Source organism: Somniosus microcephalus, chromosome 2 (assembly GCF_052327205.1).
Source record: "Somniosus microcephalus isolate GS21.2 chromosome 2, FLI_Smic_1.0, whole genome shotgun sequence".
NCBI classification, from domain to species: Eukaryota; Metazoa; Chordata; class Chondrichthyes; order Squaliformes; family Somniosidae; genus Somniosus; species Somniosus microcephalus.
In genome coordinates this window covers 229712633-229784721 of record NC_140988.1, presented here as the reverse complement: position 1 = coordinate 229784721, position 72089 = coordinate 229712633, and the positions used below count along the sequence as shown (strand labels likewise).

General features: G+C 45.2%; 1 protein-coding gene across 2 annotated transcripts; it reads left to right on the top strand.

Moving 5' to 3' along the window:
- The first annotated feature begins 19924 nt into the window (after positions 1-19924).
- sgcb (sarcoglycan, beta (dystrophin-associated glycoprotein)) lies at positions 19925-44855 on the top strand. Of its 2 annotated transcripts, none has more exons than XM_085969937.1 (5): positions 19925-20090; positions 21901-22086; positions 26183-26374; positions 38591-38722; positions 40226-44855. In XM_085969937.1, exons 1-5 carry the CDS (start codon positions 20046-20048, stop codon positions 40427-40429), a joined length of 759 nt encoding a protein of 252 aa, XP_085826063.1. In that variant the 5' UTR covers positions 19925-20045; the 3' UTR covers positions 40430-44855. The 2 variants fall into 2 exon arrangements, with proteins under 2 accessions (XP_085826063.1, XP_085826061.1); XM_085969935.1 differs by having other exon boundaries at positions 19925-20158.
- The last annotated feature ends 27234 nt before the right edge of the window (positions 44856-72089 follow it).

Below are 72089 nucleotides of genomic sequence, written 5' to 3'. Positions count from 1 at the left end.
GAGAGAGAGAGAGACGGGGGGTGAGAGAGAGAGAGAGAGAGAGAAATGCTCAAGTTCAGCAATATGGAGATGCAGGGTGCGGTACTCAAATTATTCAACATCATATTACGTTCAGGCTGTTTTCCCGATATCTGGTGCCAAGGACTAATCTCCCCCATATATAAAAGTGGAAACAAATCAGACCCAAATAACTACCGCGGCATCTGTGTCAACAGTTGTCTAGGGAAGTTATTCTGCAGTATTCTAAATAGTAGATTACTTGATTTTCTTAACAAACATAATATCCTCAGAAAAAACCAAATAGGCTTTCTTCCAAAACACCGCACCGCCGACCATATCTATACCCTTCACACCCTCATTGAAAAACATATACACCAAACAAAAAATGGGAAAATATTCGCCTGTTTCATCGACTTCAAGAAAGCCTTTGACTCTATATGGCACGAAGGGCTCTATTATAAACTTCTTCAGTGTGGAATAGGGGGCAAAGTCTATGACCTTATTAAATCAATGTATCTGAAAAACAAATGCGGGGTCAAAATTGGAGACAAACGCACCGATTTCTTCACCCAGAGAAGAGGCGTCCGGCAGGGCTGCAATTTGAGCCCGACCCTGTTCAACATATACATAAATGAATTAGCAGACATGCTGGAGCAAAGCGAGTCACCAGGTCTCCGTCTCCTGGATGGAGAAGTGAAATCCCTGTTCTATGCGGACGACCTGGTCCTGCTGTCTCCCACAGAACAGGGATTACAGCAACAACTAGACCTACTCGACAAATACTGCCAAAATTGGGCTCTAACAGTAAATCTAAAAAAAACCAACATCATGATTTTTCAAAAAAGGCCCAGATGTCAGGAAAACAAATACCAGTTTACCCTCAGTGATACCACTATAGGACACACTATGAGCTACACCTACCTTGGTCTAACTATTACAGCATCAGGGAGCTTCAACATAGCAGTGAATGCACTAAAAGAAAAAGCTCGAAGAGCCCTATATGCAATAAAAAGAAAATTCTACAACATCCAAATCCCAATCAAAATCTGGCTCAAAATATTTGACAGCATAATCCTGCCCATTGCACTGTACGGTAGTGAAGTATGGGGCCCGCTAAATCACCAAAGCTACACCAAATGGGAAAAACACACAATAGAAGCCCTACATGCAGAATTCTGCCGAAGCATCCTTCGCATCCAAAGAAAAACGCCAACAAATGCATGCAGAGCCGAACTAGGCAGATACCCACTGATAAACATCCAAAAACGAGCACTAAACTTCCTAAATCACCTCAAATCTAGCTCCCCAGACACCCTTCATTTCAAAGCCTTTCAGACCCAAGAGCTAAACCCAGAAAAGAGTCCCCTGAGTCAGCTGCTACTGAAACTAAGTACTCAGCCGGACCCTGACCAACCCCAGACCAACACAGCCGTCCAAACACCAATCCGAGTGAACCAAATCATTAAACAATGCAAAGAAACCTACCTGGAACATTGGAACAAAATAACCGAAAGCCAAAGCAGATTAGAATGTTACCGGGCCCTAAAAAGAGAATATAAACTGGCAGACTACCTCACGACCATCAGAGACACAAAACAGAGACAGACCCTCACCAGGTACAGACTAAGCGACCACCAACTGGAAATTGAAAAAGGCAGATACAAGAAATCCTGGCAGCCTAGAGAGAATAGAATATGCGATCAATGTCTGGCCGGCGAGGTTGAAACAGAAATGCATTTCCTCCTAAAATGCGAAAAATTCAACACATCAAGAAACATATTATTCAACAAGCTAAGCCAAACAACCCCAGATTTCAAGGAATTGGATGACCTGTCAAAATTGAGATTAGTCCTGGGAGAAGGAGACAGACCATACCTTGGGGCCAAATATGTAACAACATGTCACAACCTGAGGACTGTTTAAAATTAAGACTGTTTAAAATTAATATTGAATGTACCAAATGAAGTACAAAGACTGTTTAAAATTAATATTGTTTAAAAGTAATATTGTATGTACCCAACAAATGTCAAATCGATTGACACCTACAAAATGTTGAAAATGTACCTTTTTGCTATGTAAGCTTTGGCAATATGGTTCTCTGTAAACTTTCATGCCAATAAAGCATTTGAATTTGAATTTGAGAGAGACGGGGGTGAGAGAGAGAGAGACGGGGGGTGAGAGAGACGGGAGTGAGAGAGAGACGGGAGTGAGAGAGAGAGACGGGGGTTGAGAGAGAGAGACGGGGTGAGAGAGACGGGGGGGTGAGAGAGAGAGAGACGGGGGTGAGAGAGAGAGAGACGGGGGGTGAGAGAGAGAGAGACGGGGGGTGAAAGAGAGAGACGGGGGGTGAGAGAGAGACACACGGGGTGAGAGAGAGACGGGGGCTGAGAGAGAGAGAGACGGGTGGTGAGAGAGAGAGAGACGGGGGGTGAGAGAGAGAGACGGGGGGTGAGAGAGAGACGGGGGGTGAGAGAGAGAGAGACGGGGGAGAGAGAGAGAGACGGGGGTGTGAGAGAGAGACGGGGGGTGAGAGAGAGAGACGGGGTGAGAGCGAGACGGGGTGAGAGAGAGACGGGGTGAGAGCGAGACGGGGTGAGAGAGAGACGGGATGAGAGAGAGAAAGACGGTGTGAGAGAGAGAGAGACGGGGTGTGAGAGAGAGAGACGGGGTGTGAGAGAGAGAGAGACGGGGTGTGAGAGAGAGACGGGGGGTGAGAGAGACGGGGGGGGGTGAGAGACGGGGGGAGAGAGAGAGATGGGGGAGAGAGAGACGGGGGGGTGAGAGACAGAGAGAGAGGGACGGGGGGTGAGAGAGAGAGACGGGGGGGGAGAGAGACGGGGGGTGAGAGGAAAACCGCAAACAATGCATGCAGGGCAGAACTAGGCCAATATCCACTATTAATTACTATCCAAAAAAGAGCCACCAAATTTTGGAAACACCTAAAAATGAGCAACCCCCACTGCTATCAATACGAAGCCCTGAAATGCCAAGAGAGGATCATAAAGAAGAATACCCTCAGTCAACTAGTCCTGGGACTCAGTGAAGTAACTACTAACAATAACCAGCCCCAGGACAGTGACATCGTAGCACAGAGAATTCGACCCAACACAATTGTCACTAAGCAAAAGGAAAAATATCTGTCATATTGGGCAGAAACAACAAAAACCCAAAACAAACTCAATTGCTACTTGGCCCTAAACAGACAATACAACATGGCTGAATACCTGACCACGGTAAAAGATAGCAAATTGAGAAAAACCTTGACTATGTACAGACTTAGTGAGCATAGCCTGGCTATCGAAAAAGGCAGACACAGACAGACCCGGCTACCAAGAGAGGACAGGATATGCTCTCACTGCAGTCAGGGAGTGGTGGAGACAGAGATGCACTTCCTCACAGCTTGTGGAAAATATCAGGGCATAAGGGGGAATTTCTACCCAAAATTCACAAAAATATGCCCTGAATTCAAAAATTTGAATGACGACCAAAAACTCCCATACCTATTAGGGGAACAGAGAAATTGTGTAACCTTAGCGGCACACTACGTTACAGCTTGCCATAAACAGAGGGACAACCATTAAATCTAAGAATAGAGTATATACACAAATTATATGAATGTATATTTATACACTCAGGGATATATCTGTTTATACACTGTATGGATAGATCTGCGTTTATGTGTTCAACCATAAATGTTTTTTCGATGCTTTGGCAACATAAGATGTACCTTGTCATCATGCCAATAAAGCGATTTGAATTGAATTGAGAGAGACAGGGGTGAGGGTGAGAGAGAGAGAGACGGGGGGTGAGAGAGAGAGAGAGACGGGGGTGAGAGAGAGAGACGGGAGAGAGAGAGAGACGGGGTGTGAGAGAGACGGGGTGAGAGAGAGAGACGGGTGAGAGAGAGAGAGACGGGGTGTGAGAGAGACGGGGTGTGAGAGAGACGGGGTGAGAGAGACGGGGTGAGAGAGATGAGGTGAGAGAGAGACGGGGTGAGAGAGAGAGACGAGGTGAGAGAGAGAGAGACGGGTTGAGAGAGAGAGAGACGGGGTGAGAGAGACGGGGTGAGAGAGAGACGGGGGGTGAGAGAGAGACGGGGTGAGAGAGATGAGGTGAGAGAGAGACGGGGTGAGAGAGAGAGACGAGGTGAGAGAGAGAGAGACGGGTTGAGAGAGAGAGAGACGGGGTGAGAGAGACGGGGTGAGAGAGAGACGGGGGGTGAGAGAGAGACGGGGTGTGAGAGAGATGGGGTGAGAGAGAGACGGGGTGAGAGAGAGAGACGGGGTGAGAGAGAGAGAGACGAGGTGAGAGAGAGACGGGGTGAGAGAGAGAGGGGGGTGAGAGAGAGACACGGGTTGAGAGAGAGACGGGGTGAGAGAGAGAGATGGGGTGAGAGAGAGAGAGACGGGGGTGAGAGAGAGAGAGACGGGGGGTGAGAGAGACAGGGTGAGAGAGAGAGAGACGGGGTGAGAGAGAGAGACGAGGTGAGAGAGACGGGGGTGAGAGAGAGAGGGGGGACGGGGGTGAGAGAGAGAGGGGGGGGTGAGAGAGAGAGAGACGGGGTGAGAGAGAGAGACGGGGGTGAGAGAGAGAGAGACGGGGGTGAGAGAGAGAGAGACGGGGTGAGAGAGAGAGAGGGGGTGTGAGAGAGAGAGACGGGGTGAGAGAGAGAGAGGGGGGGTTGAGAGAGACGGGGTGAGAGAGACGGGGGGGGTGAGAGAGAGAGAGAGACGGGGGTAAGAGAGAGAGACGGGGTGAGAGAGAGAGAGACGGGGTGAGAGAGAGAGAGACGGGGGGTGAGAGAGAGACGTGGGTGAGAGAGACGGGGTGAGAGAGAGAGACGGGTGAGGGAGAGAGACGGGGTGAGAGAGAGAGAGAGAGGGGGGGTGAGAGAGAGAGACGGGGGTGAGAGAGAGAGGGGGGTTGAGAGAGAGAGAGACGAGGTGAGAGAGACGGTGAGAGAGAGACGGGGTGAGAGAGAGACGGGGGTGCGAGAGAGAGAGATGGGGGTGAGGGAGAGAAAGAGATGGGGTGAGAGAGAGAGACGGGGGTGAGAGAGAGAGAGACGGGGGGGTGAGAGAGAGCGAGACGGGGTGAGGGAGAGAGAGAGACGGGGTGAGAGAGAGAGATGGGGGGTGAGAGAGACGGGGGGTGAGAGAGAGAGAGATGGGGGTGAGGGAGAGAGAGACGGGGGTGAGAGAGAGACGGGGGTGAGAGAGAGAGAGAGACGGGGGGTGAGAGAGAGACGGGGGTGAGAGAGAGAGAGACGGGGGTGAGAGAGAGACAGGCGGGGGTGAGAGAGAGACAGGCGGGGGTGAGGGAGAGAGAGACGGGGGGTGAGAGAGAGAGACGGGGGGTGAGAGAGAGAGACGGGGGGTGAGAGAGAGTGAGACGGGGGGTGAGAGAGAGAGAGACGGGGGGTGAGAGAGAGAGAGAGACGGGGGTGAGAGAGAGAGAGACGGGGGGTGAGAGAGAGAGAGAGAGAGAGAAATGCTCAAGTTCAGCAATATGGAGATGCAGGGTGCGGTACTCAAATTATTCAACATCATATTACGTTCAGGCTGTTTTCCCGATATCTGGTGCCAAGGACTAATCTCCCCCATATATAAAAGTGGAAACAAATCAGACCCAAATAACTACCGCGGCATCTGTGTCAACAGTTGTCTAGGGAAGTTATTCTGCAGTATTCTAAATAGTAGATTACTTGATTTTCTTAACAAACATAATATCCTCAGAAAAAACCAAATAGGCTTTCTTCCAAAACACCGCACCGCCGACCATATCTATACCCTTCACACCCTCATTGAAAAACATATACACCAAACAAAAAATGGGAAAATATTCGCCTGTTTCATCGACTTCAAGAAAGCCTTTGACTCTATATGGCACGAAGGGCTCTATTATAAACTTCTTCAGTGTGGAATAGGGGGCAAAGTCTATGACCTTATTAAATCAATGTATCTGAAAAACAAATGCGGGGTCAAAATTGGAGACAAACGCACCGATTTCTTCACCCAGAGAAGAGGCGTCCGGCAGGGCTGCAATTTGAGCCCGACCCTGTTCAACATATACATAAATGAATTAGCAGACATGCTGGAGCAAAGCGAGTCACCAGGTCTCCGTCTCCTGGATGGAGAAGTGAAATCCCTGTTCTATGCGGACGACCTGGTCCTGCTGTCTCCCACAGAACAGGGATTACAGCAACAACTAGACCTACTCGACAAATACTGCCAAAATTGGGCTCTAACAGTAAATCTAAAAAAAACCAACATCATGATTTTTCAAAAAAGGCCCAGATGTCAGGAAAACAAATACCAGTTTACCCTCAGTGATACCACTATAGGACACACTATGAGCTACACCTACCTTGGTCTAACTATTACAGCATCAGGGAGCTTCAACATAGCAGTGAATGCACTAAAAGAAAAAGCTCGAAGAGCCCTATATGCAATAAAAAGAAAATTCTACAACATCCAAATCCCAATCAAAATCTGGCTCAAAATATTTGACAGCATAATCCTGCCCATTGCACTGTACGGTAGTGAAGTATGGGGCCCGCTAAATCACCAAAGCTACACCAAATGGGAAAAACACACAATAGAAGCCCTACATGCAGAATTCTGCCGAAGCATCCTTCGCATCCAAAGAAAAACGCCAACAAATGCATGCAGAGCCGAACTAGGCAGATACCCACTGATAATAAACATCCAAAAACGAGCACTAAACTTCCTAAATCACCTCAAATCTAGCTCCCCAGACACCCTTCATTTCAAAGCCTTTCAGACCCAAGAGCTAAACCCAGAAAAGAGTCCCCTGAGTCAGCTGCTACTGAAACTAAGTACTCAGCCGGACCCTGACCAACCCCAGACCAACACAGCCGTCCAAACACCAATCCGAGTGAACCAAATCATTAAACAATGCAAAGAAACCTACCTGGAACATTGGAACAAAATAACCGAAAGCCAAAGCAGATTAGAATGTTACCGGGCCCTAAAAAGAGAATATAAACTGGCAGACTACCTCACGACCATCAGAGACACAAAACAGAGACAGACCCTCACCAGGTACAGACTAAGCGACCACCAACTGGAAATTGAAAAAGGCAGATACAAGAAATCCTGGCAGCCTAGAGAGAATAGAATATGCGATCAATGTCTGGCCGGCGAGGTTGAAACAGAAATGCATTTCCTCCTAAAATGCGAAAAATTCAACACATCAAGAAACATATTATTCAACAAGCTAAGCCAAACAACCCCAGATTTCAAGGAATTGGATGACCTGTCAAAATTGAGATTAGTCCTGGGAGAAGGAGACAGACCATACCTTGGGGCCAAATATGTAACAACATGTCACAACCTGAGGACTGTTTAAAATTAAGACTGTTTAAAATTAATATTGAATGTACCAAATGAAGTACAAAGACTGTTTAAAATTAATATTGTTTAAAAGTAATATTGTATGTACCCAACAAATGTCAAATCGATTGACACCTACAAAATGTTGAAAATGTACCTTTTTGCTATGTAAGCTTTGGCAATATGGTTCTCTGTAAACTTTCATGCCAATAAAGCATTTGAATTTGAATTTGAGAGAGACGGGGGTGAGAGAGAGAGAGACGGGGGGTGAGAGAGACGGGAGTGAGAGAGAGACGGGAGTGAGAGAGAGAGACGGGGTGAGAGAGACGGGGGGGTGAGAGAGAGAGAGACGGGGGGGTGAGAGAGAGAGACGGGGGGGTGAGAGAGACGGGGGGTGAGAGAGAGAGAGACGGCCTGGTTCTGCTGTCACCAACTAAGGAGGGTCTACAGCAGAACCTGGATCTGCTGGAGTCGTACTGCCAGACTTGGGCCCTGACAATAAATCCCCAAAAAACCAAAGTCCTTGTGTTCCAGCAAAGATCCAGACATCAGGGACCCAAAATAAATTTCACACTAGGAACAACCAAAATTGAACAAACCACTAACTACACATACTTGGGCTTAAAAATCAGTTCTACGGGAAATTTCAAACTGGCTGTGAATGAACTGAAAGAGAAAGCAAGAAGGGCTTTCTATGCCATTAAAAAATCAATCCAAATAGAAATCCCAATTAGCATTTGGCTCAAAATTTTCAAATCAGTAATTGAACCAATTGCACTCTATGGCAGTGAGGTGTGGGGACCGCTAACGCAACAAGAATTTGCAAAATGGGACAAACACCCAATTGAGATCCTACATGCAGAATTCTGTAAAAGTATCCTCCGGACTCAAAGGAAAACCGTAAACAATGCATGCAGGGCAGAACTAGGCCAATATCCATTAATAATCACTATCCAAAAAAGAGCCACCAAATTTTGGAAACACCTAGAAATGAGCAACCCCCAATGCTATCATTACGAAGCCCTGAAATGCCAAGAGAGGACCATAAAGAAGAATACCCTCAGTCAACTAGTCCTGGGACTCAGTGAAGTAACTACTAACACTACTAACAATAACCAGCCCCAGGACAGTGACAGCGTAACACAAAGAATTCGACCCAACACAATCGTCGCTAAGCAAAAGGAAAAATATCTGTCATATTGGGCAGAAACAACAAAAACCCAAAGCAAACTCAATTGCTACTTGGCCCTAAACAAACAATACAACATGGCTGATTACCTGACCATGGTGAAGGATAGCAAACTGAGAAAAACTTTGACAATGTACAGACTTAGTGAACATAACCTGGCGATCGAAAAAGGTAGACACAGACAGACCCGGCTACCAAGAGAGGACAGGATATGCTCTCACTGCAGTCAGGGAGTGGTGGAGACAGAGATGCACTTCCTCACAGCTTGTAGAAAATATCAGGGCATAAGGGAGAATTTCTACCCAAAATTCACAAAAATATGCCCGGATTTCAGAAATTTGAATGACGACCAAAAACTCCCATACCTACTAGGGGAAGAGAGAAATTGTATAACACTAGCGGCACACTATGTTACAGCTTGCCATAAACAGAGGGACAACCGCTAAATATAAGAAAAGAGTATATATAAATTATATGAAAGTATATTTATACACTCAGGGATATATCTGTTTATACACTGTATGGATAGATCTGTATTTTTGTGAACAAACATGAATGTTTTTCGATGCTTTGGCAACATAAGATGTAACTTGTCATGCCAATAAAGCGATTTGAATTGAATTGAGAGAGCGACGGGGTGAGAGAGAGACGGGGGGTGAACAACAATACAACATGGCTGATTACCTGACCATGGTAAAGGATAGCAAACTGAGAAAAACCTTGACAATGTACAGACTTAGTGAACATAGCCTGGCGATCGAAAAAGGTAGACACAGGCAGACCCGGCTACCAAGAGAGGACAGGATATGCTCTCACTGCAGTCAGGGAGTGGTGGAGACAGAGATGCACTTCCTCACAGCTTGTAGAAAATATCAGGGCATAAGGGAGAATTTCTACCCAAAATTCACAAAAATATGCCCGGAATTCAGAAATTTGAATGACGACCAAAAACTCCCATACCTACTAGGGGAAGAGAGAAATTGTGTAACATTAGCGGCACACTATGTTACAGCTTGCCATAAACAGAGGGACAACCACTAAATATAAGAAAAGAGTACATACAAATTATATGAATGTATATTTATACACTCAGGGATATATCTGTTTATACACTGTATGGATAGATCTGTATTTTTGTGTACAACCATGAATGTTTTTCGATGCTTTGGCAACATAAGATGTACCTTGTCATGCCAATAAAGCGATTTGAATTGAATTGAATTGAATTGTGAGAGAGAGAGAGACGGGGGGGGGTGAGAGAGAGAGAGACGGGGGGTGAGAGAGAGAGAGACGGGGGTGAGAGAGAGAGAGACGGGGTGGTGAGAGAGACGGGGGGTGAGAGAAAGCGAGAGACAGGGTGAGAGAGAGAGAGAGAGACTGGGGGGAGAGAGAGAGAGACTGGGGGGGGAGAGAGAGAGAGACTGGGGGAGAGAGAGGATGGGATAGAGTAGATAGCAACAGACCGTTTCCAGTGGTCGAGGGGTCTAGAACGAAGGGACATGGCTATAAGATTAAATGTCAGAGATTTAGGACAGAGAGCGTGAGCCATTTTTTTTTACACTGCAGCCCAGAGTTAGTGATTGAAGCAGACACCATATCAACTTTTAAGAATAGGTTGGATAGATAGTCGAAGGAAAAGAGAATAAAGGGATATGGAAACAGGGTAAACACGTGGAATTAGGACTACTGTTTGTGTGGAGGATAAACAACAATGCAGAGTGGTTGGGCCAAATGGGCTGTTTCCATGTTGTAATTCTATATGACTTAAGGAATCCTAGCTTATTTCTCAGCTGACATGGATAATTTGCTTTTTGTTATTTTTTTTACTGTTAACATCCGATTTATCATCTACCTTTGTGCCATCTTTTGTGGGGTTCTTGTTTTCCTCTTGTAAGGATCCCCTGACTCCAAAAGATTTGAAGTTGACCTGTATTGGTGACAGTGATTTAACTTTATTCAGCACAAACAAGATTTAATACATTACAGTATTAGAGCGGTAGTTTACAGAGTATAATTGAGATTTATATTACCCCGTTATGCTCTGAGTAGAAGTCACGACTGTGAGTAAACCGCATCCTGTGTTTCTTGTCTCTCGGGTGTCCCCTGGATTCTTCATGTGGCTGTCGGGACCCCTTACTTATACCCTTACTATCATTCAAAACCTATGGCGCCTCACTGGACCAATCATTGGCTCACACCCAATTCCCCAAAATCCAATCATGAAAATACCACGTACACAGCACCTCTGCTTACTCAGATTTTGGTCTTATGACCCCCTGACATCATCTGTTTTTGACAACCAAGACTGATACCTGGGGCAGTTATGGCAATGAAAAACAACATGTCTCCACACTGAAGAGATAGGGCGTCCTTGATCATCCTGTGAGAGGCCCATGTTTCAGCTTCTAGCCAGACACCATACCTCCCTTTTTCCTTCTCCTAACATTCCAAAATGGTTACAGCTACAACTGACCTTGGTTCCCGTGCACAGCTAGCTCCACTCTATGCCCTATTCTTACAGTTGGCTGATATCCAACTTTTGTTAATTCACCCACAGCTTCTCTATTCGACTATAGCAGTCCTCTTTCTCACCCCAGGCTGTCTGGGTTACAGTTTGCTCACAGATCTTAATTACAAACAAAAGGGTTACATGTTTATTATAATTCAGATTACCATTGTATACAGTTGATGATTTTTACTTTTACATTTAATTTTTACACACAATTATCAATCCATTACTGATTATTAGAAGATACAAGTATTCTAAAAACCAAGTAATCCATGATAATCGTCTTCACATTGATGACACCCTCCGTCGTGTTGTGTGGCACTACCACCGTGCTAAATAGGGTAGATTCAAAACAGATCTAGCAGCTCAAAACTGGGCACCCATGAGGCTTTGAGGCTTTGTGGGCCATTAGCAGCAGCAGAATTGTATTCCACCACAATCTGTAACCTCATGGCCTGGCATATCCATTACCATCAAGCCAGGGGGCCAACCCTGGTTCAATGAGGACTGCAGAAGAGCATGCCAGGAGCAGCACCAGGCATACCTAAAAATGAGGTGCCAACCTGGGGAAGCTGCAACACAGCGGAAGCAGCATGCTATAGACAGAGCTAAGTGATCCCACAACCAGCGGATCAGATCAAAGCTCTGCAGTCCTGCCACATCCAGTCGTGAATGGTGGTGGACAATTAAGCAACTAACAGGAGGAGGAGGCTCCATGAATATCCCCATTTGCAGTGATGGAGCCCAGCACGCGAGTGCAAAAGGCAAGGCTAAAGCGTTTGCAACCATCTTCAGCCAGAAAAGCTGAGTGGATGATCCATATCGGCCTCCTCCTGAGGTCTCCACTATCACAGAAGCCAGTTTTCAGCCAATTCGGTTCACTCCACGTGATATCAAGAAACGGCTGAGTGCACTGGATACAGCAAAGGCTATGGGCCCCGACAACATCCCGGATGTCATGCTGAAGACTTGTGCTCCAGAACTAGCCAAGCTGTTCCAGTATAGCTACAACACTGGCATGTACCCAACAATTTGGAAAACTGCCCAGGTCTGTCCTGTCCGCAAAAAGCAGGACAAATCCATTCCGGCCAAAAGCGATGGAAGGTGTCATCGACAGTGCTATCAAACGGCACTTACTCACCAATAAGCTGCTTATTGATGCTCAGTTTGGGTTCCGCCAGGTCCAGACCTCATTACAGCCTTGGTCCAAACATGGACAAAGGAGCTGAATTCCAGAGGTGAGTTGAGAGTAACTGCCCTTGACATCAAGGCAGCATCTGACCGAGTGCGGCACCAAGGAGCCCTAGTAAAACTGAAGTCAGGGGGAATCGGGGGGGAAAACTCTCCACTGGCTAGAGTCATACCTAGCACAAAGGATGATGGTTGTAGTTGTTGGGGGTCAATCATCACAGCCCCAGGACATCGCTGCAGGAGTTCCTCAGGGCAGTGTCCTAGGCCCAACCATCTTCAGCTGCTTCATCAATGACCTTCCCTCCATCATAAGTTCAGAAGTGGGGATGTTCACTGATGATTGCACAGTGTTCAGTTCCATTCGCAACTCCTCAGATAATGAAGCAGTCCATGCCCGAATGCAGCAAGACCTGGATGACCTTCAGGCTTGGGCTGATAAGTGGCAAATAACATTCGCACCACACAAGTGCCAAGCAATGACTATCTCCAACAAGCGAGTCTAACCACCGCCCCTTGACATTCAACGGTATTACCATCGCCGAATCCCCCACCATCAACATCCTGGGGGTTACCATTGACGAGAAACTTAACTGGACCAGCCACATAAATACTGTGGCTACAAGAGCAGGTCAGAGACTGGGTATTCTGCGGCAAGTGTCTCGCCTCCTGGCTCCCCAAAGCCTTTCCACCATCTACAAGGCACACGTCAGGAGTGTGATGGAATGCTCTCCCCTTGCCTGGATGAGTGCAGCTCCAACAATGCTCAAAAAGCTCGACACCATCCAAGACAAAGCCCGCTTGATTGGCACCCCATCCATCAGCTTAATCATTCACTCCCTCCACCAACAGCGCATCATGGCTGCAGTGTGTACCATCTACAAGATGCACTGCAGCAACTCGCCAAGGCTTCTTCAGCAGCACCTCCCAAACCTGCGACCTCTACCACCTAGAAGGACAATGACAGGCGCGTGGGAATACCATCACCTCCAAGTTCCACACCATCCTGACTTGGAAATATATCGGCCCGTATAGGAGGCTTCCTGTGTGCGGATGCCTCCTATCGGGAAAAAATCTACGCCCTTATCTGAGGGCTCCCGAGGTCCGGCCATTTCTGATCCTGGGCCTCTCCACAGTCGAAATGCGCTGGGCCCACGTATTCCAGGGGCGCATGTGGTTCACGTGGGCCAGGCGAGCCAATAGGAGAAGGGGATCAAGGAGAAGGAAGGTGAGCAGGAATTTAAAAATTCAATGAGAAATGAAAAAGCAATAGAGCAGGATAGAGATGGGGGAAATAACCAGAGTGTGACAGGAAGGGACAGAATGTTTAAAAATAAGAGTGCAACAGAAAATGGGACCAAAACAAGAAGAAATGGTAAAAAGACAAAGTTAAAGCTCTATATCTGAATGCACGCAGCATTCGTAACAAGATAGATGAGTTGATGGCACAGAAACAAATGAGTATGATCTGATCGCCATTACAGAGACGTGGTTGCAATGTGACCAGGGTTTGGGAATTGAATATTCCAGGGTATTTGACAATTCGGAAGGATAGACAGAAAGGAAAGGGAGGTGGGGTGGCTTTGTTGGTGAAGGTAGGGATCAGTGCAGTGATGAGAAGTGATATTGGCTCAGAAGATCAAAATGTAGAATCGGTTTGGGCGTTAATAAAAAAATAATAAGGGGAAAAAGTCTCTGGTGGGTGTAGTCTATAGGCCCCCGAACAGTAACAATGCTGTTGGACAGAGTATAAATCAACAAATAATGGAAGCCTGTAAAAAAGGTATGGTAATAATCATGGGTGATTTTAATCTCCATATTGATTGGACAAATCAAATTGGCCATGGTAGCCTTGAGGAGGAGTTCATAGAGTGCATCTGGGATGGTTTCCTAGAACAGTTTGTAATGGAACCAACCAGGGAGCAGGCTATCTTGGATCTGGTACTGTGTAATGAGACAGAATCAATAAATGATCTCACAATAAAGGATCCTCTAGGAAAGAGTGATCATAGCATGATTGAATTTCAAATTCAATTGGAGAGAAAGTTGTATCTCAAACCAGTGTCCTGATCTTAAACAAAGGCAATTACAATGGCATGAGGGCAGAACTGGCTAAAGTGGACTGGAAAAATAAATTCAAGGGTAAGACAGTTGAAATGCAGTGGTGGACATTTAAGGAGATATTTCATAACTCTCAACAAAAATATATTCCAGTGAGAAAGAAAGATTTTAAGAGAAGGGAGCACCATCCATGGCTAACTAAGGAAGTAAAGGATGGTATCAAATTGAAAACAAAGGCATACAATGTTGCCAAGATTGGTGGGAGACCAGAGGATTGGGAAATTTTTAAAAACCAGCAAAGGATGACTAAAAAAATAATAAAGAGAGAGATGATGAATTATGAGAGTAAACTGGCAAGAAATATTAAAACAGATAGTAAGTGCTTCTACGGGTATATAAAAAGGAAGAGAGTAGCTAAAGTAAACGTTGGTCCCTTCGAGGATGAGACTGGGGAATTAATAATGGGGAACGGGGAAATGGCAGAGACTCTGAACAAATATTTTGTATCTGTCTTCACGGTAGAAGACACTAACAACATCCCAATAATGGATAATCAAGGGGCCACAGGGAGGGGGGAACTAAAGACAATCACGATCACTAAGGAAATAGTATTTGGTAAAATAATGGGACTAAAAGACGACAAGTCCGCAGGACCAGATGGCCTGCATCCCAGGGTCTTAAAAGAAGTGGCTGCAGAGATAGTGGATGCATTGGTTGCAATATACCAAAATTCCCTGGACTCTGGAGAGGTCCCAGCGGATTGGAAAACCGCAAATGTAACACTGCTATTTAAGAAAGGAGGGAGACAGAAAGCAGGAAACTATAGACCAGTTAGCCTAACATCTGTCGTTGGGAAAATGCTGGAGTCCTTCATTAAGGAAACAGTAGCAGGGCATTTGGAAAATCATAATGCAGTCAAGCAGAGTCCGCATGGTTTTATGAAAGGATAATCATGTTTAACAAATTTGCTGGAGTTCTTTGAGGATGTAACGAGCAGGGTGGACAAAGGTGAGCCAGTGGATGTGGTGTATTTGGATTTCCAGAAGGCATTCGATAAAGTGCCACATAAAACGTTACTGTATAAGATAAGAACTCACGGAATTGGGGGTAATGTATTAGCATGGATAGAGAATTGGCTAACTAACAGAAAGCAGAGAGTCAGGATAAATGGGTCATTTTCCAGTTGGCAAATGGTAATTAGTGGGGTGCCACAGGGATCGGTGCTGGGGCCTCAACTATTTACAATCTACGTTAATGACTTGGATGAAGGGACCGAGTGTAATGTAGCCAAGTTTGCAGATGATACAAAGATGGGTGGGAAAGCAAGTTGTGCAGAGGACTCAAATAATCTGCAAAGGGATATAGACAGGCTAAGTGAGTGGGCAAACATTTGGCAGATGGAGTATAATGTGGGAAAGTGCGAGGTTATCCACTCTGGCAGGAAAAATAAAAAAGCAAACTATTATTTAAATGGAGAGAGATTACAAAATGCTACAGTTCAGAGGGACCTGGGGGTCCTTGTGCATGAAACACAAACATTTAGCATGCAGGTAGAGCAAGTAATCAAAAAGACAAATGGAATGTTGGCCTTTATTTCAAGGGGGTTGGAGTATAAAAGCAGGGAAGTCCTGCTACAACTGTACAGGGTATTGGTGAGACCACACCTTGAGTACTGCGTACAGTTTTGGTCTCCTTATTTACGGAAGGATATACTTGCATTGGAGGCAGTTCAGAGACGATTCACTAGGTTAATTCCAGAGATAAGGGGGTTGACTTATGAGGAAAGGTTGAGCAGGCTCGGCCTATACTCATTGGAATTTAGAAGAATGAGAGGCGATCTTATTGAAACATGTAAGATACTGAGGGGGCTCGACAGGGTAGATGCAGAGAGAATGTTTCCCCTCGTGGGGGAATCTAGAACTCGGGGGCATAGTTTCAGAATAAGGGGTTGCCCTTTTATAACTGAGATGAGGAATTTCTTCTCTCAGAGGTTTGTAAATCTGTGGAATTCTCTGCCCCAGAGAGCTGTGGAGGCTGGGTCATTAAATACATTTAAGGTGGAGATAGACAAATTTTTGCATGATAAAGAAGTGAAGGGCTATGGGGAATGGGCAGGGAAGTGGCTTTGAGGCCAAGATCAGCCATGATCTTATTGAATGGCGGAGCAGGCTCGAGAGGCCAAGTGGCCTACTCCTGCTCCTATTTCTTATGTTCTTAGACCTGTCAAAAGTATGAATGGGGATCACTGAAAAAACACGTTAAAACATTAAATACATTTTTAAAAAACCATCACATTTTTAAAATGAGTTAAAATTACATTAAATTAAATATTTTAAACAAATTAAATTTTTTGAAAAAAGTAATTAAAGTTTTTTACGGGGCTAAAAATAAACTTCCCATTTTTAAAAGTATTTTTAAATTATAAATGAGTGAAAAAATTTTTTTTTAATTTACTTTTTTAAACTCTTATGCTGGTAAAAGCAGGCCTTACGCCTGCTTTTTACCAGGCGTAAGATTTTTAAGTGATTTCAGCGGGCAGAGGTTCTGCAGAAAGCGGAATCTCCACCTGCAGAGGCCCATCTCCAGGGTAGGCAGATCAGAAATGCCGGTTTTCAGCGCATGCGCTTCGCACGCCTGAAACCGGCATTTCCGATGTCCCTGCAGGTGTGTACAGAGCTCGTACGCACCCGTAGGGATCGGAAAGTACGGGCCATTGCTTTTCCTTCATCATCGCTGGGTCAAAATCCTGGAACTCCCTCCCTAACCACACTGTGGGAGTTCCATCACCACACAATGCAGCGGTTCAAGAAGGCGGCTCACCACCACCTTCTCAAGGGCAACTAGTGATGGGCAATAAATGCTGGCCTTGCCAGCGACACCCACATCCCAGGAATGAATTTTAAAAACTTACACCCTCCCCATAGTTCCTAGCAGGCTGCAATGTTTTTCCCCCATTTGTTTTTTTTTAAGAAGAGGAGGAGGATCAATGCAGGGACAATAGGCTGCTCTGGGAGCACAGGAGACACATTGCAACCACCTGCCGGTACCTCACATCCAGAATATACAGAGCTTGTTCTCTAGCTGATCCACGAGCAATGCTTGCAGAGGCTGTGTTTCACAAAGGAAGCTATCGATTAGTCATGCCAGATGCTGCAATCTGACAGCTAGCTCCCCCTAGGCACTGCACTTCAGTGGCTGAAGGTCACAATTGCCCTGAACTTTTATGCTGTGGGATCATTTCAGGCTGCCTTAGTGGACATCGGTAACATCAGCTGTATATAAATGCATAAAGCAAGTCACATATGCATTGTTTGCTAAAGCAAGCCAATTCATCCAGTTATCATGGACAACCGCCTGCAGCCTGAAGGGCTACTGAAATTTTATTCCGCAAGGTCCAAGAAATCCTAGGTTGTTCCTTCGAAGTCATACAAGCACCCTTCATTAATCCTATCACCTACGTTAACAGGAAAGATCTCCAATCTCTCAAATGTAATAAACAGGAATACATCATGAAGTGGTTTAGCATTTTTCTGGCAGCTGTTGTGATGCCTTTAATTTTAAGGTAATTCACCATGCCTGCACTCTGACCTAGGAAGGCTAGTTTCTCTGGACCCTGGGAGATTATATCCTCTATGGTCTTGGCTGATGACATTTGTGGTTTTCCCTAAGACACCAGTGCAGCACCGCTATAACAAGGCCAGCTCTTCCACCCCAGATGTCATAAAATACACAGTTGGAATTCTGAAGGCACACTTTAGGTGTCTGGATCAGTCTGCAATATAGTCCACCCCGGGTCTCAAAGGTTGTGGTGATGTGCTAGCCTCTGTACAACTTAGCCTTACAAAGCAGCTTCATCATAGAGACCCTGGAAGGAAGGCACCTAAAAGAAACATATGTACACACAGGAACTTTACAGCTGCCATTACTTCAATGAAAATGTATACTGTGTGTACCTACTGTTTCATTCCACATGTCTCCGTGATGCTAGTTCTCTTGAGCCTAGTTTGTTATTTTCTTCAGGACTATCTGTGTAGCAAGAGTGCTGGAGGTGGCTGACTGTTGCCTTCCAATAGGAGCCTCTTGAGACTGATTGCCCACTGTCGCATGGTAGGTAAGTCCTGAGATGGGCCAGCTATAGGCTGACTTCTTGGATTTCTGTATGGGCATACTGGCCCTGTCTCCTTTCTGTCAAGTGTGCAGGCATCTGAAGGGGGTTGGTGGGAGAGTGCACATGGGCTGCCATCCTGAGAGAGATCAGTATCTGTCTATAGTGCCTCTGTCATTGCAGCCTGCACTGAAGGGCGGCCTGAAGCTGCTACTTGCTTCAGAGGGTCTGTAGTACTGCAGTGCTGTTGATCAAGGTGCTACACATGTAGAAAGTTGATTCCTCCAATTGACTCGACATTGGCTGCACATACATTTGATGCTCTGCAAGCATCCGTTGAACAGCCGGGCCTATGAGCCCTGGGTCCTGAGGTTTTTTTAGCAGGGGATGACCTCTTCCTCAATCACTGATATCTTCCTCCTTATCTGCCACTCCAGCTTTTTCTGCCCCTTGTGCTTTGTGCATCACCCTGTGCACTCCACTCAGGCTCATTATGTACTGCCCCTCAGCTGGTTGTTTCTGCGGTGGTGCCTGGCATGGAGAAAGTGATTGACGGTGTGCATGATGACGTGCTGACAGGCCAGAAGGAGTGGGATATGGGAAATCCTTCTCTGCTTCTTGGTGTGGTGTATCTAGAGGAGGACAGAAGAAAGGTTAGATGGTGTTGCTGAGTACCAGACCGTGTGACTTTCAGTAGAAGGAGTGACATACGGGTTTTATGATATAGTTTGCTGACAGGTTATGCCATTGGAGCCTGCACTGCTGGTTGGCCTGGAGCTGCTACATACAGTACTTCAGGGTGGACTGTAGTACTACAAACTGCTACAGCTGAGAAGGAAGAGAATCGGACTGTCATGACAAACCTGCAACTGACACTTGCCTTCTGATTCCCTATCTCCCACATTCCAACACATCTTCCGAGTGTGGCGTGAGAGAACGTAGCTTAGGGGTTCCATCATTGCTATTTTCTCTCGTGTGCCAAGGGTATTCTGCTTTAAGGAGAATGTAAGAAGTGAGAATGCAGTCACATCGCGGTGTCAACAGGTGACTGCTGTAAAAGCTCTTCAAATAAAGAGAAGCTAAAGAGGAAAAAGTAAACTTGTTGCAACGTATTTTCTTCAGGAAAAGCTCCATCCTGTGTGAGCCATTTCCAGAGATTGTATAATAACCCTGTTGTCACTCTTATTCCCTGCCAAGTTTAAAATTGAAAGGCCTTTAGAATATCTTTCTTAGCCAATTTTTGCCTATCTTGTTCGAAGCTATAGTTGGTGATTATTTCTGTCTGTGCAGTGTGATAGTAATGCACAATCTTGGAATGAAAGTACACAGTCCGAAGACTTACGAAGACTAATATATTTGTATCTAACTTAGACCTTCCACAAATATTCTTCAATTCAGAACATTTTCAATCAATGCATTTAGTAAAGATCTAAATTGATTCAAAGTAAGACATGAGTTGTATTTTTCATTAGGGAACAGCTGAAAAAAGCCGCACATTATTTGCTATGCCAATTTTGAAAATTATTTTCCTTGTTTTTTAACAGAGTTCAAATGGGCCTGTGCGGCGCTCCATGCATGAAAAAGCGGTTGATCGTAGAAATATAAACAAGGAGCACAACAGCAACTTTAAGGCCGGATATGTTCCCATTGATGAAGAGAGACTGCACAGGACAGGGTTACGAGGTCGTAAGGGCAATCTGGCTATTTGTGTAATTGTCCTTATGTTTATCCTGGCGGTGATTAATTTAATTGTGAGTACAATGTTTTGGCAATATGTTGATAATAATAGACAATACTCAGTGTTAATAGGAATACATATGATTGTAATATACAAAATTAAGAAAATTCTGATAATTATTTAAGCAATACTAGTGCAGAATCTGAAAGTGTTAACTTTTCAGCTCTTGGAACAGCTGTGTGTCTCCACATTGCCATAATCTTGCTCATCATAGTGATTTTGTCCTTTAGGTTGGTCAGTGCACTCATACAAATTAGTTTTTTTTTGTTTTGTACAAGCTTAGTAACCATGCTGGTTACATGGTTGAATTCTAACTCCAGAACATTGATTTAGTACATCATGTTTATGTGACTTGTACTGTAATTTGTTGTCTGCATAATAGCATTGTCTCCAGTACAAATGTGTGTAAAGGATGGTTAATCTTTAACTTCTGTGTTCTCCTTTAGTCCTCTTGCTATTTTTATGTTGATGATCATTTACCTAAACTGCATCAGTTGATAAGTAAGGAATTGAGAATGCTGTTTTGTATCACGAATAAGAAGAGCATTTATGCTCTTATTGTGTAAGTTAATTGAGCCACTTGTTACCCTTTTTATGTTTCAGTGCTCCATTTCTGCATGGTATACTGCCATAGTGCAGTATGCATACTAGTAGGGTCTATTGGCAGAAATGAAATACCTATAAATGCAATAATTTGGGCAATCTTTCCAAATGACAGCAAGAAGAGCATTTTAAAATAGTAGATTATTTATCTCAGGTCAGTAGTGCTTTTGACTCCTGATTTGAGCTGAAGTGTCTGTCACAGATAACATCAGCTGGCATTAAACTCCTGAGAACTCTTTGGATACACATCAACCATATTTTAAGCATGCTTATCATTCTGATAGACCTTGATTAAAAATAATTCAAAAAGAAACTTTAAACTTCAGTGTGATTATAAAAAGTAACATGCGTTTTGATAACATCTCGACTAGAACTATTACTTGCTTCCCGATTACTGTTCTAAATCTGTTACTTTTGGACTCTTTATAGTAGTGACACTACAGGGGAACCCATGACCTTCTGACACCGAGTGTAGAGTGCTATTACTGAGTCAAGGATGACACCTAAAGTGGTGAAGCTGGTTCATGTGACACAATGAAAAGTATTAAAGCAGCTAGTAGTTCTATCTAATGTCTGTTGAAGAATTTCAACTCGTTTAGCAGCTTGTCTGACTGTGTACTTGCACTAGTTCATGGTTTTAACAAGAATGTGTGTGAAAGGGCTTCACTGTGGTGATTTTGTTTTAGATATTTTCTCTTTATTTTTTTTCAAAGAGCTGTGTATTTATGAAATTATCGATGGCAAAATAACCTTTAGAATGTTATGTTTTGAAAAATAGATTATTTTGAAAACAATTGTAAATATTTGTATGGCAGTCTAGTACTTTTCCTGTGACACTCATTCACTTGAAGTAGTCCAAATGATAGGTACCCCTAGATCCCAGACTCCTATTGGAAGCCAATTAGTTAAATGATTGTCCAGTACAAACTGTTCTGAACCAAGTTTCAGGATAAAAAAACAACCTTCGTTGTTTAGCAGCAGTGGTGCAATTGTGCAATTGAAATTGTTCATTTATTTTAAAACTAAAAATACGGCTGGATTGTACTGATTATCAATTGGCTTTCCAGTTATATAACATGTTACGGTGGAACATCCCTCATTGTGTTCATTTAGCAAGGGAACAAGGGGTAAACATGACTGTTACTATTTCAGATTACACTTGTTATCTGGGCTGTAATTCGAATCGGTCCCAATGGCTGTGATAGTATGGAGTTCCACGAGGAAGGGTTGCTACGGTTCAAACAGGAGTCTGACATGGGAGTGGTATATCCCATGCACAAGAGCACTGTGGGAGGCAGAAAAGATGAAGACTTGTTGATCACTGGCAACAACCAACCAGTAAGCCTAACTTTTAATATTTTAAAGTTTTACAAGTACAATAAAGGATAAACAACGTGAATACAGTTTCGAAAAAAATGGCTGAGGTTATCAAAGCTCTAAACTAGATATGGAGAGTTGACATAAGCATGAACCATCATAATATACAGTGGGCAAACAGGGGCGAAACCATGAGAGAAATCCCTCAAAATAGTTGAATTTCCATGAGGGGCTAGAAATACAAAGATATTCATCTAGAGTCCCCCAAAGATCTATCCTTGGCCCCTTCCCATTTCTCAGCTACATGCTGCCCTTGGCGACATCATCCGAAAACACAACGCAAGATTCCACATGTAAGCTGATGATACCCAGCTCTACCTCACCACCACCACCTCTCTCGACCTCCACTGCATCTGATTTGTCACGCTGCTTGTCTGACATCCAGTACTGGATGAGTACAAATTTCCTCCAATTAAATATTGGGAAGACCTAAGCCATTGTCTTCGGGGAGACCATTAATTCTGTTCCTGAGCCACCTATTCCACCCCCTTCCGTGGCCACTGTCTGAGGCTGAACCAGACTGTTCCAATCTCGGCGCCCTAACCCTGAGCTGAGCTTCTGACCCTCCTCCCTCCCCCTCCAATATGCTTTCCCAACACCAAGACCGCCTACTTCCACATCTAATATTGCCCCTCTCCGCCCCTGCCTCAGCCCATCTGCTGATGAAATCCTCATCCATGCTTTTGGTACCTCCAGATTTGATGATTCTGGTGCTCTCCTGGTCAATCGCCCATCTTCCACCCTTTGTAAACTTCAGCTCATCCAAAGTTCTGCTACCTGTATCCCAACTTGCACCAGGTCGCGCTCCCCCATCATCCCTGTGCTCGCTGTCCTACGTTTACTCCTAGTCAAGCCACCAACTCAAATTTAAAATTCTCATCCTTATACTCAAATCCCTCCATAGCCTCGCCCCTCCCTATCTCTGTAAGCTCCTCCAGCCCTACAATCCTCTGAGATCTCTGCGTTCCTCCAATTCTGGCCTTTTGTGCACCTCGATTTCCTTTGCCTCACCATTGGTGGCCGTGCCTTTAGCTGTCTATGCTTTAAGCTCTGGAATTCCCTCCCTAAATCTCTCCACCTCTCTCCTTTAAGAGCCTTAAAACCTACCTCTTTGACCAAGCTTTTGGTCACCTGTTCTAATACCTCCTTTTCTGGCTCGGTGTCAATATTTGTTTGATAACACTCCTGTGAAGTGCCTTGGGATGTTTTACTACGTTAAAGGTGCTATATAAATGCAAGTTGTTATTAAAGCCCTCTGCGTGTTGGTTCAGTAGAATGTTGTCGCGCCACGTTCATGTTTAAGCTAATAAGGACAGCACAGTTCCAGAGGGACCAAGACAGACACATACCACAAGACCGCGGACAAGATACAGCCCACTGCCCTTTATTCAAATTAACTGATCATTCAATTTATTTAGCACTAAATTCCCACTTTGTGATGTTATTTACATTGTTTAATTTGTTATTGGTAATTACATTTTTTAGCATAAACATAATTTGGAATTATCAGGTACAGACTACAGAGGTGTGCTAGCAACTTCAAAAATGAGGACCCTCTAAAAGGGTAGAGGTTCAGGAAGGAATGAGGTAGTAGGGAAGGGCATGTGGGTAGAGAGGGGTTGTTTATGAATTTATCTACATAACCACAAACAAAATTGAAAGCTTAACAACAACTTGCATTTATATAGCATCTTTAACGTAGCAAAACATCCCAAGGCACTTCACGAGCAATATCAATTAAAAAAAATTGACACCAAGACACAGAAGGAGATATCAGGACAGATGACCAAAAGCTTGGTCAAAGAGGTAGGTTTTAAGGAGGATCTTAAAGGAGGAGAGAGAGGTTTAGGGAGGGAATTCCAGACCTTAGGGCGAAGGCAGCCGAAAGCACGGCTGCCAGTGGTGGAGCGATTAAAATCGGGGATGTGCAAGATGCCAGAATTGGAGGAGCGCAGAGATAGAGAGGGGCGAGGCCATGGAGGGATTTGAAAACAAGGATGAGGATTTTAAAATTGAGGCGTTGTCGGACCGGGAGCCAGTGTCGGTCAGCAAGCACAGGGGTAATGGGTGAACGAGACTTGGTGCGAATTAAGATACGGCAGTAGAGTTTTGGATGAGCACAAGTTTATATAGGGTGGAAGATGGGAAGCTGGCCAGGAGAGCATTGGAATAGTCAAATCTAGAGGTAACAAAGGCATGGATGAGGGTTTCAGCTGCAGGTAAGCTGAGACAGGGTCGGACTTGGCTGATGTTATGGAGGTGGAAGTAGGCAGTCTTGGTGATGGAGCGGATATGTGGTCGGAAGCTCATCTCAGGGTCAAACACAACACCAAGGTGTGTGCTTGTGATACTTACATTGGCTGGTAGGTATTGCAGATTGTCGTCTTGAATGCGTAGATGACCTGTCTTCTGCTGGTGTGTTTGTGCCTGGGTGATGACCAAATTGCAGATGTATAGTGGTAGAACCCATTGCATATGTATATGTGGTCAGCTAAAATTGCAATATACAGGAAACTCTTTGGTATCTGGCACCGACGGGACCGGCGTGTTGCCAGTTGATTAAAAATTCCGGATGACGGAGAGGGTTATCTACCGAGGCTATTTTTAACAAACAAAAACAAAAAAAATCAAGAAATGTGCAGTATACAGTAATTGGGTACTCGCCTACAGAATGTTGTGTTAAATGGATGGTGGAAGATGCTTCATTAAGTACAGTACTGCCAGTTGAGGGTAATCCATAACTCTTTAATTACTTAACAGTAAAACAAAACTTATACAGTAAACAACTGTATACAGTACTGTAGTTGACTGTACACACAGAAAAACGGCGGATCGGAAGAGACTACCGCAGCGCGGGAGAGTCAGACTCCTGTTATTGAGGTGTTCGGACTTCTGACAGCGCCAAGAAGCCGAGTAGTGGCAATTTGGAGAACTACCCTCACTGACTAACTCAGCCACCGCGGGAGACTCTGACTTGGACTCGGCAACATTTCCGGTTATTGAGGTGTTGTTTTCGGAGTATGAATTTTGCCGCTTAATAGAGAATTCCGGAAATTTAGGTGCCGTTTAAACAAGAGTTTCCTGTAAAAGGTTTATTACAACTCCATATTGATGGAAGCTTTTTATAATAAAGTTGTGCTGTGGATAGTAGAAATAATGTACCTCCTGATCATTAACTAGCTAAGTGGAAATGTGATTATTATTGATTCCATGGGTATTTGTGATAGTAATATTTTCTTTTAAAGTAGTAACTAACTGGTAAGAGAAGCTTGTACATTCTGAACAGGTGTAAAAGTATAAGACCGAAGCTATTGAGTAAGCATCAGTAACAGTGGAAATGTGATCATTGTCCCATTACAATAAAATGTACTTCTACAACTAATACAGCACAGTATGAGTGAACATATTGGTATTTTCCAATTTAGCGTGCCAAAGCCTATAAAAAAGATTCCTACATCTTTATTAAAAATGTACAGGCATACACTTTGGGCCCAAATATCTTTAAACGCAACCAGTTATAAGAATTATTGTAAGTACTATGTCATCTGTAATTTGTGTAATGTTAAAATCCAATAGCTAACAATGCAAAACATTTCTTAGTATTTTTTATAGTGCAGCGTATTCCTGAAAGTGGCCACCTTTTTATTTCCTTTTTTAGGCTTCTTTGTTCCACATACCATTCCTCATCTTTGGAAGGAGAGGGGAGAAGGTAATTGACCTGCTTCCCTATCTCTCCCAATGGTTCTTCATGAGGTGCATAAGAGTAGACTCAGATGTTTTCTTTCCTGCCCTGTGGGGAAGCGCCTGGCTTAAACTTGCTGCCTCTTTCCGACAGCATAGCTGAAATTGAAAACTCACCTTGTTGGAGCAAGTCTTGTGGATCCAACCCTAAGATCTGCCCCTCTGTGTCAACCAGCCAAATGGTTATTTATTTGGTAACTTGAAGGGTGGCAAAGAAAAACAAACCTGGATGAGTTCCTGTGCAATTCTTGTTCGTGTTGCATATTAATGCACCTATAGATTCATAATCATAACTTTTGCTTCTATGCCCCTTTAGGTGGTGTTTCAGCAGGGAACAACCAAGCTCAGTGTAGAGAAGGACAAAACCTCCATCACCAGTGACATTGGCATGTCTTTTGTTGATCCCCGGACCCAGAAAACTGTGTTCAGCACTGACTATGATAACCATGAGTTCCATTTGCCCAAAGGCGTGAAGACGCTGAATGTACAGAAGGCATCCACAGAAAGGGTTAGTGTTCAACATGTTAGGTTTTTTCAATGTTAAAGATATCATGCTATGTCACACACAAGAGCTGCAATTTTATTCTTCTCTTAGGCAGTCCCTCGGAGGATGATTTGCTTCCACATTAAAAATGAGTTCGCAGGTGACTGATTAGTCCAATGCGGGACCTACAGTCTCTGTCACAGTTGGGGCAGACGGTGGTTGAAGGGGCGGGTGGGTGGGGTGCTTGGGTTGACGTGCGCTCCTTGCGCTGCCTGCGCTTGGCTTCCGCTTGCTCCCGGCGAAGAGATTCGAGGTGTTCGGCGCCTTCCCGGATGCTTCTCCTCCACTTTGTGCGGTCTTGGGCCAGGGATTCCCAGGTGTCGGTGGGGATGTTACACTTTTTCAAGGAGGTTTTGAGGGTGCCCTTGAAGCGTTTCCTCTGGAGCTCTCTTGCCGTGCCGGAGTTCCGAGTAGAGCGCTTGTTTTGGGAGTCTCGTATCGGGCATGCGGACAATGTGATCCGTCCATCGGAGCTGATCGAGCGTGGTCAAAGCTTCAATGCTGGGTTTGTTCGCCTGAGCGAGAACACTGACATTGGTGCGCCTATCCTGCCAATGGATTTGCAGGATCTTGCAGAGGAAGCGTTGGTGGTACCTCTCCAGTGCTTTGAGGTGCCTGCTGTACATGGTCCATGTCTCTGAGACATACAGCAGGGTGGGTATCACTGCTGCTCTGTAGACCATGAGCTTAGTGCCGGGTTTGAGGTCCTGGTCTTCAAACACTCTTTTTCTCAGGTGACCGAAGGCTGCACTGGCACACTGAAGGCGGTGTTGGACTTCGTCGTCGACGTCTGCCCTTGTTGACAGTAGGCTCCCGAGGTATGGAAAGTGGTCCACGTTGTCCAAGGCCTTGTCGTGGATTTTGATAATCGGGGGGCAGTACTGTGTGGTGGGGGCAGGTTGGTAGAGGACCTTTGTCTTACGGATGTTTAGTGTAAGGCCCATGCTCTCGTACGCTTCGGTATAGTGAGAGTATATCACTCTGTGATTTCATAATCTGGCCACTGAGCTCCCACAAATGCAAAATGCTTTCTGAAAATTGTTTCAGCTACCATTTTTCTTTCTCCATAATTGAAATTTCTACTGTCCAAAATAAGGGTTGAAACAAATCAAAAATTAAAAATGTTTATTTCACAACAGTGTAGGAGTCTGTGCACTCCTAACAAAAACACTGTGAACTAAACTGGTAGTTAACAAACTTCGTTTAATGCACTGAAAGTATTACAAAACAAAAACGCAGGAGAAACTCCAAACAGGTCTGTATACTAGCTCACTCCACGAGGACTAACTGGATACGCCCTCCAACCCTGACGTCATCACGTTTCCCGCCGTTGGGAACGTCACGTGATGACGTCATCGCGTCAGATCGCGATTTTATTGATCCCGCGCTGTTTAAACAGGGCAAACATTACAAGGTAACAATAATGATTAAAGACAATTGTACAAGTTACTGTGAGAGTCTCTTTGGTGGCTTTGCCACATACGCCCCCCCAGAATTGTCTGTAATGAGGAAAGTCAATCGCCGAGGAGGTCGGACAAGCCTGTTTGACCGACTCCTAAATTCCTGGAGAGGAAAACGCTGAGCAGGTGGCGAGCTGGCAGGTAGCACGGTGCGGTTAGGTGTAGCGGCGGCCGGCCCCGGCGCGGAGGCTGCGCCAGTTCGACCGGCTGTTCGAGGTCCAGGTGCGCAGGTTTGAGGCGATCAACAGAGATGTGATCAAGCTTGCCCCCAACGTCGATCACAAAACTCTTGTCCCCGGTCTGTAGAGCTTGGAACGGACCTGCATAAGGAGGTGCGAGCAGGGTACGATGGCCGTCTTGGCGCACAAAGACGAACTTGGCCTTTGACAGCTCCCCAGGGATGTTGGAAGAAGGCAAACTGTGCTGCGAGGTCGGAACTGGGCGGAAACACTGAGCCGCGTCCCGATGGGCCTCTCGCTGACTGGCTGCAGACCACGGCCGCGTAGGGGACGGCAGGAACTCACCCGGAACTCGAAGAGGCTGACCGTAAACCATTTCCGTGGCCGACGACTGTAGATCCTCCTTCGGCGCCGTGCGCAGTCCTAGCATCACCCACGGCAGTTTATTGACCCATGCTGCATCTAGAAGGCTGGCCCTGAGCGACGCCTTCAATGAACGGTGGAACCGCTCGCACAAGCCGTTCGCTTGCGGGTGATAAGCCGTAGTGCGGTGTAGTTTAGTGCCCAATACTGAGGCCACCTCATTCCATAGTTCCGACGAAAATTGCAGCCCGCGATCCGACGAAATATCCGCAGGGACACCAAACCAGGCTACCCATGATGAAATGAAGGCTCGCGCGACATCCGCAGAGGTGGTGGACGTCAGGGGAACCGCCTCCGGCCACATCGTGGTGCGATCCACCATTGTCAGAAGGTGCGTAAAACCACGGGACGGTGAAAGTGGGCCCACTAGGTAAACGTGAATGTGGTCGAAACGCCGCTCCGGTACCTCGAAGGTGGCCAGAGGAGTCCTGACGTGCCATTGCACCTTGGCCTATTGACAAACCACACAAGTGTTCACCCAGTCGCGGACGTCTTTGCGTATTCCTCTCCATACGAATTTGGAGACTAGCAGCTTCTGCGACGCCCGCACTCCAGGATGCGACAGCCCGTGTATGGCGTCGAAAACGCCTCGGCGCCAGGTGGACGGCACAATCGGACGGGGTGCACCCAACGAAACGTCGCAGAGTAGAGTGGTACCTGCCGCATGGAACGGTACATCTCTCGGCTGGAGGCTGGCGGGGACAGAACGAAAGGCCTGAGTCTCCAGGTCGGCTGCCATTCTTGCGAAGTCAATGCCTAATTGAACGGCCTGGACGGCGGCGCGGGAGAGGCGATCAGCGACAACGTTGTCCTTGCCGGCCACGTGCCTGACGTCGGTGGTGAACTCGGAGATATAAGTCAGCTGCCGTTGTTGCCGAGCCGACCACGGTTCAGCTGTCTTGGCCATCGCGAACGTCAATGGCTTGTGGTCAACAAACGCAGTAAAGTGGCGCCCTTCGAGGAGGAATCGGAAGTGGCGGATGGTCAAAAACAAAGCTAACAGCTCCCTGTCGAAAGTACTGTATCAACGTTCGTGCCGTTGCAGCTGGCGGCTAAAAAATGCCAGAGGCTGCCATGCGCCATCGACCCATTGCTCCTGGACCGGCCCCCACAGCGTAATCCGACACGTCCGTCGTGAGGGCGATTATAGCTCCTGGCAGGGGATGTGCCAACATCGTCGCGTTCGCGAGCGCGGTCTTCGTATCCTCGAAGGCGTGACCCATTTCTTGCGACCAAACCACGGGCTCCTTTCCCGTCTTGCCCCTGAGGGCGTCGTAGAGCGGCCGCATGATCTGTGCGGCCCTGGGGACGAACCGGTGGTAAAAATTAACCATCCCCAGGAACTCCTGTAAGGCTTTCACGGATTGCGGCTTCGGGAACGCCGTGATCGCCTCCACCTTAGCTCGAAGCGGCGTTGCCCCTGCGGTAGTTATGCGGTGACCGAGAAAATCGAGCTGCGCCAGGCCGAAACGGCATTTGTCCGGGTTCACAATGAGGCCGTGCTGCTGAAGCCATCGAAAAAGGACACGGAGATGCTTGAGGTGTTCATCCTTTGTGGTGCTAGCAATCAGAATGTCATCCAAGTAGACGAACAAAAAATCGAGGTCCCGCAGAACCGAGTCCATAAGGCGCTGGAACGCCTGCGCCGCATTTTTAAGCCCAAAGGGCATGCGGAGGAATTCAAAAAGTCCAAAAGGGGTGAGGACAGCCGTCTTTTGGACATCCTGGGGGTGCACTGGGACCTGATGGTACCCACGGACGAGGCCGACCTTTGAGAATATTGACTTCCCCGCCAAATGCGCAGAGAAATCTTGTATGTGGGGGATGGGGTAACGGTCGGGCGTCGTTATCTCATTGAGGCGACGATAGTCGCCACAGGGCCGCCATCCCCCGCCGGGCTTTGGGACGATGTGGAGCGGTGAAGACCAGGGACTACTGGACCGGCGAATAATCCCCAGCTTCTCCATTGCGGCGAACTCCGCCTTCGCCGCCGTGAGCTTGCTGGGCTCCAAACGGCGCGCCCTGGCGTAGACGGGAGAGCCGGTTGTCGAAATATGATGTTCCACCCGATGCTTGGCAGTCGAAGCTGAAAAGGTGGGCTTTGTCAGCTCGGGGAAGTCCCCGAGAAGGCGGGAGAAGTCGTCGGGAGGTGGCCGCGCGCAGGAGACCGAGTGCGGTGCAGCCGTGCTGCTCGCACCTGAAATACCGTCGAGCGAGGCGGCGTGAACGAGGCGTCGATTTTTCACATCCACCAACAGGCCGTTGGCGCCTAAAAAGTCGGCGCCCAAAAGGGCCTGCGAAATTTGAGCGGTGACGAAATCCCAGGTAAAGCGCTGGCCACCGAAACAGACTTGCACCTGTCGTTTCCCGCAAGTGCGGATCGTACCCCCGTTGGCAGCTTGGACAAAAAACGACGGCCCGAGATGGAGTCGGTTAAATACATGAGATTCCCAGAGTCGCCGATCGCCATCGTGGCTGCGGGAGACGCACCGGACCCGGTGTTCTTGACTCGCGGCGGTCTGTTCGATGGTCTGGGCACGAAACCACATGGTGGTCGGCAGCAGCGGGCCTTCGGGCCGAAACGAGTGTGGTAGTAACAGTAACCGGCCGTTGGAGGCGCCGGGGCTGGGCCCCTCGGGGCGGGGTGTTGCGCGATGGCGCAGTATTGCTGCCGGACCGCGTAAATTTTATCCGCCTCTTCGGCGAGCGCGATGCAATCCTCGGTGTCCGATCTGGCGAGGGTTGCCTGGACGTGTTCGGGCAGCTGCGTAAGGAACAGCTCGCGGAACAGGAAACATGGGGGTTCGGACCCCAGGAGCGTTAGCATGTGGCTCATTAGTTCCGAGGGTTTGGAGTCACCTAACCCTGGTAGTGTCAGTAAGCGGCGAGTGCGCTCCGCCTTGGTAAGGCCAAATACCTGCAGCAGCCGAGTCTTGATGGCTACATACTTGTCAGCATTCGGGGGGTTCTCCAGAAGGCTGATGATCCTCGACGCCGTCGAGCTATCGAGGGCGGAGACCACGTACAAATATCGGGTCTGGTCCTGCACGATGTTGTGGAGTTCAAATTGCGCCTCGGCCTGCACAAACCAGGAGGCCGCCTGTTGTTCCCAGAATTGGGGGAGCTTCAAGGCCACAGCGTTGGCATCCATCACTGGCCTGCGTTCCGTGTCCACCGCGAAAAACGATCGCGAGGATTCGGGGTCACCAATGTAGGAGTCTGTGCACTCCTAACAAAAACACTGTGAACTAAACTGGTAATTAACAAACTTAGTTTAATGCACTGAAAGTATTACAAAACAAAAACGCAGGAGAAACTCCAAACAGGTCTGTACACTAGCTCACTCCACGAGGACTAACTGGAAACGCCCTCCACCCCTGACGTCATCACGTTTCCTGCCGTTGGGAACGTTACGTGACCCACGTGATGACGTCATCGCGTCAGATCGCGATTTTATCGATCCCGCGCTGTTTAAACAGGGCAAACATTAAAAGGTAACAATAATGATTAAAGACAATTGTACAAGTTACTGTGAGAGTCTCTTTGGTGGCTTTGCCACAAAGTCATGATAAATTTGTAAAACATTGATCAGCTACAGTTAGAGTACTGTGTGTGATTTTGGGCGCACTATTATAGAAAGGACATTAAAGCCAAAGAAAACATACAGCATAGATTTACCAGGATAATGCCAGGATGGGAAACTATAGTTATGAGGAGAGATTTGAGGTACTAGGGCTATTTCTACTGGACTACTGAAGGCTAAGAGGTTTTTAAAATTATAACAAAAGGCACTGCTTCAGAATGACTGCAGAAGGTAAATTCCTTTGTATTAGATTGGATTTCAGTATTGTTCTTGGTGTCTGTTTTCTGTGAAAACTGAAACTGAATGGCCTGACATATGAAAAGTATAGTTACAGTGGGAGTGCAGTACCACCTGAACTTCTTATGACTTAAGCTGCAGTTATACCCAATATTCCATTCAGTTGTATTATAGGGAAAAAATAAAGTACACAAGAATGCAATTTTTCAGTGACAGATTTAGAATTTAATAAAGGTAGAAGTGAGCTCCAATTGTGTAAAATGTATTTCCTATGGGCAGTTTGGAGGCATGGCTCCCCAGGAAATTTTGTGAAACTCCCAGCAAGCTGAAGAGTTTTGCGATTCATAATTTGGTGTCAAAATAATTTATATTGCAACGGGTTTAATATATATAAAATATTAAAGTAAAATTTGTTACAAGTGACTATTAATATTGGTTTTTGCCCCATCAGAAGATAATACTCAGTGAGTATCACAAAAGCTATAATGCATGCAGGTGCCATAGCTTCTGCTGGATCAACAGGCTGCTCTTTAAGAGATGGATCCATCTGCTACTTTCTGTTCTAAGGAATCTAGTTGCAAAATAATGGTCTTTTTAAGTGAGGCAGAACCTAAGTGTCAGTCTGGAGGTGACAAAGGCATGATTGAGGGTTTAGTAGCAGATGTACTGAGAGACCGGGGGTGAGGTGGCTGATGTTACGTTGGGGGATGTAGGCAAGATTTGGAGAGGATATGGGGCCAGAAGCTCAGTTCGGGTTGAAGATGATGTCGAGGTTGCGGACTGCGTGAAACAGTGACAGGTGGGAAATAACAACAGAAAATGCTGGAAATACTCAGCAGGTCAGGCAGCATCAGTGGAGAGAGAAACAGAGTTAACGTCTCAGGTTGATGACCCTTCATCATAACTGGAAAAAGTTAGAGAAGTAACAGATTTTTAAGCAAGTGTGGGGGCAGGAAGAGGGAGGAGGGGAGGAAAGAACAAAGGGAAGGTCTGTGATAGGCTGGAAGGCAGGAGAGATTAAATGACAAAAGGGATGATGGCACAAGGTAAAAGCAGATGGTAATGGGACAAGTTAAACAAAAGATGACTCAAGATGAGGTGTAAATGGCAATGGCAGAATCATCAACAGCTGCCAAGTGAGAGAATTTTTTTTTTAAAGATATAGAGGCCGAGTGACGGGTGGGAAATGGAGTCAGTGCCAAAGGTACGGAGTTTCTTCTGGAGGGCAAAGACAATGGCTTCCCAATGTTTAGCTGGAGGAAATTGTGGCTCATAGAAAACTAGCCGTCAGACAAGCAGCCAGACAGCACAGAGACAGTGGAGAAGTCAAGAGGTAGAACTGGGGGTCATGCGCGTACACTTGGAAGCTGATCATATGGCTGTGGATGATGTCGCCAAGGCACAGAATGCCGATGAGGAAGAGGGCAAGGAAGGATCATTGGGGGGACTCCATAGTTCACAGTGCAGGCTGTGGATGCTCCGGTTATGAATATATACAGTGGAACTAAGTGAGGGCAGTTTGGCAGAGTTGGACAATGGAGGAGAGGTGCTGGAGGAGAATGGTGTGATCAACCGCATCAAATGCTGCTGGGAGGACAAGGAGGGACAATGCACCATGGTCACAGTCACAGAGAATGTCATTCATAACTTTGGTTAGGGCTATTTTCATGCTGTGGGGGGCACAGTGCAGCATACTTCCCGCCTCGGTCCTCAACCTTCGGTCCGGCGGACGGGGGTACGATCCGCACTTGCGGGAAACGACGGGTGCAAGTCTGTTTCGGTGGCCAGCGCTTTACCTGGGATTTCGTCACCGCTCAAATTTCGCAGGCCCTTTTGGGTGCCGATTTTTTAGGCGCCAACGGCCTGTTGGTGGATGTGAAAAATCGACGCCTCGTTCACGCCGCCACACTCGACGGTATTTCAGGTGCGCGCAGCACGGCTGCACCGCACTCGGTCTCCTGCGCGCTGCCACCTCCCGACGACTTCTCCCGCCTTTTCGGGGACTTCCCCGAGCTGACAAAGCCCACCTCTTCAGCTTCGACCGCCAAGCATCGGGTGGAGCATCATATTTCGACAACGGCTCTCCCGTCTACGCCAGGGCGCGGCGTTTGGTGCCCAGCAAGCTCGCGGCGGCGAAGGCGGAGTTCGCCGCAATGGAGAAGCTGGGGATTATTCACCGGTCCAGTAGTCCCTGGTCTTCACCGCTCCACATCGTCCCAAAGCCCGGCGGGGGGTGGCGACTATCGTCGCCTCAATGAGATAACGACGCCCGACCGTTACCCCATCCCCCACATACAAGATTTCTCTGCGCATTTGGCGGGGAAGTCAATATTCTCAAAGGTCGGCCTCATCCGTGGGTACCATCAGGTCCCAGTGCACCCCCAGGATGCCCAAAAGACGGCTGTCATCACCCCTTTTGGACTTTTTGAATTCCTCCGCATGCCCTTTGGGCTTAAAAATGCGGCGCAGGCGTTCCAGCGCCTTATGGACTCGGTTCTGCGGGACCTCGATTTTTTGTTCGTCTACTTGGATGACATTCTGATTGCTAGCACCACAAAGGATGAACACCTCAAGCATCTCCGTGTCCTTTTTCGATGGCTTCAGCAGCACGGCCTCATTGTGAACCCGGACAAATGCCGTTTCGGCCTGGCGCAGCTCAATTTTCTCGGCCACCGCATAACTTCCGCAGTGGCAACGCCGCTTCGAGCTAAGGTGGAGGTGATCACGGCGTTCCCGAAGCCGCAATCCATGAAAGCCTTACAGGAGTTCCTGGGGATGGTTAATTTTTACCACCGGTTCGTCCCCAGGGCCGCACAGCTCATGCGGCCGCTCTACGAGGCCCTCGGGCAAGACGGGAAAGGAACCCGTGGTTTGGTCGCAAGAAATGGGTCGCGCCTTCGAGGATACGAAGACCGCGCTCGCGAACGCGACGATGTTGGCACATCCCCTGCCAGGAGCTATCATCGCCCTCACGACGGACGCGTCGGATTACGCTGTGGGGGCCGTCCAGGAGCAATGGGTCAACGGCGCATGGCAGCCTCTGGCATTTTTTAGCCGCCAGCTGCAACGGCACAAAGGTCGATACAGTACTTTCGACAGGGAGCTGTTAGCTTTGTTTTTGGCCATCCGCCACTTTCGATTCCTCCTTGAAGGGTGCCGCTTCACTGCATTTGTTGTCCACAAACCCTTGGCGTTCGCGATGGCCAAGACAGCTGAACCGTGGTCGGCTCGGCAACAACGGCAGCTGACTTACATCTCCGAGTTCACCACCGACGTCAGGCACGTGGCCGGCAAGGGCAACGTCGTCGCTGATCGCCTCTCCCGCGCCGCCGTCCAGGCCGTTCAATTAGGCATTGACTTCGCAAGAATGGCAGCCGACCCGGAGACTCAGGCCTTTCGTTCTGTCCCCGCCAGCCTCCAGCCGAGAGATGTACCGTTCCATGCGGCAGGTACCACTCTACTCTGCGACGTTTCATTGGGTGCACCCCGTCCGATTGTGCCGTCCACCTGGCGCCGAGGCATTTTCGACGCCATACATGGGCTGTCGCATCCTGGAGTGCAGGCGTCGCAGAAGCTGCTAGTCTCCAAATTCGTCTGGAGAGGAATACGCAAAGGCGTCCGCGACTGGGCGAACACTTGTGTGGTTTGTCAACGGGCCAAGGTGCAACGGCACGTCAGGGCCCCTCTGGCCACCTTCGAGGTACCGGAGCGGCGTTTCGACCACATTCACGTTGACCTAGTGGGCCCCCTTCCACCGTCCCGTGGTTTTACGCACCTTCTGACAATGGTGGATCACACCACGATGTGGCCGGAGGCGGTTCCCCTGACGTCCACCACCTCTGCGGATGTTGCGCGAGCCTTCATTTCATCATGGGTAGCCCGGTTTGGTGTCCCTGCGGATATTTCGTCGGATCGCGGGCCGCAATTTTCGTCGGAACTATGGAATGAGGTGGCCTCAGTATTGGGCACTAAACTACACCGCGCTACGGCTTATCACTCGCAAGCGAACGGCTTGTGCGAGTGGTTCCACTGTTCATTGAAGGCGTCGCTCAGGGCCAGCCTTCTGGATGCAGCATGGGTCAATAAACTGCCGTGGGTGATGCTAGGACTGCGCACGGCGCTGAAGGAGGATCTACAGTCGTCGGCCGCGGAAATGGTTTACGATCAGCCCCTTCGAGTTCCGGGCGAGTTCCTGCCGTCCCCTACGCGGCCGTGGTCTGCAGCCAGTCAGCGAGAGGTCCATCGGGACGCGGCTCAGTGTTTCCGCCCAGTTCCGACCTCGCAGCACGGTTTGCCTTCTTCCAACATCCCTGGGGAGCTGTCAAAGGCCAAGTTCGTCTTTGTGCGCCAAGACGGCCATCGTACCCTGCTCGCACCTCCTTATGCAGGTCCGTTCCAGGTTCTACAGACCGGGGACAAGAGTTTTGTGATTGACGTTGGGGGCAAGCCTGATCACATCTCTGTTGATCGCCTCAAACCTGCGCACCTGGACCTCAAACAGCCGGTCGAACTGGCGCAGCCGCCGCGCCGGGGCCGGCCGCCGCTACGCCTAACCGCACCGTGCTACCTGCCAGCTCGCCACCTGCTCAGCGTTTTCCTCTCCGGGAATTTAGGAGTCGGTCAAACAGGCTTGTCTGACCTCCTCGGCGATTGACTTTCCTCATTAAAGACAATTCTTGGGGGGGCGTATGTGGCAAAGCCACCAAAGAGACTCTCACAGTAACTTGTACAATTGTCTTTGATCATTATTGTTACCTTGTAATGTTTGCCCTGTTTAAACAGCGCGGGATCGATAAAATCGCGATCACGTCATCACGTGGGTCACGTGACATTCCCAACAGCGGGAAACGTCATGACGTCAGGGTTGGAGGGCGTTTCCAGTTAGTCCTCGTGGAGTGAGCTAGTGTACAGACCTGTTTGGAGTTTCTCCTGCGTTTTTGTTTTGTAATACTTTCAGTGCATTAAACTAAGTTTGTTAACTACCAGTTTAGTTCACAGTGTTTTTGTTAGGAGTGCACAGACTCCTGCAACTTCTTTATTCTGCTATTCTATGCCCCTATTTATAAAACCAAAAATACTGTTGGTTTTTTATGTCTTTATCTACCTGCTCTCCCATTTTCAAGGAATTATGTATATTTGAACCCCCTAGGGCTGTCTCTTTTCATCTATACACCTCAGCATTCCCCCAATGAATATATACTCCCAAAATGTGTTAGCTATCCACATAAAATTGCATTTGCCCATCCTACTAAGTCACCTGTCTTCCTAAGCCTTTTATAGTCATCCTTGCTGTTTGCCAGACCTCCTACTTTTGTGTTGTCAGTAAATTTTGAGATTGTGTACATTACAACAGTGATTACCCTTCAAAAGTACTTCATTGGCTGTAAAGGGCTTTGGGACGTCCTGAGGTAGTGAAAGGCGTTCTATAAATGCAAGTCTTTTCTTTGTACCCAAGTCCAAATTATATAATATATACATTAAAAAAACTCATGTGGTGCATAAACACCAGCATAGACTGGTTGGGCTGAATGACCTGTTTCTGTGCTGCAGACTCGATGTAACGGTGGATCCAGCACTGGCCCCTGGAGCACACCACTTCCAACCCTTCTCCAATCTTAGTAACACCCATTTACTCTTTGAAGAAATTCTTCAAATAATAAAAACATGGAGCAGAATTGGAAGTAAATGCTTAATATCAAGTACTGACCCACTTTCTCTTCACAATATATAATGTAGCTGTTTTTGTTCTAAAATCAATTTACATTTCACCCATGAAACCTCTCTCGTGCTGTAGATCTATTTCTGTGGCAGTCTTGATACTCGTGTTTCACTCACATCCCTGCATTTCACTCATCGCTGCACTTACATGTGTCCATTGCATTGATATTCAGATAGTGTGTATATATAGATGGGTATGCATGCTGTTTATTTTCACATGACATTTGTTATTCATGAGGTGTGGTCTGTCCCATGAGTATCATATTTATCGATATATTTATGCATGTCTATTTATGGGATTTCCAGAATAGAGAGAGAAAGAGGATTCAGTTCTAATTCTTTAGTTTGCTAGCTAGGACATTGCATTAACTGGTTTAAATATTTTTTCTGTACTTATAACAGCAGTAAACATTTCTGCTATAAAGCAGAATCTGCAAGCTAATAACACGAGAATAAAATCTTGTGGAATTTCCAGTTAGCAACTGAATGAGTTATGAACATTTATATCAATGCTGACATTTGTTTGTACAAAAAGTTAAATATAATTTACTGAAACAAATTAAATCATTCTTCTTTCTAGATAACAAGCAATCCTAGCACTGATCTTCAGATTCATGCTGGTGGCCGTGTGATTGTGCGTGGAAATGAAGGAGTCTTTATCATGGGCAAAACCATTGAATTTCGCATGAGGGGTAATATGGAACTCAAGGCAGTGAGTGCAGAGGTCTTTGGTAACATTGTCTAGGAATCTATAGAACATAGTAGTACTCACAAACTTTTCACCAACGGTCCACTCCCCTTTTTCTTCTAATTGTGTTCTTTGGAGACATTAAAAATAAGTGTTATGGGGGGGGAAAATTCGGTATCGCCCCATTTGGGGCGCCGTTATTGGCCATGCGCAAAGTTTAGCACCTGGCGCTAATTATCGCCTCCAACAGCAAACTTGGCTTTTATCGCCCCCGGAGGTGATTGGAGCGCTAAATCAGGCGCTTCACACCTGTCTTAAGGCACAATGGCCGAGGAGTGAGGCGCTACCTCAGAGTGCTGGCGAAGCAAGGAAGGGCAAATCAAAATAAACCTGCAAAGTGCTGCTCAGTACTCAAAACTCCTTCACACAGCGTTGAATCTCTCCAGAAGTGTCTCTCCCTCTCTCAGAATGCGTAGTGCAAAAATGTCACAGACAAAAAAAGGCAGCAAGCAGTCGCCTTTAAATAGCGCTCCCCTAGTCCCTTTCTAACAGCATAGCGCTCCCCTCAACCTGTCATTGCTAGCGGCAGGCGGTAAGGCAGGGGGCGCCACTCAATATCCGGTCCGGGGCGCTAACGTGACGTTGCGCACGCGACTGACGTCACAATCTGCCGGCGCAGGAGATCATGGCGGTAGTGTTTAGCACTGCCGCAAAATGTCTAGTTAATTTCGCGAGCGGCACAAACATCGCCGCGCCCGGCCTCTAGTTGCTTTGCGCCCCAATTGGCGCCCTCTTAAGGCGCTAACGGGAGGTGCAAACAACTGAATTTTTCCCCCATGGACTTTTAACAACTTGTCTTTCTAAACAGATAATATTCTTTTGAATTGCTTATAGCTTTTCATATAAAGCTAGATTGCATTTGCTCAAGATAATTACCTATATGATATATTTTATTTACTATATTTATGGAATATTTGCTGTGCAGATACTGAACTGAAGCTTTCTAAAAACAAATTTAACATTTAATTTTTTTTTTAAATGTAATATATAGTAATGTTTATTGCAGAACATCAATGTTGATTTTGTTTCTTACTGATATTTTATATTTTTCTTAATACATTTTCCAATATTTTACTCTGAATAAATTTTCTAATACATGAGGCTTAACGCAATGGGATTTTGAAAGATAGAGAATTCTGTGGGCACCTCACAATAACGCCATTGCTTTTAGTGGAGCTACTGTGGGTGTCTAGGTGGATGCCTGAAATATTCTGTCTTGGTGGCCAGGTTCAGAAAATAGGGAGGCCAGCCATTAGAAAGTAAAAGTTTAAAATTTTAATTTTTAGAACGAGTCTAGATTTTGAAAAAAATACTTGAGGGATTGTTTACTGCAAGGCACTGCACTGAAATTTTTAATTACAAATTCCTTTTTCAGTTTTCAAAGAAAAGTCTATGCTTGAAGCTGTCTACCTAATGTTCTGTTCCAAGAGGCGCTAATAAAGCACAGTTATAATTTTCTTTTCTTAGGTAGACAGTATTATTCTTAATGGGACTGTGATGATCAGTATATCTCGGCTTCCAAATTCATCGACTGGAGAGTTCCTGGTAGACGATGGCTGGGAGCGCTACAAACTCTGCATGTGTGCGGATGGAACACTCTTCCAAGTCCAGGTGAAAAACAGAAATACAGGATGTCAAACATCCAATAATCCCTGTGAAATCATGCACTAAGGATGCCAATCTACGAGCGAATGAGAAATGAAGGGAATGACGATAGTGTGTTATCATATGTCTTTCAAAAAAAGGTCAGGTCAATTTAATGCAGAATAATCACTTTTAACCACCCCAGTATAATCACTGTCGCTTGTGACCTGAGTGCCTGATTATCGTAATGCGTAACAAAAAAGCTAAGATACAGGAGTTTGCCATTGTTGACCAGCAAGTCGAAACAATGGCATTCTGTTAATACTAGGAAATAAACTAAATTGGGTGGACAAAGTCTACATAGTATAGTATGTATTGGACTAGAGTATGGATAAAGATAAATAAAGCTTCCTATAAAGTGAAACCTATAGTTAAAACTACAACTAAATTAGTTCCATTCTCACTCAAAAAAAATCCTAAAAATTGTCATTTACTGAAAGTGGATTAAGTATATTAATCTAATACCAATAACAAACTGAACACTACATTTACCTTTAGATTTATAAAACTGGCTCCACCTCATCATTTTATTTGAGAGTTTGGCAACAAGTATCATGTAATGTAATGAATTTGTATAAAATTGTAGTAAAGTTACACAATTTATATTAATTGTCGAATTGGACTAGGATTTTCCCATTTCTATATGTTAAAGCCAGGCAGTGCAATTGTCATTGAAAACTTAGAAGTGAAACTTACTTTTATTACGTAGTAGATTTCCCCAAAAAGATATGTATTAATAGTTCAAAATCTGATGATCATATGGAAAATAGTTGTGCCAGTGGGGGGCCTCATTTTAACATCCTGTTTGGCGGGATCATGTATCCTGTATCTAATTTTGCTGTTCTTGTATGTACTTCACCAACACTGGTTTATAGTGTAATTTTCAATCACTGCATAGCAAATTCCAAACTGCAATGGCCCAGAAATTCGGGTCGGGGGCTTCCCGCGGGTGCAAGCCCCCGACCTGCACTTGCCTACCGCGCTGGCCATTGAGCTGTGGGCCCGCGTGGGATTCCGATCCTGGGCCTCCTCCAACTGCCGGCGCGCAGTGCTTGCGTATCCCAGGGGCGCAGTTAGTTCGATGCGTCCTCTGGGATCACATGGGCCATGGAGAGCCAATGGTAGCAGGGAATGCTTCATTCATAAGTTTGACAGGAAGACCTGTCAAACCTATAAATACTATAAGCCCCAAAACATCACTAAATCTTCAAATAATTTTTTTTTAAATCACATTTTTAAAATAAACTATAAATTACATGAAATAACTATTTTAAACAATTTAAATTTTTGAAAAAATTAATTACATTTGCTAACGGGGCTAAAAATAAACTTACCTTTCTTTAAAGTATTTAAAAATAATAAACCTGTGGAAAAAATGTTTTAATTTTAATTAATTCACCACTTGTAAAAAGCAGGCCTTGCGACTGCTTTTTACGTGTCTAACTTCTGGAGACTTACCCTCCCAGGAAAACCTGCAAATAAAACGTAAGTTCGATGCGCACGCGCTGCCTCTCCTGCGCACGCGTTCGACTTCTGAACCCCTTCTTTCAGGGGAATGGAAGTGCCGGTTTCCCGCGCATGCGCAGTGCATGCACAAAACCGGCACTTCCATGGGCTTACGGGTGAGTACCCCATGCGTACTCACCCGTGGAGACCCGAATTTCTGCGCCAATATTGTGGTAAAATTTAAAGAGACTTGCTAGGGTTTTTCACCTGTGCTGTTGTGAGCCCATAATTTCGTCCAATTAATTTTAACGAACAGGAGAATCACGAGCTGGTGATTGCACAACAGAAGACCCTGAGCACTGTGTTCTTTTTGCCCACCTTAAGTAAGCTTGCAATTGGAGGGGGATGTGCTTTAAAGCTTAACAGGGACGCTGCTCCATTTTCAGACTTTCTTAAACTTGCATTTTGACAGAGTTACCATGGAAAACTCCTTTTGGTTTTGAAACATAAACAAGATAATTGGGCAATATGGATTCTCATTAGCCCCCATATTCTAATTTAATTGTAATTAATATATGTTTGAAAGGCAGGAATAAATAAGAAATAAACCTAATAAAGTAGTTGAAATAAAACCTAAGTATTAATACAAACTGTATTGCTCTGTAAGTAGTTATCTGAAAACAACACTACATTAATATCCTTATTTTTTTAAATCTTTTATAAATTTTATATAGCCATCATTGGAAAATTTACCCAATTCTATTAGTTGAAATTCTGAACTTGGGCTAGTCAGAGACTTTTTGAGTTATGCTTCTTGTTTGTGCACGTTTTAAGGTAAGCTAAAGAAATGTCCCGCCTTTCATTGACTAAACTAAAAGTCAAAACATGCTTGCTATCTTTCTGCATGCCACGTTGCTCACAGAACTTTTTGTAGTGAAAGAAAATAGCAGATCGTGTAAACGCCGTGTTTAAATATAATTTTTTCCTAATGCCTTGCCAATTAAAAATTGGAACAAACCTGCTTGAAACATTGTAAAAAGAGTAAGATTTGTGACTGAAAATCAAGTACAAGTTTTTGGAGAGAATGTTAATCAATAACTAGTCATTTTAGGTAACTAAGCTATGGAGCTACAGTGGTTATTCACTGTGCAAGATAACCACGGTCCTCTAACCTGTTGAGATTTATAGATAAGATTCAAACAATGGGGAAAAAAAGAAAATGGAAGATATCGTAACCAAATTGAAAAGATAAGATTTAATCCCTTCCTATCGCTAAAGGATATAGGCTTGTCAGATCTGTCAAAAGATTCTGGGATAGCATCATCCATACGTCAGTGTTGGCCCTCATGCATGTGAATGACTTCATTCACATTGGATTCAGACTGGGTAAAAACCAAGCTGAAAGTTAGTTACTCCTAACCAATATGAGCAAGTGCAAAGAGTGACAAAATGAGAGCTATGTGCCTATCACCTAATCATGTCGTTTTCTGCAACTGCACAGTAAACCTGCATTAATTACATCGCAGATGTTTAGATTTTCAATGAGAACAGTTACCACACATGTCAGTTGCTTGGTGCACCCATGGCCCCAACCTTGACAAGGACCTATTACTAACTGGAAAAAGAACAAAAATGTGAAAAAAGAACAAAAATGTAATAAAAGTTATCACTAAATTCAAGTATGCATTTTTTTTTACAAAAGTGTTTTTTGGGCTTCATGCTTGTAATTTGACATCATCTAAGCTACTCAATGAGATTACTCATTTGTAATCACTCCTGAGTATCTATTATTCAGTATTAAGTGTGTATCTTTTTAACAAAATGTAATGTAGCTATAATGGTGCAGCTTCTTCACTTTTCTCCTCTCATAGGCCAGTATTACGTTGAAAGTTTTGTCGCCGTGATGACTTTTATTTGGAAAACTAATAATCACTTGTTAAACTGATTATTCACAGTTATTGATACCAAGTGTTGGTAGTAGCAACTCGTAGTTCTGTCACACAAAGCAGTTTATTACAACAACGCAATAGATCATAAGTTTGATCATGCAGTTTTACATATAACAACCACCATAGTTTACTTCGTATTTAATTTTGAGTTCATTGCAAATTGCTTTTTGTTTTGCAATAGTATTGTGTGGAGTTTTTAGCCCATGTTGGCATATTTATATAACTATTTAAAATATATTAGCTGTGTGATAATATAATGTTGCATGAAGTAAAGAATTTTTGCTTTTAAAAATTCTGAGATAAAATGACAGACGAATTCCAGCTAGTACTAGAATTTGTTGAAATCAACTAATCTTGGAGATGTGTCTGCATAATCAATCTGGAAAAGGCCATTTGGCTTTTATCACCCATTTATTTTTTTCTGTGAAGACTTCAAAGTGTTTCTTCAGTTAAGTTTAAAGAGAAAGTGTCAACACTGATGCCTCTTCTAAATCTTTTTTTTAAATTGCTTTAATGTCTTTTTTTCCCCCATCTCTTAATATTTAAATAAAACTACCCTGAAAAGAGTTGCTATGTCTGACACTACATGGGAGCTGAATTTAATTGCTAATTAAACTCCCACAGACACAAATCATTTTTTTAAATGAAGAGAAATATGAATAAAACTGAAAAAAACTTACTAATCTTGAGACCTAAATAGAAAAAAGGGTGGGGTAGAGATCTTTATTAACACCTCTGAAAACAAACAGTATATTTTGTAATACACTGTTGTTAAAGTGATCAGACTGCTAGTTTAACATGCTGAGCAATAAGTTCTCATCATGGCATTCTTGAGCATCACCCATATTAGTTTGTAGTTATTATCCTATGAGATCTATGACAATATGGGAAAAGTGTTGGGCTTACTATGGATGTATTATCATGCAGAATGTTTAATTTACATTACAATTGTAGGAAACCTTTTTTTAATGTACTCAGTTTACAAACCCAAAGAATTGCCAATTTAAGTATTCAATGCTACACTGTTTTTTGCTTAATAAATACTATTGTTTGAAGAACAGTCTTGGAGATTTACTCTTTATGTGTCAGAGTGTGTAGGATTCTACATTGTATTTCTTTTGGTTTTACAAAGGAATTTATATTTGGTTAATTATAGTAATCTATTAACACCTATATATAAAATATTTATTTAGACTTTAGCCCATAGTTTTGGTCAAGTAAAGTGTAATATATTGTGAAAATGGCATGTAATAATTTACTTAAAACCACTATTCAGACGCCAAGGATGTTTGTTGAGATTTCTACAAGGACGTTAACTTTTTCGGAAGCTAATTTTTTTTCCATCGTCACATAGATTTTCTTTCACAGCATGATGTATTCTTAGTGTTTTATCACATCAGATACTTGTATATAAAAGGCCTTTTATTTAACACTAACTTGACATGTTAGGATTAAGCATTAATGACCACACTTAACTAGCGTGCCCCTGGACACATGAGTAAGAAAAGTGAGACTGAGGTAAGTAAGGAAAGTAACATTTATAATGAAAATGTTTCGCAAAGCATTTTGTGGATAGAATTCTTTACTGATTTCTGTTTAGATGTCAAACACTTCAGAAAATGGTGGTAAATCAGAATTGCATCTTTATTTGTAAAATTAAATGGTGGATTTTTAACTTGCTGCACAGCCGTAAAAGTGTTGCTACAGATCAGCTGTTCTAGAAACCGCACCACTTTCATTTCCATAGTGATCAATGGTAGTGGCAAGTTGAAAATCTACCCAGTGATCTTTAGTTTTTCTAATTAAAATAATTACCCACTTGACCTTTTACTATAATTTATTGGTTATGGATTTTTAGTAAGCATCATGTATAAGATCACCAAGTACGTGTATGGGTAGACCAATTCATGTTAACACAATAGAATACATTTTATCTTAAGTAATGGGCTCGAAATTATATGCTAAAAGTATTCATCTTAATCACGAGTTGCTGAAAGTTTGTTTTTTTTACTGCATTTTCTGACATGCTGTAGAGAAAACCCAAGGTCATAGGGGTAATGAAGGCACTGAGTGTTTTTTTTAGAACAAGTTATGTTATCTTGTGCCTAAGAAACTAATTCAGTACAGCAGCATATTTTGTTGGGCAGAAAGAGCACCTGGAACACAGATATATTATATCTTAAAGGATAGCTCAAGTCACTAAATCTGATCTAGTACAGTGTTGAGGGAGGCTATGTGACAGGCATATAATGCCATTAAGGGGGAAAGTCTGGAAGCTTACTAATGAGCCTCTAGGTTTAAATCAGGTGGCTTGAGCAATAAAGCAGCCTGTAGGTTGCTCGGGGAAGGAACAGGCTTAATGTGTCAAATTGCCTTATTTTGTTCTGTGCTTTCTTATTTGACCAGATTTTAATTTTGAAATACCAAGACTCCTTATATTAAATATAAAAGCAAAATACTGCGGATGCTGGAAATCTGAAATAAAATTACCCCTATGACCTTGGCTTTTCTTATATGAAAGGTGTGGGGTGGAAAACACTTTCAGTTCAGGTTGGATTACAGTACTTATTTTTTAAAAATACAAATTTGTAAAAGGGCAGCAATAATTTCCCATTTATGTTTAAATATATAGCTCTTAATTAATTTATCTCCATTTCTGATTCTCTTTTACTGTATCTTATAATTGCATTTCTGTTGTCATTTCCTTTTTAATGCTTACCTGCCCAGCTTGCTGCTTACCTGCCCAGCTTGCTGCTTACCTACCCAGCTTGCTGCTTACCTACCCAGCTTGGTGCTTACCTACCCAGCTTGCTGCTTACCTACCCAGCTTGGTGCTTACCTACCCAGCTTGCTGCTTACCTACCCAGCTTGGTGCTTACCTACCCAGCTTGCTGCTTACCTACCCAGCTTGGTGCTTACCTACCCAGCTTGCTGCTTACCTACCCAGCTTGGTGCTTACCTACCCAGCTTGGTGCTTACCTACCCAGCTTGCTGCTTACCTACCCAGCTTGGTGCTTACCTACCCAGCTTGGTGCTTACCTACCCAGCTTGCTGCTTACCTACCCAGCTTGGTGCTTACCTACCCAGCTTGCTGCTTACCTACCCAGCTTGCTGCTTACCTGTCACCAGAAAGCAGGTAAGTGATTGGTTGGTAAGTATTTCTCCCTTTTTAAGCTTAAATCTCTTTGGTTTATAGTTTCTAAGGTGTGATATTCACCATCTAGAATCGGGGCAGAGGATATTTAAGAATAATATTAATAAATTTAATTAATTACATAGAATGGGAGATCAGGTGATGTGTTACTGCTGCAATATGTGGGAGCTGGTGGACACCATTGATGCTCACGGTGATCACATTTGCAGTAAGTGTTGGCTGCTCGAGGAACTCGGGCTCCGTGTTGAAGAGCTGGAGTCCGAGCTTCAAACACTGAGACACATCAGGGAGGGGGAGAGTTAGCTGGACTCTGTGTATCACGAGGTAGTCACACCAATTAGATTAATTAATTCAGATGTAGTCCGTGGCCAGGGTCAGGATGGTGTGACTAGAAGTGAGGTAGGTACGGGGATCCAGGAGGTAGTGTTGGAGGAGCCGCAGCCCTTGCACTTGTCCAACAGGTTCGAGGCTCTTACTCCCTGTGAGGATGGGAACAGGGTCTGCGGGGAGGATGAGCAACCTGACCACAGCACCGTGGAGCAGGGGGCCATTCAAGTGGGGGGAGTTAAAAGAAATGTTGTAGTGGTAGGGGATAGTATCGTTAGGGGGATAGATAGAGTTCTTTGCAGCCGAGAGCGAGAGTCCCGAAGGCTGTGTTGCCTGCCCGGTGCCAGGGTTAAGGACATCTCCTCTGGACTGGAGAGAAACTTGGAGTGGGAGGGGGAGGATCCAGTTGTCATGGTCCATGTTGGTACCAACGACATAGATAGGACAAGGAAGGAGGTTCTGCTGAGGGAGTTTGAGCAGCTAGGGGCCAAATTAAAAAGCAGAACCAATAGGGTAATAATCTCTTGATTATTGCCTGAGCCACAAGCGAATTTGGCAAGGACAAATAAAATTAGAGAGTTAAATGCGTGGCTCAAAGACTGGTGTGGGAGAAATGGGTTTTGCTTCCTGGGACACTGGCACCAGTACTGGGGCAGGAGGGAGCTGTTCCGTTGGGACGGGCTTCACTTGGCCAGTGCTGGGACTAGAGTCCTGGCGGATCATATAACTAGGGCTGTAGAGAGGGCTTTAAACTAACTAGTGGGGGGGAGGTTCCTAGAGAGCAAATAATAAAAATGACAACAGAGAAGGTCATAGACTTAGGTAGCAGTGGGGAAATTAAAAACCAGAGCGTGTCAGGAAGGGGCAGAAGGTATGGAGTAAAAGGTAAAGTAATAAAAAGGGCAAAAGCAGGAACTAAGTGTCACAAAACATATTTGAAAGTTCTCCATCTGAATGCACGTAGCATTCGTAACAAAATAGATGAGTTAATGGCACAAATAACTACATATGGGTATGATCTTGTGGCCATTACAGAAACATGGCTGCAGGGTGACAATGCCTGGGAATTAAACATACCAGGTTATTTAACGATCAGGAAGGACAGGCAGGAAGGAAGGGGAGGTGGGGTGGCTATGTTAATAAAGGAAGGAATCACTGTAATACAGAGAAATGATATTGGGTCAAAAGATCAGGATAATGAAACAGTTTGGGTGGAGGTAAGGAATAATAAGGGGGAAAAAACACTAGTGGGCGTAGTCTATAGGCCTCTGAACAGTGGCAATTCTGTTGGATGGGGTATCAATCAGGAAATAGTTGAGGCTTGTAATAAGGGAACATCTATAATTATGGGGGATTTTAACTATCATATTAATTGGACAAATCAAATTGAGGATGAGTTCATTGAGTGTATTAGGGATGGGTTTCTTGAGCAGTATGTAACTGAACCGACCAGGGGGCAAGCAACCTTAGATCTGGTCCTGTGTAACGAGACGGGATTAATTAAAAATGTCCTAGTAAAGGATCCCCTTGGAATGAGTGACCATAACATGGTTGAATTCCATATTCAATTAGAGGGTGAGAAGGTTGGATCTCAAACAAGCGTGCTAAGCTTGAATAAAGGAGACGATGAAGGTATGAGAGCGGAATTGAGTAGAGTGGATTGGGAAAATAGATTAAAGGGTAAGACGATACATGATCAGTGGTGTACATTTAAGGAGTTATTTTACAACTTCCAAAAAATATATATTCCACTGAGAAGAAAAGGGTGTAAAAGAAAAGACAGCCACCCGTGGCTAAGTAAAGAAATTAAGGATAGTATTCGACTAAAACTAAGGGCATATAAGGTAGCCAAATCTAGTGGGAGGATAGAGGATTGGGAAAACTTTAAAAGACAGCAAAAAATAACAAAAAGATTGATTAAGAAAGGGAAGATAGATTATGAAAGTAAATTAGCAAAAAATATAAAAACAGATAGTAAGAGTTTTTATAGTTATATAAAAAGAAAAAGGGTGGCTAAAGTAAATGTTGGTCCCTTAGAGGATGAGACCGGGAAATTAATGGTGGGATATATGGAGATGGCAAAAACACTGAATGAATATTTTACATCAGTCTTTACAGTAGAAGACAGTAAGAATATCCCAACACTGGACAAACAGGGGGCTAAAGGGGGGGAGGAGCTAAACACGATCAAAATCACTAAGGAAGTGGTACTCGGTAAAATAATGGGACTCAAGGCGGATAAATCACCTGGACCTGATGGCTTACATCCTAGGGTCTTGAGGGAAGTGGTGGTAGGGATTGTGGATGCATTGGTAATAATTTTCCAAAACTCCCTGGACTCGGCAAAGGTCCCGGCAGACTGGAAAACTGCTAATGTAACACCCTTATTTAAAAAGGGCAGTAGACAGAAGGCTGGAAACTATAGACCGGTTAGCCTAACATCTGTGGTAGGTAAAATTTTGGAGTCCATTATTAAGGAGACAGTAACAGGACATTTGGATAATCATAATTTAATAGGGCAAAGTCAGCATGGTTTTATGAAGGGGAAGTCATGTTTGACAAATTTGCTGGAGTTCTTTGAGGAAGTAACGTATAGGGTGGATAAAGGGGAACCAGTGGACGTAGTGTATTTAGACTTCCAAAAGGCATTTGACAAGGTGCCACACAAAAGATTATTGCTTAAGATAAAAAATCACGGGATTGGGGGTAATATTCTGGCATGGATAGAGGATTGGCTATCTAACAGAAGGCAGAGAGTTGGGATAAATGGTTCATTCTCAGACTGGCAATCAGTAACTAGTGGTGTTCCACAGGGGTCAGTGCTGGGTCCCCAACTCTTTACAATCTATATTAACGATTTGGAGGAGGGGACCGAGTGTAACATATCAAAGTTTGCAGATGATACTAAGATGGGAGGGAAAGTAGTGAGTGAGGAGGACATAAAAAACCTGCAAGGGGACATCGACAGGCTAAGTAAGTGGGCAGAGATTTGGCAGATGGAATACAATACTGGAAAGTGTGAGGTTATGCACTTTGGCAGGAAAAATCGTAGAGCAAGTTATTATCTTAATGGCAAGAAACTGGAAAGTACTGAAGTACAAAGGGATCTGGGGGTCCTGGTGCACGAAACTCAAAAGGTTAGTATGCAGGTGCAGCAAGTGATTAAGAAGGCCAATGGAATGTTGGCTTTCATTGCTAGGGGGATAGAATATAAAAATAGGGAGGTATTGCTTCAGTTGTACAAGGTATTGGTGAGACCGCACCTGGAATACTGCGTACAGTTTTGGTGTCCATACTTAAGAAAGGACATACTTGCTTTCAAGTCAGTACAAAGAAGGTTCACTCGGTTAATCCCGGGGATGAGGGGATGGACATATGAGGAGAGGTTGAGTAGATTGGGACTCTACTCATTGGAGTTCAGAAGAATGAGAGGCGATCTTATTGAAACATATAAGATTGTGAAGGGGTTGGATCGGGTGGATGCGGGGAAGATGTTCCCGATGATGGGTGAAACTAGAACTAGGGGGCATAGTCTTAGAATAAGGGGCTGCTCTTTCAAAACTGAGATGAGGAGGAACTACTTCACTCAGAGGGTGGTAGGTCCATGGAATATGCTGCCCCAAAAAGCTGTAGAAGCTACATCATTACATAAATTTAAAACAGAAATAGACAGTTTCCTAGAAGTAAAGGGAATTAAGGGTTATGGGGAGCGGGCAGGAATTTGGACATGAGTCTAGGTTTGGATCAGTCATGGCCCTGTGGGTAGCAGAGCGGGCCCAGGGGCCGTGTAGCCTGATCCTGCTCCTATTTCGTGTGTCTAATTCTGTTAGATTCAGGAGATGGTTCTGTGATAGTGGATTGGCGGTTAGGATCAGATCAGCCATGATCTTATTGAATGGCGGAGCAGGCTCGAGGGGCCGATTGGCCTACTCCTGCTCCAGTTCTTATGTTCTACCCAGCTTGCTGCTTACCTACCCAGCTTGCTGCTTTTCTCAGATGCTTCAATGCACTTGAATATATTTTAACTGTATTAAAGTGCTTTAATTTACATCCTGCTGTAAAACACCACAGATTTGGCAAATTAAATTTTAGTTTTTGGTATGTATGGTGTAAATATTCATACTTGTTTCCTGACTCATGAAATAAGAACATAAGAAATAGGAGCAGGAGTAGGCCATTCAGCCCCTCGAACCTTTTTAATGATTACCTACCCAGTTTGGTGCTTTTCTCAGAAGCTTATTCAGAATTTTGTTCTGTATGTTTTCTTTGTGTGATTTTTGGACTGCTTTATTTATTTGAATTTCCCCTTCCTCCTATATTTTTGCATCTGATTTCCCTCTCTCAATAGCTACCTTTTTTAATTAAACTCTCTTCCATGCTTTCTCAGTGCCAGAATTGCCTGAAGGGAAGTTGAGGCTTTCCCTATACCCTTTGTGCTGCTAAAACCAGTATTTTAATGCTGTAATAGTACATGGCATGGTGATAGACCAGTTAAAGTTATATTATGCTCAGGATACAAGGATAATCCCACTTCCCAACAACATTGCTTAACTGGATTGGAAATTGCACTGATTCATGTTGGGGGTGAGGTTGGAGTGGAAGTGTTACTGTAGTGCAGGTAGAAACACATGGGGGAAAATTTCAGTATCACCCCGTTTGGGGCGCCATTATCGGCCGTGCGTAATCTTTAGCGCCTGGCGCTAATTATCGCCTCCGACAGCAAACTTGGCTTTTATCGCCCCTGGAGGTGATTGGAGCGCTAAATCAGGCGCTTCACACCTGTCTTAAGGCACAAAGGCCGAGGAGCGAGGCGCTACCTCAGAGCGCTGGCGAAGCAAGGAAGGGCAAATCAAAATAAACCTGCAAAGTGCTGCTCAGTACTCGAAACTTCTTCACACAGCGTTGAATCTCTCCAGAAGTCTCTCTCAGAATGCGTGGTGCAAAAATGTCACCGACAAAAAAAGGCAGGAAGCGGTCGCCTTTAAATAGCGCTCCCCTAGTCCATTTCTGACAGCATAACGCTCCCCTCAACCTGTCGTTGCTAGCGGCAGATGGTAAGGCAGGGGGCGCCACTCAATTTCCGGTCCGGGACACTAACGGGGTGTTGCGCACTCAACTGACGTCACAATCTGCCGGCGCAGGAGATCGTAGTGGTAGTGTTTAGCGCCGCCGCAAAATGTCTAGTTAATTTTGCAAGCGGCGCAAACATCGCCGTGCACGGGTGCTAGTTGCTTTGCGCCCCATTAGCGCCCTCTTAAGGCGCTAACGGGAGGCGCGCAAACAACTGAATTTTTCCCCCTTTCTGAAGTTAGTATACCTAGCCAAACTGGGTGTGTCTTAACCTGATGGTCTAGCTTGTTTAAAATTCTTTTCTTGATTTGTAATATATTTAAGGTAGATTGTAGTCAATAAACAGTCCTGTATGTTGGGGAAAAATTCTTAATGGAATGTACGATGAAACATGGGGCTAAATTTCCATAGGGTTTTTATTCAAATGTATTAATTTTATTTAAAAGCACTTGAATATATTTTAACTGTATTAAAGTGCTTTAATTTACATCCCGCTGTAAAACACCACAGATTTGGCAAATAAAATTTTAGTTTTTGGTATGTATGGTGTAAATATTCATACTTGTTTCCTGACTCATGAAATAAGAACATAAGAAATAGGAGCAGGAGTAGGCCATTCGGCCCCTCGAGCTTGCCCCGCCATTGAATAAGATCATGAATGATCTGATCCTGGCCTCAACGGCACTTTCCCACCCGCTCCCCATAACCCTTGACTTCCCTGTAGCTCAAATATATGTCTATCTCCACCTTGAATATATTCAATGACTCAGCCTCCACAGCTCTCTGGGGTAGAGAATTCCAAAGATTCAGCACTCTCTGAGAGAAGAAAATTCTCCTCATTTTCATTTTAAATGGGCGACCCCTTATCCTGAAACTATGTCCCCTAGTTCTAGATTCCTCCATGAGGGGAAACATCCTCTCTGTATCCACCCTGTCAAGCCCCCTCAGAATCTTATATGTTTCAATAAGATCACCTCTCATTCTTCTAAATTCCAATGAGTATAGGCCCAACCTTTCCTCATAAGACAACCCCTTCATCTCAGGAATTAATCTAGTGAACCTTCTCTGAACTGCCTCCAATGCAAGTACATTCCTCTTTAAATAAGGAGACCAAAACTGCACGCAGTACTCCAGGTGTAGTCTCACCAGCGCCCTGTAGTTGTAGCAAGACTTCCCTACTTTTATACTCCATCCTCCTTGCAATAAAGGCCAACATTCCATTTGCCTTCCTAATTACTTGCTGTACCTGCACGCTAACTTTTTGTGTTTCATGTACGAGGACCCCCAGATCCCTCTGTACCTCAGCATTTTGTAGTCTCCATTTCAATAATAATATGCTTTTTTATTTTTCCTACCAAAGTGGATAACCTCACATTTTCCCACATTATACTCCATCTGCCAATTTTTTCCCCACTCACTTAACCTATCTATGTCCTTTGCAGACTCTTTGTGTCCTCCTCACAACTTGCTTTCCCACCTATCTTTGTATCATGAGCAAATGTGGCTACAGTACACTCGGTCACTTCATTCATTAATATAGATTGTAAATAGTTGAGGCCCCAGCACTGATCCCTGTGGCACCCCACTAGTTACATTTTGCAACCTGAAAATGACCCATTTATCCCAACTCTCTGTTTTCTGTTAGTTAGCCAATCCCCTATCCATGCTAATATATTACCCCCAACCTCATGAGCTCTTATCTTGTGCAGTAACCTTTTTAAGTGGTGCCTTATCGATTGCCTTCTGGAGATCCAAATACGCTACATCTACAGGTTTCCCTTTATCCACCCTGCTCGTTACATCCTCAAAGAATTCTAGTAAATTTGTCAAACACGATTTCCCTCTCATACAATCATGTTGACTCTGCTTGATTGTATTATGATTTTCTAAATGTCCTGCTATTACTTCCATAATAATGGATTCCAGCATTTTCCCAATGACAGATGTTAGGCTAACTGGCCTATAGTTTCCTGCTTTCTGCCTCCCTCCTTTCTTGAATAGGATGGTCAGGTGGGCAGAACAATGGCAAATGGAATTCAATCTGGAGAAGTGTGAGGTAATGCATTTGGGGAGGGCTAACAAGGAAAGGGAATGCACATTAAATGGTAGAACACTGAGTAGTGTAGAGGAACAAAGGGACCTTGGAGTGCATGTCCACAGATCCCTGAAGGTAGCAGGACAGGTAGATAAGGTGGTTAAGAAGGCATACGGAATGCTTGCCTTTATTAGCCATGGTATAGAATACAAGAGCAGGGGGGTTATGCTTCAGCTGTATAAAACACTAGTTAGGCCTCAGCTAGAGTACTGCATGCAGTTCTGGTCACCACATTACAGGAAAGATGTGACTAGAGGGTACAGAGGAGATTTACAAGGATGTTGCCGGGAGTAGAGAATCTTAGCTATGAGGAAAGACTGGATAGGCTGGGTCTGTTTTCCTTGGAACAGAGGAGGCTGAGGGGAGACCTTATTGAGGTGTATAAAATTATGAGGGGCATAGATAAAGTGGATAGAAAGGACCTATTTCCCTCAGCAGAGGGGTCAAAAACCAGGGGTCACAGATTTAAAGTAATTGGGGGAAGGTTTAGAGGGGATTTGAGGGGAAATTTCTTCACCCAGAGGGTTGTGGGGTCTGGAACTCACTGCCTGAAAGGGTGGTAGAGGCAGGAACCCTAACCACATTTAAAAAGTTCTTGGATGTGCACTTGGGATGCGCTAACCTGCAAGACTACGGACCAAGAGCTGGGAAGTGGGATTAGGCTGGATAGCTCTTTGTTGGCCGGCGTGGACACGATGGGCCAAAATGGCCTCCTTCCATGCTGTAACTTTCTATGATTGTAGGAGCGTTACATTTGCGGTTTTCAAATCCGCTGGGATCTCTCCAGAATCCAGGGAATTTTGGTAGATTGCAACCAACGCATCCACTACCTCTGCAGCCACTTCTTTTAAGACCCTAGGATGCAGGCCATCAGGTCCAGGGGACTTGTAAGCCTTCAGTCCCATTAGTTTGCCTAGTACTTTTTCTCTAGTGATAGCCATTGTTTTAAATTCCTCCCTCCCTATAGCCCCTTAATTATCAATTATTATTGGGATGCATTTAGTGTCTTCTACTATGAAGACCGATACAAAATATTTGTTCAAAGTCTCTGCCATTTCCCTGTTTCCCATTATTACTTCCCCAGTCTCCTCCTCTAAGGGACCAACATTTACTTTAGCTATTCTCCCTTTTTATGTACCTGTAGAAGCTCTTACTGTCTGTTTTTATATTTTTTGCTAGTTTACTTTCATAATCTATCTTCTCCCTCTATTATTTTTTTAGTCATCCTTTGCTGGTTTCTAAAAATTTACCAATCCTCTGGCCTACCACTAATCTTCGCAGCATTGTATGCCTTTTCTTTCAGTTTGATACCATCCTTAACTCCCTTAGTTAGCCACAGATGGTTCATCCTTCTCATAGAGTCTTTCTCACTGGAATAAACCTCTGCTGAGAGTTATGAAATATCTTCTTAAATGTCTGCCACTGCTTATCTACCGTTTTATCCTTAATCTATTTTCCCAGTCTACTTTAGCCAACTCTGTCTTCATACTTTGTAATTGCCTTTATTTAAGTTTGGAACACTAGTTTCAGACCCAAGTTTCTCACTCTCAAACTGAATTTGAAATTCAATCATGCTATGATCACTCTTCCCTAGAGGATCCTTTACTATGAGACCATTAATTAACCCTGTTTCATTACACATTACCAGATCTAAAACAGCCTTCTCCCTGGTTGGTTCCACAACATATTGTTCTAAGAAACCATCCCGAATACATTCTATGAATTCGTCCTGAAGGCTACCCATGCCAATTTGATTTGTCCAATCTATATGTAGATTAAAATCGCCCATGATTATCGCAGTACCTTTCTTGCAAGGCCCTATTACTGTATTTCTTGATTTATACTCTGTCCTACAGTATAGCTACTGTTAGGGGGTCTATAGACTACTCCCACCAGTGACTTTCCCTTACTATTTCTTATCTCCACCCAAACTGATTCTACATCTTGATCTTCTGAGCCAATATCATTTCTCATTACTACACTGATCTCATCCTTTATTAACAGAGCTATCCCACCTCCTTTTCCTTTCTGCCTAGCCTTCCAAAATGTCAAATACCCCTGAATATTCAGTTCCCAGCCTTGGTCACCTTGCAACCACGTCTCTGTAATGGCTATCAGATCATACCCATTTATTTGTATTTGTGCCGTCAACTCATCTATCTTGCTACAAATGCTGCGTGCATTCAGATAAAGAGCCTTCAATTTTGTCTTTTTAACATTTTTCCTTACTCTGACTCTATTTGCTGGTGCATGCATACGCTCTGTCTCCTCCTGTCACACTCTGGTTATCATTACCCCTATCGCTACCCTGCACTATTGCCTTCACGTTTCTCTTTGACTTTCTAAATTCCCCTTCACCTGAACCTCCCCCCCCCCCCCCCACCCCCACTATTTAGTTTAAAGCCCTATCATAAAGTTGGAAATATAAATAACTTGCAGTTATATAGCGCTTTTTACTACCTTGGGATGTTCCAAAGCTCTTTGCAGCCAATGAACTACTTTTTTTGAATTGTAGTCACTGTTGTAATGTAGTGAAACGCAGAAAAGCACTTGAGACTTGTTCGAATATTTAAAAAATGGTTTAAATGATCGAAGTATCCCAATATGCTTTGCTTTAGCATTTTAGCCACAGAGTGAATGTGGAAGAAAGAGGACTAACTGGATTGCTCTTCGAAAGAGCCGGGACTGAATGGCCTCCTTCTGTGCTTTACTATTCTATAAACACCCAGGTCAAGAGAGAGCCCATACCAAGATAAGGGGCAGTTGCTAAGACACCACATATGAAAAAGCCTGCAAGGCCACTTGGCCTATGCATTTAAAGTACCATAAACAAAGCTTGTAGAACAGAAATGAAGGCCAAAAGATTAGAAGCGGGGTAAACACCTCTACGTGGACTCAGCAAACGTGCACCTATGTATATTGTGTGTAGATGCAGCCCAAGGTAGCTGAATCGTACAAGAATGGGACATTTTTCCTCTTAAAGTTAGAGCGCTCTCGGGCCAGTCAGAAGTCCATCCACGAAGATTACAAGTCTGATCAGCTTGAACGAGACTTTGTGAAGAATACAGGTGTTGGACTGCTTTCTTGTTCTTTTTCGTTTCGTTGATTTAAACGTCAGACTACACACACTTATTTGTAGTAATGTTGGATCAGGTCTTTACTGAAACCTCATACTATCCACAACCAGTATGAGTGCGCAAGTCTTTTTCATACTACACAAACCAGTATGAGAGCTGCTGAGACACACACTATCCATGATTCCAGTGTGAGCTAGCTGCTGAGACACACACTATCCGTGATTCCAGTGTGAGCTAGCTGCTGAGACACTATCCGTGATTCCAGTGTGAGCTAGCTGCTGAGACACACACTATCCATGATTCCAGTGTGAGAGCTGCTGAGACACACACTATCCGTGATTCCAGTGTGAGCTAGCTGCTGAGACACACACTATCCGTGATTCCAGTGTGAGAGCTGCTGAGACACACACTATCCATGATTCCAGTGTGAGCTAGCTGCTGAGACACACACTATCCATGATTCCAGTGTGAGCTAGCTGCTGAGACACACACTATCCATGATTGCGGTGTGAGCTAGCTGCTGAGACACACACTATCCATGATTCCAGTGTGAGAGCTGCTGAGACACACACTATCCGTGATTCCAGTGTGAGCTAGCTGCTGAGACACACACTATCCATGATTCCAGTGTGAGCTAGCTGCTGAGACACACACTATCCATGATTGCGGTGTGAGCTAGCTGCTGAGACACACACTATCCATGATTCCAGTGTGAGAGCTGCTGAGACACACACTATCCGTGATTCCAGTGTGAGCTAGCTGCTGAGACACACACTATCCGTGATTCCAGTGTGAGCTAGCTGCTGAGACACACACTATCCATGATTCCAGTGTGAGAGCTGCTGAGACACACACTATCCATGATTCCAGTGTGAGAGCTGCTGAGACACACACTATCCATGATTGCGGTGTGAGCTAGCTGCTGAGACACACACTATCCATGATTCCAGTGTGAGCTAGCTGCTGAGACACACACTATCCATGATTCCAGTGTGAGAGCTGCTGAGACACACACTATCCATGATTCCAGTGTGAGCTAGCTGCTGAGACACACACTATCCATGATTCCAGTGTGAGCTGCTAAACCGTGTTTCCTTACATTTCTTATACTAATTTTCCCCTTTGATCACTACATTCCATGCATACTATCAGTACATCAAAGGTACATGCAAATGCGACAGAATAACAACATTAACTAAACAACCAGGCTCTCAACTCTTCTAATTGTTTTATTGCCGCAATAAACCCTTCCTCTCCCTAAACAGAGTTATCAAATTGACACATTCAGATGTGGCCGAATGACTCTTACATATCCTACTATTATCTTTCCCCTGAAGACATCCTTTCCCCCAAATCCTCTTAACCAATTTACAACCCATGCTCAGCAGAAAGCGGTTTTAACTTTTAACCCAGCCTGTGCTGGCCTCACAGACGGCGCAGAAAGAATAGCGAGGTATTCGGGTATTACGGACTTTCACTCCCACAACAGGTTGTATTAATTGTTTGCCATTTAAGTAAGACAGTTGTATAAAACCAATACTGTTATTAGTCAATGTGTATCAAAGCTTGTTGTTTAAAACCACTCGGGCTTGAATCCTGCGGAGGTTATTGTTGCCAGACTAACAACCCCTTTGTTGCGACCATAACCATGGGAATTCCGCTAACAAAACCAATATGGCCTTTTGTTACTCTATGGAAGAATTCTTGGTGGCAGCATCTGAAGCATGGCAAGTGGCATCGTGTGTGACGGAAGAAGTGTTAAAGGTCCTCTCTGTGCTTGTAAAAGCAAAATTAGTAAAATGAAATTGAAAACAAGTTGTTAAAATTTATAATTTTATTCAGAATGAAGCAAATGTGGATACACAATGGGAAGTAATGGCATGTCCAGTGTTTTGCACGTGAGAAGACAAGTTACAAAGGAGCTGCTGTAACTACACCTCACCATTCTGGCTCGGAAATTCTGCCGGGATCCTGCCAGTCTACAGGAACTCAAATGTGTTTAGCTGCACGATATCCTCAATTTTCATTTGAAGGAACTTGGAGCAAACCCTCATATATCCTGTTTGTCATCATCATTTGAAGGCGTAAGTCTTTTTTTATTTTGTTACCTATGCAAGATGCTAATGTCACCCATATTATGTTAAAGAATGGAGTCAGAACAGCCAAATTCACCAGGAGCAGTTAGGAAACATTCCAGTGTTTAGAAAAAGCATGTGGCGTTATTCATTAAGACAAAAATAACTTGTTCAATAATTCCTTTTACATTTCAGAACAAATGTCTTTCTACCACTGAATACTCAAGATTCAGCACCTGGGCAGCTATCCATTCCACTCATTTTATTGTAGAAATGATTGCTTGTTTATAAGCAAAACTGATAATCAGTGCATGTAATCATGGAATTATGATTACTTTTATACCAAATCTGCAGTGCCGACATCCTGACAGGAATGCCAGGATGCGCCCAATGATAATCTCTGCTCTTGACACTAGTTTCATGCATGCACAAACCTGGATCTGTATCGGTCCTAATTTTAGCTGTGGTTGCAACTGTGTAGTGTCTCTCTCGGGCAAACGCCAATGCAATCGATATAAACCAGGCCTAAGAGTGTAGTTTTATTTTTTAAATGGAAAATTATGTATTTTCATATTACTTTGCTGAATTTTAATTACATGACCGAATCAGAAAGTATGAAACTTGAATATAATTGTCCTTTTTATATATTGATGTTCTGACATGCTATGGAAAGAAGCAATGAACCAAAGTACTCTGCTAGACAAAAAAAATGCATCCATTTTTGACCAGACTACTGGTAGAATCATCAATCATTTTAAAAAAAAGTCAGCATTTTCTCATTAAATTAATGTTTGTTGTTTACAAATGCAACTACCTTCCAGTTCAGTCTCTCCATCCATGTTGCTTTTTTTCTTAATTCTCCCAGTGTATCAGTCATTTTGAAGATAAATCTGCAGTGCCGACATCCTGACAGGAATGCCAGGATGCGCCCAATGATAATCTCTGCTCTTGACCCTGTCAGAATATTTGGGATCAGAAGGGGGTCACTTTGTTTAAATAATATTGCAGTCAGACACCTACCATAGCACAGGAGGAGTGCGGGGGGAGTAGCTTGAGCCCCACCACTCTAAGGGAGCCAGGCCCGAGCAATAAATAAACACCTATCGGCCTCCTCGTAAGTGGGCCAATTTACTTGCACTGGCCACTTGTCTTCGGGGGTCCAGGCCAGGACTCAGGTGGGCTCCATTTGCACCGTGGGCAATGCCAGTACACCTTTCAATGTACCAGCCGCCCAGTGGATCCAAGCTGGGGATGAGGAAACATCCAGCCTTGCCGACCCTTCGCCTTGGCAACACCCCTTCTGACACGGGGAACCATATTTTGGATGGATGAAGGGACTGCTCCAAACAAGGCCCTATGAATACTCGCTGCCGAGGCCAGGAGCCAGCACATCCAGGTGCCAGCCAAATTCACGTGCTTTTAACTTCTATTTTATTCCAACCCTTCATAATTTTAAACACCTGTCAAATTACCCCTTAATCGCCTCCGTTCTAACAAAAACAGCTCTGATTCTTCGAGTCTTTGTAATTGTATTTCTTCATACCAGGCAGCAACAGAGCAATCTGTGCTGTACCCTCAATTGCCTCAACATTCTTCCTGTGTGCAACCCAAAACTGCACACACAACTCAAACTGTGGTCTTGCTAATGTTTTCTATAGATTAGCCATTACATCGCACTCCATTCTATACCTCTTTCCATAAAACCCAGTATTCTATTAACAGTTTTTTTTATTATGACCAATCCACTTGCGGTGCTGCTTTTAATCACTAACCTTCCTTTCCTTTCTAAAATTCTTGAACGTGTTGTTGCACCCCCCCCCCCCCCCCCCCAAATCCATTGCTCATCATTCCTGCAACTCCATGTTTAAATCTCGTCCTGCTTCAGCCTATCTTCCGCTGGAACCCTCATCCATGCCTTTGTTGCCTCCAGACTCAACTATTCCAATGTTCTCCTGTCTGACTTGTAGCCCTACACTGCACCCCTCCCCCCCCCCCCCCCCCCCAAAACAACAATCCTCCATTCCTCTGAATCTGGCCTTTTGCAAATCCACCCCTTTCTTTGCCACCATTGGAAGCCATGCCTTCACCCATCTATACTCTAAAATTCCAACTTCCTTAAAGCCCAGATTATTGACCAAGTTTTTGGTCACCCCTCTGAGTATCTCCTTTTTTGGCTCAGCATCCATTTTTGTCCGATTCCACCTCTGAAGTGCCTTAGAATGCTTTACATTAATGGCACTGTTTCACTTGTGAAAGCTTCTATAGATATGTGAAGAGAAAAAAGACCAATCAAATACATACTTTGGTTCTGTCTTCACAAAGGAGGACACAAATAACCTTCCAGAGATTTTGGGGAACATAGGGTCTAATGAGAGGGAGGAATTGAATGAAATCAGTATTTGTAGGGAAATGGTGTTAGGGAAATTGATGGGATTGAAGGCCGATAAATCCCCAGGGCCTGATAATCTACATCCTAGGGTACTTAAGGAAGTGGCCCTAGAAATAGTAGATGCATTGCTGGTCATCTTCCAAAATTCTATCGACTCTGGAACAGTTCCCATGGATTGGAGGATAGCTAATGTAACCCCACTCTTTAAAAAAAGGTGGTAGAGAGAAAATGGGGAATTATAGACCGGTAAGCCTGACATCTGTAGTGGGGAAAATGCTAGAGTCCATTATAAAAGATGTAATAGCAGAGCACTTGGAAAACAGTGACAGGATCGGACAAAGTCAACATGGATTTACAAAAGGTAAATCGTGCTTGACTAATCTACTGGAATTTTTTGAGGATGTAACTGGTAAAATAAATAAGGGAGAACCAGTGGATGTGGTGTATTTGGACTTTCAGAAGGCTTTCGATAAGGTCCCGCATAAGAGATTAGCATGTAAAGTTAAAGCTTGGGGGTAAGTTACTGTCTTGGATAGAGAACTGGTTGGCAGACAGGAAGCAAAGAGTTGGAATAAACGGGTCTTTTTCCAAGTGGCAGGCAGTGACTAGTGGGGTACCGCAGGGATCGGTGCTAGGACCCCAGCTATTCACAATATATATTAATGATCTAGATGAGGGAACTAGATGTAATATCTCCAAGTTTGCAGACAACACAAAGCTGAGTGGGCGTGTGTGCTGTGAGGAGGATGCCGAGAAACTCCAGTATGATTTCGACAGGTTGGGTGATTGGGCAGATGCTGTATAATGTGGCTAAAAGCAAGGTTATCCACTTTGGTGGCAAAAACAGGAAGACAGATTTTTATCTGAATGGCAATAGATTGGGAAAAGGGGAAGTGCAACGAGACCTGGGTGTCCTTGTGCACCAGTCGCTGAAGGCAAGCATGCAGGTGCAGCAGGCGGTTAAGAAGGCAAATGGTATGTTGGCCTTCGTAGCGAGAGGGTTTGAGTACAGGAACAAGGACGTCTTGCTGCAGTTGTACAGGGCCTTGGTGAGACCACATCTTGAGTATTGTGTGCAGTTTTGGTCGCCTTATCTGAGGAAGGATGTTCTTGCCATGGAGGGAGTACAGCGAAGATTCACCAGACTGATACCTGGGATGGCAGGAATGATGTATGAAGAGAGATTGAGTCGATTGGGCTTATATTCGCTAGAGTTTAGAAGAATGAGAGGGGATCTCATTGAAACTTATAAAATTCTAACAGGACTAGACAGACTAGATGCAGGAAGGATGTTCCCGATGGCCGGGGAGTCCAGAACCAGGGGTCACAGTCTAAAGATAAGGGGTAAGCCATTTAGGACTGAGATGAAGAGGAATTTCTTCACCCAGAGAGTGGTGAACCTGTGGAATTCTCTACCACAGAAGGCAGTTGAGGCCAATTCATTAAATATATTCAAGAAGGAGTTAGATATATTTCTTAAGGCTAAAGGGATCAAGGGATATGGGGAGAAAGCAGGGACAGGGTACTGAATTTGGATGATCAGCCATGATCTCATTAAATGGCGGAACAGGCTCGAGGGGCCAAATGGCCTACTCCTGCTCCTATCTTCTATGTTTCTATGTTCAAATCGCCCAGCTTTCCCCCATTCAAAGTATATAAACATTACATTTTGGTTAAAAAAAATGACCTCATACTGATTGACACTGACTACCATGTGGGCATTGGAATTGGAGTTTTGACAGAAACTGTGTATCCTGGCTTATTTACCCATAATTCTTCTTTTAAAGCAGGAAACTACATCATAGAAACCCATATAATTTAAATAATTAACCAGAGCAGCCTAAATAAAAGAATAGTAAAAATCAAGGAAAAGAAAATATATTTAGCAAGAGGAGTGAAAGAATTACTCCTATACCATGGCTAGTATTTTAATAAATCCTCAATCCAAAAATTATATTCAAATTAAACATTTTCCTTATCATAGAAATGTATTTGATTGTAAATTTGATAAAGAAAGAACTTGCATTTATATAGCACCTTTCACAACCTCATGACTCCCCAAAGTGCTCTACGGGCAATGAAGTACTTTTGAAGTGGATTCACTGTTGTAATGTGGGAAACGCGGCAGCCAATTTGCGCACAGCAAGCTCCCATAAACAGCAATGTGAAAATTCCCAGATAATCTGTTTTTGTTATGTTGGTTGAGGGATAAATATTGGCCAGAACACTGGGGATAACTCCCCTACCCTTCTTCAAAATAGTGCCGTGGGATCTTTCACGTCCACCTGAGAGAGCAGACGGGGCCTCAGTTTAACGTCTCATCCAAAAGACGGCGCCTCCGACAGTGCAGCACTCCCTCAGCACTGCACTGGAGTGTCAGCCTAGCTTTATGTGCTCAAGTCCCTGGAGTGGGACTTGAACCCACAGCCTTCTGACTCAGAGGCGAGTAAATCAGGGGAAGCTCTCTTGTTCTTATCATGTCATGGGATCTTCTGCATCCACCCGATAGGTCAGATGGGGCCTCAGTTTAACATGTCATCAGAAAAACAGTACCTCTGACAATACAGCACTCCCTCAGTACTGCACTGAAGTGTCAACCTGGATGATGTGCTCAAGTCCCTGGAGTGGGAGTTGAACGCATGACCTTCTGACTCAGTGGCAAGAGTGCTACCAACTGAGCCAAGGCTGCCACCTATTTTTTGATGAATGTTTCTCAATGATGGGGCTATAAAACATGATTCTGTTATTCAGCGACAGGTCAGGGCCGTCTCCCCGCGGCAGGTCAGGGCCGTCTCCCCGCGGCAGGTCACGGCCGTCGCCTTGCGGCAGGTCAGGGCCGTCTCCCCGCGGCAGGTCACGGCCGTCGCCCTGTGGCTGGTCAGGGCCGTCTCCCCGTGGCAGGTCAGGGCCGTCGCCCCGTGGCAGGTCAGGGCCGTCGCCCCACGGCTGGTCAGGGCCGTCTCCCCGCGGCAGGTCACGGCCGTCTCCCCGCGGCTGGTCACGGCCGTCGCCCCGCGGCTGGTCAGGGCCGTCTCCCCGCGGCAGGTCACGGGGTCGTCTCCCCGCTCATGATGCGGTCTCCTCTACATTGGAGAGACCAAACTCAGATTGGGTGATCATTTTGCAGAACATCTCCATTCAGTCTGCAAGCGTGACTCCAAGCTTCCGGTCGCCTGTCATTTTAATTCCCCGGACCACTCCCACTCAGACCTCATAGACCTTCCCTTTTGTTCTTTCCTGCCCTTCCCCCTTTCCCTGCCTCTGTATTTGCTTAAAACCTATTATATCTCTAACCTTCTCCAGTTCTGACAAAAGATCATCGACCTGAAATTTTAACTCTGTTTCTCTCTCCACAGGTGCTGTCTAACCTGCTGAGTATTTCCAGCGTTTTCTGTTTTTAATATCAGAGCATAGTAGTGGACGACCCTCTGAAGGAAGCAGTCTCACATTGTTTAGACTCAAGACGGCATGGAGAATAATTCCAATGAGGTATCAAACCCAGTGTCAAAATACTCAGTGTCCTATGGCTGGCCTCAGCACTTATAAAAGGAGCGCCCACCCACCCTCGTGAAGCATTTATAGGCTGAAATTCCCCAGCCCTTCTGGTGCACTCCCCCCAACTCCGCCCACTTCTAACTTCTTTTAAAAATGATTGATGAGGCAAGCCAGGTCTAAGTAACTACTGTAGAAGCACCTTTGCCATAAAAACTCATCTTTTGCAATGAAAGAAATTAGTACTTTTTGGAGAAAGTCAGTGAAGCCATTTTAGTCAATGGCAGGTCTTGGCTTTGGCTCAGCAGTAGCCTGCGTGCCTCTGATTTTAAAGATTCTTGGTTCAAGCTCCACTTCAAAGACTTGAGCACATAATCTAGGCTGACACTTCAATGCAGTACTGAGTGTGCTGCAGCAGAAATGCCATCTTTTGGATGACATGTTAAACCCTATCCGCTCGGGTGGATATTAAAAGATCCACGGAATTGTTTTTTTTCTCCCCCGCCCATATTGAGCAGTTCTCCCAGAGTCTTGGCCGATATTTATCACTCAATCAACACCTCCAAAACATTTTTTTTTAATTTGTCCATGGGATGTGGGCGTCGCTGGCAAGGCCAGCATTTATTGCCCATCCCTAGTTGCCCTTGAGAAGGTAGTGGTGAGCTGCCTTCTTGAACCGCTGCAGTCTATGTCATGAAGATACTCCCACAGTGCTGTTAGGGAGGGAGTTCCAGAATTTTGACCCAACGATGATGAAGGTACGGCGATATACTTCCAAGCCAGGATGGTGTGTAACTTGGAGGGGAACTTGGAGGTGGTGGTGTTCCCATGTGCCTGCTGTCCTTATCCTTCTCGGTAGTAGAGGTCGTAGGTTTAGGAGGTGCTGCCGAAGAAGCCTTGGCGAGTTGCTGCATGCATCTTGTAGATGATACACACTGCAGCCACGGTACGCTGGTGGTGGAGGGAGTGAATGTTTAAGTTGGTGGATGGGGTGCCAATCAAGCGGTTTGCTTTGTCTTGGATGGTGTCGAGCTTCTTGAGTGTTGTTGGAGCTGCACTCATCCAGGCAAGTGGAGAGTATTCCATCACACTCCTGACTTGTGCCTTGTAGATGGTGGAAAGGCTTTGGGGAGTCAGGAGGTGAGACACATGCTGCAGAATACCCAGCCTCTGACCTGCTCTTGTTGCCACAGTATTTATGTGGCTGGTCCAGTTAAGTTTCTGGCCAATGGTGACCCCCAGGATGTTGAGGGTGGGGGACTTGGCGATGGTAATGCCGTTGAATGTCAAGGGGCAGTGGTTAGACTCTCGCTTGTTGGAGATAGTCATTGCCTGACACTTGTGTGGCGCGAATGTTATCTGCCACTTAACAGCCCAAGCCTAAATGTCGTCCAGGTCTTACTGCATGTGGGCATGGACTGCTTCATTATCTGAGGAGTCATCAGCGAACATCCCAACTTCTGACCTTATGATGGAGGGAAGGTCATTGATGAAACAGCTGAAGATGGTTGGGCCTAGGACACTGCCCTGAGGAACTCCTGCAGCGATGTCCTGGGGCTGTGATGATTGACCTTCAACCACCACAACCATCTTCCTTTGTGCTAGGTATGACACCAGCCAGTGGAAAATTTTCCCCCCAATTCCCATTGACTTCAATTTTACTTGGGCTCCTTGATGCCACACTCAGTCAAATGCTGCCTTGTCAAGGGCAGTCACTCTCACCTCACCTATGCAATTCAGCTCTTTTGTCCATGTCTGGACCAAGGCTGTAATGAGGTCTGGAGCCGAGTGGTCCTGATGGGACCCAAACTGGGCATCAGTGAGTAGGTTATTGGTGAGTAAGTGCTGCTTGATAGCACTGTCGATGACACCTTCCATCACTTTGTTGAGGATTGAGAGTACAGTCATAGTCATTACAGCACAGAAGGAGGCCATTCAGCCCATCGAGTCCATGCCTGCTCTCTATGGAGCAATCCAGTTAGTCCCATTCCCCGCTCTATCCCCGTAGCCCTGCAAGTTTATTTCTGTCAAGTGCCTATCCAGTCTCCCCTTGAAAACATTGAGTGTCTCCGTTTCCACCACTTCCGTCGGCAGCGAGTTCCAGGTCCTCACCATTCGCTGCGTAAAAAAGTTTTTCCTCACATCCCCCCTGTATCTCTTGTCGAAAACCTTAAATCTGTGTCCCCTAGTCCTTGTACCATCAACTAGTGGGAACAGCCTTTCCCCGTCTAGCCTATCCAAACTCGTCATAATCTTGTACACTTCTATCAAATCACCCCTCAACCTCCTTTGCTCTAATGAAAACAAATCCAGCTTCTCCAACCTGTCCTTGTAGCTAAGATCCCCCATCCCCAGAACCATTCTGGTAAATCTCCTCTGCACCCTCTCAAGGGCCTTCACATCCTTCCTAAAGTGTGGTGACTAGAACTGGATGCAATACTCCAGTTGTGGCCTAACCAGAGCTTTATAAAGGTTCAGCATAACTTCTCTACTTCTGTACTCAATGCCTCTATTTATGAAGCCCAAGATCCCATATGCTTTGCTAACCACTCTCTCAATATGTCCTGCCACCTTCAGGGACCTATGCACATTAACTCCCAGGTCCCTCTGTCCCTGCACACTCTTTAAAACTGTGCTATTAAGTGTATATTGCCTCTCCCTGTTCCTTCTGCCAAAATACATCACCTCACACTTCTCTATTAAATTCCATCTGCCACTTGTCTGCCCATTCTGCTAGCCTTTCTATGTCCTGCTGCAGTCGATTGTTATCATCCTCACTGTTTGCCACACCCCCAAGTTTGGTGTCATCAGCAAATTTAGAAATTCTACTCTGTATTCTAATATCCAGGTCAATATATCACAAAAAGCAGTGGCCCCAGCACTGACCCTTGGGGTCTACCCTCCTCCAGTCTGAAAAACAGCCATTTACCACAACTCGCTGTTTTCTATATTTAAGCCAATTCCTTATCCAAGCTGTCACTGACCCACCTATTCCATGAGCCTCAATTTTGTTAACCAGCCTTCTATGTAGTACTTTGCCAAACGCCTTCCTAAAATCCATGTAGACAACATCCATTGCATTCCCTTCATCAAAAAAGTAGACTGATGGGCGGTAATTGGACGGAGTGGATTTGTCCTGCTTTTTGGGGATACGACATGCCTGGGCAGTTTTCCACATTGTCGGATAGATGCCAGTATTATAGCTGTACTGGAACAGCTTGGCTAGAGGCGCAGCTAGTTCTGGAGCACAGGTTTTCAGCACGACAGCCGGGATGTATCCAGTGCACTCAGCCATTTCTTGATATCACGTGGAGTGAATTGAATTGGCTGAAGACTGGCTTCTGTGGTGGTGGGGACCTCAGTAGGAGGCTGATATGGATCATCCGCTTGGCACTTCTGGCTGAAGATGGTTTTGCACTCACGTGCTGGGCTCCACCATCATTGAGGATGAGGATATTCATGGAGCCTCCTCCTCTCGTTAGTTGTTTAATTGTCCACCACCATTGAAAACTGAATGTGGCAGGACTGCAGAGCTTTGATCTGATCCGTTGGTTGTGGGAGCGATTAACTCTGTTTATAGCATGCTGCTTCAGCTGTTTAGCATGCTGTGTTGCAGTTTCCCCAGGTTGGCACTGCATTTTAGGTATGCCTGGTGCTGCTCCTGGCATGCTCTTCTACACTCCTTAGTGAACCAGGGTTGGTCCCCTGGCTTGATGGTAATGGTAGAGTGGCCATACCGAGCCATGAGGTTACAGATTGTGGTGGAATACAATTCTGCTGCAGCTGCTGGCCCACAGCGCCTCATGGATGCCCAGTTTTGAGCTGCTAGACCTGTTCTGATCGATCCTATTTAGCATGGTGGTAGTGCCACACAACACGATGGAGGGTGTCCTTAGTGTGATGACGGGACTTCATCTCCACAATGACTGTGTGGTGGTCACTGCTGCCAATGCTGTCATGGACAGATGCATCTGTGACAGGTAGATTGGTGAGGACGAGGTCAAGTAGGTTTTTCCCTCTTGTTGGTTCTCTCACCACCTGTCGCAGGTCTAGACTGGCAGCTATGTCCTTCAGAGCTCAGTCAGTAGTGGTACTACCGAGCCACTCTTGGTGATGGGTACAGAGTACATTCTGTGCCCTTGCTACTCTTAGTGCTTCTTCCAAGTGGTGTTCAACATGGCAGAGTACTGATTCTTCAGCTGAGGGAGGGTGGTAGGTGGTAATCAGCAGGAGGTTTCCTTGCCCATGCTTGACCTGAAGCCATGAGACTTCATGGGGTCCGGAGTCAATGTTGAGGACTCCCAGGGCCACTCCTTCCTGACTGTATACCACTGTGCCGCCACCCCTGGTGGTCTGTCCTGCCTGTGGGACAGGACATTAAAAAAAAATATTCGTTCATGGGATGTGGGCGTTGCCAGCAAGGTCAGCATTTATTGCTCATCCCTAATTGCCCTTGAGAAGGTGGTAGTGAGCCGCCTTCTTGAACCGCAGCAGTCCTTGTGGTGAAGGTACACCCACAGTGCTGTTAGGGAGGGAGTTCCAGGATTTTGACCCAGTGACGGTGAAGAAACGGCGATATACTTCCAAGTCAGGTTGGTGTGTAACTTGGAGGTGATGGTGTTCCCATGTGCCTGCTGCTCTTGTCCTTCTAGGTGGAAGAAGTTGCGGGTTTGGGAGGTGCTGCTGAAGAAGCCTTGGCGAGTTGCTGCAGTGCATCTTGTAGATGGTACACACTGCAGCCACGGTACGCTGGTGGTAGAGGGAGTAAATGTTTAAGGTGGATGGGGTGCTTTGTCTTGAATGGTGTCGAGCTTCTTGAGTATTGTTGGAGTTGCACTCATCCATCACACTCCTGACTTGTGCCTTGTAGATGGTGGAAAGGCTTCGGGGAGTCAGGAGGTGAGACACTTGCCGCAGAATACCCAGCCCTACTCTTGTTCCTACATGTGGCTGGTCCAGTTAAGTTTCTGGTCAATGGTGACCCCCAGGATGTTGATGGTGGGAGATTCGGTTATTGTAATGCCGTTAAATGTCAAGGGGCAGTGGTTAGACTCTTGCTTGTTGGAGATAATCATTGCCCGGCCCTTGTGTGGCGCGAATGTTACTTGCCACTTATAAATGTCGTCCAGGTCTTGCTGCATGCGAACATAGACTGCTTCATTATTTGAGGAGTTGCGAATGGCACTGAACACACACATACCCAGGGATGGTGATGGAGGAGTTTGGGACATTGGCTAAAAGATATGATTCAGAGCGGCAGCGGCGGGAACTTGAGTGGCGGCAGTATAAAAAGGTAAGCCCGAGCGCGGGTAGGCCTCAGAGCGGCAGCGGCGGCAGTATAAAAAGGTAAGCCCGAGCACGGGTAGGCCTCAGAGCGGCTGCGGCGGGAACTCGAGCGGCGGCAGTATAAAAAGGTAAGCCTGAGTGCGGGTAGGCCTCAGAGCGGCTGCGGTGGGAACTCGAGCGGTGGCAGTATAAAAAGGTAAGCCCGAGTGCGGGTAGGCCTCAGAGCAGCAGCGGCGGGAACTCGAGCGGCGGCAGTATAAAAAGGTAAGCCCGAGCGCGGGTAGGCCTCAGAGCGGCAGCGGCGGGATCTCAAGCAGCGGCAGTATAAAAAGGTAAGCCCGAGCGCGGGTAGGCCTCAGAGCGGCTGCGGCGGGAACTCGAGCGGCGGCAGTATAAAAAGGTAAGCCCGAGCACGGGTAGGCCTCAGAGCGGCAGCGGCGGGAACTCGAACGGCGGCAGTATAAAAAGGTAAGCCCGAGTGCGGGTAGGCCTCAGAGCGGCAGCGGTGGGAACTTGAGCGGCGGCAGTATAAAAAGGTAAGCCCGAGTGCGGGTAGGCCTCAGAGCGGCAGCGGCGGCAGTATAAAAAGGTAAGCCCGAGCACGGGTAGGTTTACTAATCTCCAATTTCAGGGAGGGAGAGAAGTAAAAAGTAATCGAGGTGTGACGTCACCACAAAACAGGTAAGTGATTGGTTGGGAGTATTTCTCTCTTTTTTAAAACTTTAACTCTGTGGTTTATAGTTTTTAAGGTCTCTGTGGTGTAGCGGGGACAGTTTGTAAACTAGGGCCCTTAAATATATCATTTAACTGTAGTGAAATTGGTGGGATTCATTGGTTTAATTTAATTGCAATTAATTAAAGGGTAAGTCATGGCAGGACAGCCCGGTGCCATGGTATGCTCCTCTTGCGCTATGTGGTAACTCAGGGACACTTCCTGTGTCCCTGACAACCATGTGTGCAGGAAGTGTGTGCAGCTACTGGCAGACCGCATTATGGTGCTGGAGCAGCGATTGGATACATACTGGACTATTCGCGATGCTGAGGACGTCGTGAATAGCACGTTTGATCAGTTGGTCACACCGCAGGTAAAGTTGGCACAGGCAGAGAGGGAACGGGTGACCAACAGGCAGAGTAGTAGGCACAGGCAGGTAGTGCAGGGGTCCCCTGTGGCCATCCCCCTCTCAAACAGATATACCGCTTTGGATACTGATGGGGGGGATGGCTTACCAGGGAAGGCAGCAGCAGCCAACTTCCTGGCACCAGGGGTGGTTCTGCTGCACAGAACAGGAGGAAAAAGACTGGGAGAGCTATAGTGATAGGGGATTCT

Coding starts and splice junctions, on each gene's coding strand:
- sgcb (XM_085969935.1), top strand. CDS start 19,979: ATGCATGAAAAAGCGGTTGATCGTAGAAATATAAACAAGGAGCACAAC. Junction 20,159..21,900: donor TGGCGGTGATTAATTTAATT/GTGAGTACAATG, acceptor TTACTATTTCAG/ATTACACTTGTTATCTGGGC. Junction 38,723..40,225: donor GTAATATGGAACTCAAGGCA/GTGAGTGCAGAG, acceptor TTCTTTTCTTAG/GTAGACAGTATTATTCTTAA.